This window comes from Schistocerca serialis, chromosome 11 (assembly GCF_023864345.2).
Source record: "Schistocerca serialis cubense isolate TAMUIC-IGC-003099 chromosome 11, iqSchSeri2.2, whole genome shotgun sequence".
Lineage (NCBI taxonomy): Eukaryota > Metazoa > Arthropoda > Insecta > Orthoptera > Acrididae > Schistocerca > Schistocerca serialis.
Genome location: NC_064648.1, coordinates 188,338,226 through 188,397,535, shown reverse-complemented (window position 1 = coordinate 188,397,535; position 59,310 = coordinate 188,338,226). Strand labels below are relative to the sequence as shown.

At 43.3% G+C, this 59,310-nt stretch overlaps 1 protein-coding gene across 1 annotated transcript; it reads right to left on the bottom strand.

Annotated features, from left to right (window-relative positions):
* Window positions 1-33,905: 33,905 nt before the first annotated feature.
* Window positions 33,906-59,021, bottom strand: LOC126427204 (poly [ADP-ribose] polymerase tankyrase-1-like). The gene is made up of 3 exons (XM_050089438.1): window positions 58,453-59,021; window positions 41,809-41,958; window positions 33,906-34,480 (listed from the first exon to the last, which is right to left on the bottom strand). Exons 1-3 carry the CDS (start codon window positions 58,989-58,991, stop codon window positions 33,994-33,996), a joined length of 1,176 nt encoding a protein of 391 aa, XP_049945395.1. The 5' UTR covers window positions 58,992-59,021; the 3' UTR covers window positions 33,906-33,993.
* Window positions 59,022-59,310: the final 289 nt, after the last annotated feature.

Sequence of the window (59,310 nt, the reverse complement as noted above, 5' to 3'; positions counted from 1 at the left end):
AGTTTTACAGGGTAAAAGGTGTAGAGAAAGACAGAGATTGGAGTACATCCAGCAAATAATTGAGGACAGAGGTTACAAGTTCTATTCTGAGATGGATAGGTTGACACAGCAGAGGAATTCGCGGTGGGCCGCATCAAATCAGTCATACGACTGACCAATCAAAAAAAAAAAAAATCAGTTGTTGTTGGCTTTTTAATTTTTGGCTACCAGCATGGGCCGATGTCATTGGTATTTTTCAAGTTATATGATGTCACGAACAATTTCTCGAGTTCTATACAAGGAACATGTCCGGTGCTACCCCTTTTGCTGTCTTCTACACTCTCCTGCTGGTTATCGGGAGCCCCTCTTATCTGAACTAGATACTATGGAAACCAGCCTGAACGCAGGGTTTGAGCTGCTGATAACCCGCTAACTACAGATGCATTGCGGGATCGCGGCGTCGAAGGCGAAGCCAAGAGACACGCCGCTTCCTGTTCATCGCGGTTAACAGCTTTTGTGATATATCTGTGGCAAAAATTAGCTGTGACAATGCTAAGACATCGGACTCTTATTGAGGAGGACGAAAGCTCAGATCCCAGTTAGGCCGTCCAAATTATGTTTTCCTTATTTTCCTCTTTATCGGATACGGTAGACACCATCTCACAGGCTGAGAGGAAGCCTGCCCCTCTCATCGAAATATAAGACAAAAAATTCTCAGTAATGTCAGGATATATTCAACACTGCCTGTTCTGTTCCCAATTTTAAGCTTGTGCTATGAGGTTGGTAACATCAATGTCGACGGAACATTTGAATAAAAATCTTCCTTTCTTCTCGGTTGTTACTTTGACAGATGCTAAGTTTGTTTTGTTTGCAGCTGATACAAACAAAGTCAAGTATGGATTTAGAAGTGGCTGCTAATCAAATTTTCACTGAGATTAATAAATGACTTAAAGCCAACTCCGGTCTCGTAAACTGACATACCGCCAGGAGAGCGGTATGCTGATCACACTCCACTCCATATCTGCATTCAGTGATGCCTATTGGCTTAGTACGACATGGTGGCCAGTCGGTACCGTTTGGGCTTCATGGCATGTTCAGGTGGGGTTTGGTTTTTTAAAGCTAATTCACTGTCACTAAACTTTGAAAAGACTCACTGTATGTAGTTCAGAATCTGTATGTAATTTCCTCTCAGGATGTGTATAACATATGAAGACATGTAGATCGAAGAGGTTGACAGTGTTAAATTTCTGGGGCAACAACTAGATAATAAATTCAGTTGGGGAGAGCGTACTACAGAATTGCTGAAACTGTTAAACAACATGTTATTAGCAGTGAGAATGATGTCACATGTAAGAGATATAAACCGAAAAAAGACTTGCACACTTTGCTCACTTTCATTCTATTATGTCATCTGGGATCATATTGTGGGGTAACTCGTAAAATCGAAGAACAGTTTTTAGCGTGCGAAAGCGCGTAGTAAAACTCATTTGTGGTGTAAATTCAAGAATATCATGTACAAACCTGTTCAAGAAACTTTGTATTCTAACCACTGCTTCTCAATATCTTTATTTCTTAGTGAAATTTGTTGGAAGTAATATATTTCTATTTCCAACCAATAGCTCAATACACAGTATCAATACTAAGAATATGAATAATATACATGAAGACCAAAAATCACTTGCCTTGGTCCAAAAAGGGGTCCAATATTCAGGAACACACATTTTCAATAGATAAAAGATTAAGAAGTTGGTTTCAGACAAAGCACGGTTCAAACAGAGGTGGATAGACTTTCTGGTAGGCAGCTAATTCCGCTCTATAGATGACTATCTTGATAGAGACTGCTAAACAAGCTTAAGTAAACATGTCTGTTACATTTTAGTTTTGACAGCACTTGGTCACAACAGTCAAGGTTAGGTATTTTGCGTATGATAATTGTGTTAAAAGTGTGTAACTATGTTTCATTCTGACAGTGTACAAATTCTGTAAATATTAGCAGTTCCAGTTCACAGTAATGCATACACCTATTTTGACATTGTCCTGAGAAATGATCAGGCTAGAGAGTACTATATTCAAATGTCATATGCTTTTCATGTTATTCTTTCTGGTTTGTCCCACGCCCACGAGAATTATCTTATTTTTGGGTACATCGAATCAAAACTTAATCTAATCTAAACTAATCATGCCTGTCATAGTTCAGTTACATCAGCTTTTTTCCCAATATGAAATATTAATTCAAAACGTAAGATAGGATAATGACATAGGAAAGTTCTCTGGGCGTCAAGTAGGAATAAAATCGTTTTATTAATCATTTTGTGATAATTTGTTTCACATTCTCATGAACTAAGAGCTGAGAGAAACTGCTGGATGATGGATTGAAACTGGCGCATTCGCAGAACAGTGACCCAGCAGCTGCTGCGCCCAAGCAGAACGTGGCAAATGTGTCTGTACTCTGGCCGTCGTTCTTTTGTGCTATTTCTGGTCTGACCGGATTATCATTGCGCCAGGCTTTTACCATGCACCTGATCTACACTCATTTTCAGGAAAAGCAGAACACCTTGAACGTCTCGAGGTAGGACGTTCATATTCACAGGGCATGAACATTAGTATGTTCCGCAGAAACGATTAGCAGTTCAGTCACCTCGGTTCAGCATGTGTCCTGTTACCTAACAGGTACAGGGTCCGCCATGGGACCTGATAACTTGTTCCGTGTATGATGGCAACGACGCGTACAAGGCGCGAATGGCGTCCTATTGTATAGCCATCCATGCTGCATTCACCTGCTTCCAAAATTCCATCTGTGGTGATCGGCACTGTGTCACAGCACTTGCACGCATCGTTCCACTGTATTCTACTCACTTTCGATTGGCGACAAGTCTGGTGATCTGGAGGACCAGGGCAAGAGGCCGACATTCTGTGACACCGAGGAGGGACGTGTTCGTGCAGCAACACGTGGTCGTGCATTGTCTTGCTGAAAACTGGCGTCTGAGGTACTGTGCAGAAAGGTTATGGCTATGGGCCACAGGATGGCATGTGGTTTAATAGCTGCGTTAGAAAAGCGCGACGTAAACAAAGAGCACTACACCTCAGATTCAAGAGAAGTAAAAACATAGCTGTCAAAAGCTGAAAGAAGCGAAAAAGAGCGTAAGGAGAGCAATGGGAGAAGCGTTCAATGATTTTGAAAGTAAGACGTTGTCAACCGACCTGAGTAAAGACCCTAAGAGATTTTGGTCGAATATGAAGTCAGTAAGTGAGTCGAAATCATCTATTCATTCTGTCAGCGACCACAGAGGCACCAACAGAGAGAAGGCCGAGATACTGATTTCAGTCTTCCGAAGTTGTTTCACCGCAGAAGATCGCAACACTGTCCCTTCTTTCAATCGTCGTACGAACGTGGCAATGGCAGATGCTAAGCGTTCGCGGAGCTGAAAAGCAACTACAATAGCTCAGTAGCGGAAAGGCTTCAGGACCAGATGAGATACTGTAAGATTCTATCAAGATTATTCGAAAGAACTTGTTCCCCTTCTAGCAGTAACTTATCGTACGTCACTTGAGCAGGAAGAGGTACCTAACAACTGGAAAAAAGCGCAGGTCTTTTCCGTTTTTAAGAAAGGTCGTAAGACAGATCTATACAATTACATACCTATATCGTTGACGTCAATTTGTTGTAGAATTAGAGAACATGTTTTGTGCTCAAGAATTATGACATTCTTGGAAAATGAACATCTCCTCTATAAATATCAACATGGATTCCGCAAACAGAGATCCTGCGAGACACAGCTGGCTCTGTTCCTCCCTGAGGTCCACAGCGCAGTGGACGACGGAGCTCGGGTTGATGCCGTGTTCCTTGGTTTCAATAAGGCATCTGACATCGTCCTGCATTGCCGTTTAATGAAAAAAAAGTACGGAGGAAATTTGCGATTGGTTTCAAGACTTTCTTGCAGATAGAACTCAACACATCGCTCTGATCGGAACTAAACCGACAGATGTAAAGGTAATACCCGGAGTACCACAGGGAAGTGTGATGTGACGGCTGCTGTTTACAATATGTGTTGTTGTTGTGGTCTTCAGTCCTGAGACTGGTTTGATGCAGCTCTCCATGCTACTTTATCCTGTGCAAGCTTTTTCATCTCCCAGTACCTACTGAAACCTACATCCTTCTGAAACTGCTTAGTGTATTCATCTCTTGGTCTCCCTCTACGATTTTTACCCTCCACGCTGCCCTCCAATACTAAACTGGTGATCCCTTGATGCCTCAGAACATGTCCTACCAACCGATCCCTTCTTCTGGTCAAGTTGTGCCACAAACTTCTCTTCTCCCCAATCCTATTCAATACTTCCTCATTAGTTATGTGATCTACCCATCTAATCTTCAGCATTCTTCTGTAGCACTACATTTCGAAAGCTTCTATTCTCTTCTTGTCCAAACTATTTATCGTCCATGTTTCACTTCCATACATGGCTACAATCCATACGAATACTTTCAGAAATGACTTCCTGACACTTAAATCAATACTGGATGTTAACAAATTTCCCTTCTTCAGAAACGCTTTCCTTGCCATTTCCAGTCTACATTTTATATCCTCTCTACTTCGACCATCATCAGTTATTTTGCTCCCCAAATAGCAAAACTCCTTTACTACTTTAAGTGCCTCATTTCCTAATCTAATTCCCTCAGCATCACCCGACTTAATTAGACCACATTCCATTATCCTTGTTTTGCTTTTGTTGATGTTCATCTTATATCCTCCTTTCAAGACACTGTCCATTCCATTCAAATGCTCTTCCAAGTCCTTTGCTGTCTCTGACAGAATTACAATGTCATCGGCGAACCGCAAAGTTTTTATTTCTTCTCCATGAATTTTAATACCTACTCCGAATTTTTCTTTTGTTTCCTTTACTGCTTGCTCCCTCGACTCTTATAACTGCCATCTGGTTTCTGTACAAATTGTAAATAGCCTTTCGCTCCCTGTATTTTACCCCTGCCACCTTTAGAATTTGAAAGAGAGTATTCCAGTCAACATTGTCAAAAGCTTTCTCTAAGTCTACAAATGCTAGAAACGTAGGTTTGCCTTTCCTTAATCTTTCTTCTAAGATAAGTCGTAAGGTCAGTATTGCCTCACGTGTTCCAGTGTTTCTACGGAATCCAAACTGATCTTCCCCGAGGTTGGCTTCTACTAGTTTTTCCATTCGTCTGTAAAGAATTCGTGTTAGTATTTTGCAGCTGTGACTTATTAAGCTGATAGTTCGGTAATTTTCACGTCTGTCAACACCTGCTTTCTTTGGGATTGGAATTATTATATTCTTCTTGAAGTCTGAGGGTATTTCGCCTGTTTCATACATTTTGCTCACCAGATGGTAGAGTTTTGTCAGGACTGGCTCTCCCACGGCCGTCAGTAGTTCCAATGGAATATTGTCTACTCCGGGGGCCTTGTTTCGACTCAGGTCTTTCAGTGCTCTGTCAAACTCTTCACGCAGTATCATATCTCCCATTTCATCTTCATCTACATCCTCTTCCATTTCCATAATATTGTCCTCAAGTACATCGCCCTTGTATAGACCCTCTATATACTCCTTCCACCTTTCTGCTTTCCCTTCTTTGCTTAGAACTGGGTTTCCATCTGAGCTCTTGATATTCATACAAGTTGTTCTCTTATCTCCAAAGGTCTCTTTAATTTTCCTGTAGGCGGTGTCTATCTTACCCCTAGTGAGATAGGCCTCTACATCCTTACATTTGTCCTCTAGCCATCCCTGCTTAGCCATTTTGCACTTCCTGTCGATCTCATTTTTGAGACGTTTGTATTCCTTGTTGCCTGTTTCACTTACTGCATTTTTATATTTTCTCCTTTCATCAATTAAATTCAATATTTCTTCTGTTACCCAAGGATTTCTAGTAGCCCTCGTCTTTTTACCTACTTGATCCTCTGCTGCCTTCACTACTTCATCCCTCAAAGCTACCCATTCTTCTTCTACTGTATTTATTTCCCCCATTCCTGCCAATTGCTCCCTTATGCTCTCCCTGAATCTCTGTACAACCTCTGGGTCTTTTAGTTTATCCTGGTCCCATCTCCTTAAATTCCCACCTTTTTGCAGTTTCTTCAGTTTTAATCTACAGGTCATAACCAATAGATTGTGGTCAGAGTCCACATCTGCCCCTGGAAATGTCTTACAATTTAAAACCTGGTTCCTAAATCTCTGTCTTACCATTATATAATCTATCTGATACCTTTTAGTATCTCCAGGGTTCTTCCATGTATACAGCCTTCTTTCATGATTCTTAAACCAAGTGTTAGTTATGATTATGTTGTGCTCTGTGCAAAATTCTACCAGGCGGCTTCCTCTTTCATTTCTGTCCCCCAATCCATATTCACCTACTATGTTTCTTTCTCTCCCTTTTCCTACACTCGAATTCCAGTCACCCATGACTATTAAATTTTCGTCTCCCTTCACAATCTGAATAATTTCTTTTATTTCATCATACATTTCCAATTGCTTCGTCATCTGCAGAGCTAGTTGGCATATAAACATTTACTACTGTAGTAGCTGTGGGCTTCGTATCTATCTTGGCCACAATAATGCGTTCACTATGCTGTTTGTAGTAGCTTACCCGCATTCCTATTTTCCTATTCATTATTAAACCTACTCCTGCAGTACCCCTATTTGATTTTGTGTTTATAACCCTGTAGTCACCTGACCAGAAGTCTTGTTCCTCCTGCCACCGAACTTCACTAATTCCCATTATATCTAACTTCAACCTATCCATTTCCCTTTTTAAATTTTCTAATATATTCTAATAATTTTGTACAATATATATATATATATATATATATATATATATATATATATATATATATATATATATAATGAGCTAGTAGAAAGCGTCGGATGCTCTTAAGGGCTATTCGCAGATGATGCAGTTGTTTAAACGAAAAGAACCAACGCCAGAAGAGAGTAACAATTTGCAGAACGACATACACAGAATTGATGAGTGGTGCAGACTCTGGCATTTGACCCTGAACGTAAATAAATGTAACATATTGCGCATACATAGGAAAAGAAATCCACTACTGTACAGCTACACTATTGATGACAAGCAGCTGGAGACACCGTCTGCCGTAAAATATCTATGCGTAACTATCTAGAGCGACCTTGAGTGAAATGAGCATATAAAAGAGATATTGGGAAAAGCAGATACCAAACTCAGATTCATCCGAATATTCTTAAGGAAATGTAACTCATCCACGAAAGACGTGGCTTATAAGGCGCTTGTTCGCTCGATTCTTGAGAATTGTTCACCTATCTGGGACCCCTGTCAGCTAAGACTGACAGAGGAGATAGAGAAAATTCAACGAAGAGTGGCGCGTTTCGTCACGGAATCGTTTAGCCGGCAGGCGTTACAAGAGAGACATCGTGCATCACGGAGAGAGTTACTATTGAAATTTCGGGACAGCACTTTTCAAGGGGAGTGGGACAACATATTACTTCCCCCCACATACATCTCGCGTATTGACCACGAGGAGAAAATTGGAGAAATTAGAGCCAATACAGAGACTTACCGACAAACATTCTTCCCACGCACTATTCGCGAGTGGAACAGGGTTTCAGTTCCAGGGATCTGATAGTGATATCGGAAGGTACCCTCCACCACACACGATGGCATGGATTGCGGAGTATGATGTAGATGTAGATACGTAGGTCATACCGATCACAGTGTGCTGGACACGCACCAACTGTGATTCGTTCAAAAATGGCTCTGAGCACTATGGAACTCAACTGCTGAGGTCATTAGTCCCCTAGAACTTAGAACTAGTTAAACCTAACTAACCTAAGGACATCACAAACATCCACGCCCGAGGCAGGATTCGAACCTGCGACCGTAGCGGTCTTGCGGTTCCAGACTGCAGCACCTTTAACCGCATGGCCACTGTGATTCGTGATTGTACCAACAGCACCCCACACCAACGGCCTCCAGTTGTCGTTTTATGTCTTACGCGAATGCAGTCACTGAGATGTCACTCCCTCTGTCTGTACAGTATAAAAATGCGGCATCATTTTCAAACAAGACAGGCCCTGGATTCGTCCGACAAAAGTGCCTCATGCCATTTCTGTCCACAGTGACATCGTTCTATATGTAAGGTGGTCATGTCATTTTGATTTTTGTACGTTACCGCTGTGCATGTCAGGGAGAGAGCAAGTTATGTTACCGTTAAACAATCTTTGGTCTTTTCCTGGTACAGTCTTTGCCTCTGCCCAGTCAGACACATTCTTAGTTGAAATGTGGTAGGTGATGAATGTATTCAGTTGTGCTGTGTTGACTTGTTATTGTATCTGTTAGATGAAGAAAGATTTGTTGTAAGGCACAGCAAGGATGAATATGATCTATATATTGGAAGGCGAAAAGAATATGAATTTTGAAGAAAGTTATTATTTTTGAAGGCAAGAAGTTTGAAGTAAGACTGAAGCACTGCGCAGCTAGCTTGTGGGAATAATTATTGTCAACCTTGTTCAGAGCTGAGAGAAAGTCCGCCCCACTTCCCCACTTTGACTCGTGCATTAACATATGAAGTGATTAAGCTGTTTGGTTTTTTATAGCAATTCTGCGTTAACATTTTACCCTTTTCAATTCATTACTCACCTCGCTAAGCATAGTATTATTCAGACCAATGTAATGTGTGAAGATTACGTGAAATTTTACTCTGTAAGTGGAAATTTTGATAAGGGCCAGATAAATGTTTTACTTCTGTTGCGCATTTAATATAAAATTGGATTCAGATGAGTTACAGTTCAAATTATGTTCTGTTTAGTCAAAGGTTAGCATATGAGTATAAGTTGGGTAACAGTTTGTGGGGACATAGTTATCGTAATAGGTACACTTTTATAGAGTGGGAGGTAAAGTTGGGCTAGTTACTATCCGAAATCTGGATTTGCCTAATAAAATCTGAAAAAGGACGCCTGATTGCTACACCCTGTAATCTATAAGTCACATAACAGTCGCTGAGTGCACCTATTTTCCCAATGGAAGGTAACGTGCAGGAGGATATTAATTGGGAAAACAAGCGTTATAGGAACATTATGAATGAAACAGCGAGCGTGTTGAAAGAAAGCTTAACCGCGAAGACGAAAAGGACGAATTTGACCGTTTACGTTCATATTCAGGAAACTTCGGCGTTTATGTGATTTTCCACGAGAGCAGTACAACATATCCAGATACGACAATGAATCGCCTACGTGGTGGAATAGAGAACAATCTGGTGTGCACAAAAACGGTACTTTTTGACAATAAGTAAATCCAAAGTTTTCAGGAATTACAGCGACAAAATTCACCCCCAAGCTTGGATTTATCAGCTCCTATATTTTTTACCACCAAATGGGCCACTTGAGCAAAAATTGGAATTTCTCTGTGGTTATTTGGGAAATGAAGCTGCATCAAGAATGCACTCACTAGTGAGACACTAAAAAAGCGTAATTGATTTCTACCGAGCAGTTTTGTTAGACTACTGGTCGCAAGCCACGCAAGATCGGGTGAATGCACACATCAAAAAAAGGTTTGTATCACTTCGGTTCCGAGAGTTCCCGATCCTGTACGAAAAACTGCGATAGAGAGCAATATAAACATCATTTCCGCCATTTTTATTGCTCATGAAAAGCACACATTGCATATTGTACCACCACACAGCGAGTACTTCTGAGGTGGTGGTCAAGATTGCTGTACACAGCGGTACCTGTAATACCTAGAAGGACGTCCTCTCGCATTGATGCATGCCTGTATTCGTCGTCGTATACTATCTGCAAGTTCATCAGGAAACTTTTGGTCCAGATTGCCCCCACTCCTCAACGGCTATTCAGCGTAGATGCCTCAGAGTGGTTGATGGGTGACGTCGTTCATAAACAGCCCTTTTCAATCTGTCCCAGGAATGTTTGATAGGATTCGGGTCTGGAGAACTTGCTGGTCACTCTAGTCGAGCAATGTCGTTATCCTGAATGAAGTCATTCACAAGATGTGCACCATAAGGGCGCGAATTGTCGTCCATGGAGACGAATGCCTGGTCAATATGCTACCGATATGGTTACACTATTGGTCGGAGGATGGCCATCATATATCGGACAGCCGTTACGGCGCCTTCCACAACCACCAGTGACGTACGTCGGCCCAACATAACGCCACCCCAAAAAAACAGGGAACGTTCACCTTGCTGCACTAGCTGGACAGTGTGTCTAAGGCGTTCAGCCTGACCGGGCGATGGCATGATTGAAGGCATATGCGACATTCACGAATGAAGAGAACGTGATGCCAATTCTGAGCGGTCCATTCGGTATATTGTTGGGTCCATCTGTAATGCGCTGCATGGTGTCGTGGTTCAAAGATAGACCTCGCCACGGACGTCAGGAGTGAAGGCGCGCATCACGCAGCCTATTGCGCACAGTTTGAGTCGTAACACGACGTCCTGTGGCTGCACGAAAATCATTACGCAATATGGTGACGTTGCTGACAGGGTTCCTCCGAGCCATAATCCGTAGGTAGTGGTCATCCACTGTAGTAATAGCTCTTGAGCGATCCGACGGAGGCATGTCATCGACAGTTCCTGTGTCTCTGTATAACCTACATGTCCGAACAGCTTCGCTTTGGTTCAGTCCGAGACGTCTCGACACTTCCCTTGTTGAGAGCGCTTCCTAGCACAAACAATGCGGATGCGATAGAATAGTGGTATTGACCGTCTAGGCACTGTTGAACTACAGAAAACACGAGCTGTGTACCTCCTTCCTGGTGGAATGACTGGAACTGATCGGCTGTCAGACCCCCTCCATCTAATAGGCACTGCTCACACATGGTTGTTTCTATCTTTGGGCGGGTTTAGTACAGTCAAAGGGTCTATGTCTGTGATACAATATCCACAGTCAACGTCTATGTTCTGTTCTGGGAATCAGGGTGATACAAAACTTTTCTTGAGGTGTGTGTAACATTAAGATGTTAGGGAGCTTTGAACACTCTGACTTCTGTATTCCAGTAAAATATTTGGAAGACATGAACCGCAGAAATCAGTACTTATAAAACTCATACAGCCCGTCAGAAGTAATTCACATTTTTAAAGTAAGTAACCTACACATTTGAGACATTTAATTTTGTCCTTTACATGTAATGACGATTTAGAAGCATTGCAAACGTTACTGCAGGAACTGGGATTGGAGAGTGACAACGGTTTAATGAAAATACACAGTAATAATCACAACAGAGAGTATGACAGGTAAGACGCGTTTGTGCCACGTCAAAACAAAATCTATGGGAACATAATTAAAAATACTTTTTTTGACTGTATGAAATAGTATTAAAAAAGACAGAGTGAAATTTCGCGTGCTCTTAGCACATAATATTGATCTGAACAATAGTATGCATAACAAAGTGAATATATGAAAAGGGTACAGTATTAGTAGAGATTTTCTATAAAATCAAATCAGTTTATATGTTAACTCATGACTCAGAGAAGTGCGGTGGTGTTTCTCTCAGCTCTGAGGAAGATAACTAGCTGACAAGAATTATCTGGACAAACTAGATGCGCAGTGCTGCAGTCTTAGCTCAAACTTCTTCTCTTAAAAAATAATAACATTATTCAAAATTCATATTCTTTTCGCCTTCCAGTATATATGTCATATTCATCCTTGCTGTCCTTTACAACAAATCTTTCTTCACCTAACTGGTAAAATTAGAAGTCAACAACGCACTACCGAGTACGTCCATCTCCTTCCACCCTTCAACTGAAAATATATCAGACTGCTCTGAGGCAAAGACAGTACCAGTACAAGATCAAAGACTCGTTAACAGTAACATAACTGGCTCTCTTCCTGACATCCACAGCGATAACACACAAAAATCAAAGTGACACTATTATCTTACACGAACAGAATTACCGCCACCATGTTTCTGCACATTCGTCAATGGTAGGCGAAGAAATTGACGACGCGCACGTAACCCGTGCCGTAATAAACGGCGATGGACTGTCACCCCTGATACTGTATGATGTGTCACCCAGTTCTGTCCTGCAACACCGTTAGGATGTCTGCCTCGATGTTGTAACCTGTATGTGTCCTAAGACCCGAAGATGGCGGCTTTAGTTTCACCGAAACCGGTAATCGTGGAACAAACAAGAAGAATTCCTGCTATCGTGGCTACCAGTTTGTTGTGTTACAGCCGTTAGGATCAGGTGTCGGTCTTCTCGGGGCTGGTCTGGGTGGTGCGGCCTGACCCACTCGTCGTGTTTCACGGCCCTCCGTGGAGCATTCCGCACACACCCGCTCCACTGCTGAAACACTTCGTGCCACACGAGCACCAATTTCCCGTGTGGGTGCATCACGTTTTCTCATGCGCTCTTTCAAACTGACTGATGTGACGGTGCGGCTGGCGCACACGTCTGCGAGGCCTGCTGCACGTCTGCCCGAGTCACACCGAGCCACTGCCTCCGGTTCAGAGCGACAACCAGAGCCGCAGGCGTATTGTACCGGCAAGTGGTGTTGCGCTGTGATTTCTTTGTCGACCTGGAACCCGCGGGCCGACACGGTTCAAATGCTAATCATTTCTGCAGAACATAGTAATTAACATGTCATGTGAATATGAGCGTCCTAGCTGTAGTCGTTCATCTGTTCTGTTTTTTTTCTTTCTTTTTCTTCTGAACGTCATTGTATTAAATGAGAGTTGGGCGTTTATTCCTAAAGGGCACTCTGCTCGTAATTTTTATTAAGTATCTGCAGACGTAAGTTTCCCGTACCACTTGATTCTGTGAGAAAAAGTGTTACCTTAATTCAACGATGAATACAGAAAAAACCTCAAGGAGGGGGCGCTAAAGTTATCTTGAGCTACCTTTACTTTTACTGTAATAAAAAATAAGCAAGTCCCGTGCAAAGTCTAAGAAACTTTTACTTAAACTGATTATACACATATACAATGCCATCTTATGACGTAAAAAGGTTACAGTTGTGGTTGTCTTCCTTAAATGATGAATTCTATGTGCCTATCCTTACTGGCAAATTGGTTAATCACGTCGTCAACAGGACAATCACTGTGAGGGTGGATGTTCAAGAGAGCTGAGCCGTCAAGTCGATCCTCCTCCATCGTCGCCCTCTGCCGTCTCTCTGTATGCCACAGTGTTGAAAAACTTCTTTCTACTGTAGCAACAGATGCAGGTAGACAAGTAAATATTTTGTACAGCGTGTGCAAAGTAGGGGAGTCAAATCTCGGACAGACACACAACGCTTACATAACAGAATCAGTATCATTTATGCTCGTTTGTTTGTATCTCTTTTTTAATCGATTAGCGTGCGGGCCTACTGGCGGGGGCGGCGCGGGTGGCGAGGTCAGTGAGGTACGGCGTTGTATACTCGCATTGTGTGCTGAAATATCTGAATAAAAAAAAAAAAAGAAAAGGAAACGAACATCGTTTTCTGATTTAAATAAATTGCAGGTTGTTATTGAAAGTGTGCGTTACACTGATTGTAACAGGAGAGACTTGAGATTGAACGACGATACGTCCGTGGCGTAAAGTGTAGTCTAGCCAAGTAACTTCCGCGGGCAAGGCCTTGCGTTACCGTTGAGGGATGTCCGATCATTTGGTTAAGCAATGTACCGTACCGAAGCGCTGTCATACGGACAGCTGTGGCCAGCGTAAATGGGAGCGTGCCGCCTTGGTCAGGACATTCCCTCCTGGATGCCATAGAGTACGTGCGGTGAAAGGCGGGCGGCTCCCATATGCTTGCGCTAGCCTAGGGCGTGAACCTATTTGCGCCTTGTTAGATTCTGGCAGTAATGTTTCATTGATTGATCATGATTGGTAAGAACGTTACAAAGGCTTAGCTAAGTTGCCGAAATTAAGCACTGTTAATCATGTGTGTTATTCCACTGGTGTGTAAACCCTTGAAGTGGTCGCAAGGCACGTTACAAGCTTGGCATTCAAAGGTTCTCTTGGCCACTTGTCTGTTTGGTGGTTAAAAATTTATCTGTGAGGTTTATTTTTGGTTGTGATTTCTTGAAATTAACTCAGTGTGTGATAGACTATGCGAACAAAAGTTTTTACTTCCAGTTTAGACCAGAGCTTAGTTTTCATTTCTGTGCTCATGGGTTGGGGGCTGGTTTGTGTAGAGTCGAGGCACAGCCGGCCAAGGTTAATGTTGACCATCTTACTCAAGAACAGGCTAGGTTATTATTAGAGGCGTTGGATGAATTTCCGGAGGTGTTGACCGACCGGCAAGGGGTCACTAATAAGATCGAATATCGTGTTCAGCTTACTGATCAGATTCCGGTGCGGCAAACTCCGTATCGTTTATCTCCGCCCAAAATGCAGGAACTCCGTAAAATCATTAACCAACTACCGGAGAATGGTGTCATTCGCCCTTCCATATCACCTTATGCAGCACCTGTATTTCTTGTGCCCAAGCCCCATGGGGAAGGGTTTAGACCCGTGGTTGACTAACGTGCTTTAAATCAGAAGGTTGTCCTGGAGTCTATTCCTCTCCCGGATTTGCACAGTTGTTTTTCTTTGTTCGCGGGAGCCAAAGTTTTCACTGTCCTGGACTTGCACCAAGCGTACTATCAGGTACCGTTGGCTGAGGAATCTAAACCGATAACGGAATTTAGTACCGATTACAACCTTTTAGAGTTTAATAGAGTGCCCTTCGGACCAGCAGCAGGTGCGGCAGTCTTATCACACCTGTTAGACTCGGTGTTAGGCGACTTTAAATTCAACTTTGTGTTCAATTATTTGGACGATGTGTCATACATAGCGCGAACTTCGATGAACATCTGGAACATCTAAGTCAGGTTTTTGGACAATTGAAAGAGCCAGGTCTAACCGTTAAACCGTCCACGGTAAGTCGCCCGGAACGGAATATCCTTTTTGGGACATTTTGTCGTGCAAGGGAGTAACTATTGATCATAGCAGGACGCATGCTATTCATGCCTTTCCGATTCCTAAAGATAAAAGGGCTGTCGCGCGTTTCGCCGGCATGGTGAATTGTTTTAGGAAGTTCGTACCGAATTTCGCTCAACTGGCCACGCCTATTAACCAGTTGCGCAGGAAAGGCGAAAGGTTTGTGTTGGGCGACTCATAACAGGCAGCCTTTGTCACCTTGAAAGCTGCAATAAGCACCGCTCCAGTGTTAGGGATCCCTGATTTCAATCGTACATTCCGTGTTCAAACCGACGCGTCGAACGTAGGGGTGGCGGCTGTTTTGCTGCGGGAGAGGGACGGGGAAAGTCGTCCTCTTGCTTACGCATCACGAGCTTTGTCACCAGCCAAGTACTCAGTGTACGAATTAGAGGCTTTGGCGGTCATATTCGCCTTGGAAAAATATAAATTCTACTTGGGACATCGTCAGTTTCGTTTAGAAACAGACAATCAGGCCCTGAGTTGGGTGCTTGCTCGGCCACGCAAGACAGGAAGAATAGCGCGTTGGGCCGTTAGAATCTCGGCGTCCAGTTCGGTGTTTGTCATATTAGAGGGGGACAGAATCAAGTGGCGGACGTTCTCAGTCGCATGTCTCAAGTCGAGGAAGCGGACGATCATTTCGAGCTAGCCACCTGTAATATGGCTGTGTTAACTGAAATTCCATCTCTGTTCACTAAACTTAAGGAGGAACAATGACAGGACCCCGAATTGCGAACTGTGGTATACAGACGTAGTGCCGGGGAAACTGTTCCGGGTTACTCCTTGCAACGGGGGTTTCTCTGCTTTCGCGCTAACCGCAATAAGGTTCCTAAATTATACGTACCCCGGAGTTTAGTGCCTGGAGTTTTCAAATATTTTCACCAGACCTTGTGCGGGGGACATTTTGTTGTTGTTGTGGTCTTCAGTCCTGAGACTGGTTTGATGCAGCTCTCCATTCTACTCTATCCTGTGCAAGCTCCTTCGTCTCCCGGTACCTACTGCAACCTACATCCTTCTGAATCTGCTTAGTGTATTCATCTCTTGGTCTCCCCCTACGTTTTTTACCCTCCACGCTGCCCTCCAATACTAAACTGGTGATCCCTTGATGCCTCAGAACATGTCCTACCAACCGATCCCTTCTTCTCGTCAAGCTGTGCCACAAACTTCTCTTCTCCCCAATCCTATTCAATACTTCCTCATTAGTTATGTGATCTACCCATCTAATCTTCAGCATTCTTCTGTTGCACCACATTTCGAAAGCTTCTATTCTCTTCTTGTCCAAACTATTTACCGTCCATGTTTCACTTCCATACATAAATGACTTCAAATGGTTCAAATGGCTCTGAGCACTATGGGACTCAACTGCTGTGGTCATTAGTCCCCTAGAACTTAGAACTAGTTAAACCTAACTAACCTAAGGACATCACAAACATCCATGCCCGAGGCAGGATTCGAACCTGCGACCGTAGCGGTCTTGCGGTTCCAGACTGCAGCGCCTTTAACCGCACGGCCACTTCGGCCGGTATAAATGACTTCCTGACACTTAAATCTATACTCGATGTTAACAAATTTCTCTTCTTCAGAAACGCTTTCCTTGCCGCTGCATTTTATATCGTCTCTACATCGACCATCATCAGTTATTTTGCCCCCCAAATAGCAAAACTCCTTTACTACTTTAAGTGTCTCATTTCCTAATCCAATACCCTCAACATCACCCGACTTAATTCGACTACATTCCATTATCCTTGTCTTGCTTTTGTTGATGTTCATCTTATATCCTCCCTTCAAGACACCATCCATTCCGTTCAACTGCTCTTCCAAGTCCTTTGCTGTCTCTGACAGAATTACAATGTCATCGGCGAACCTCAAAGTTTTTATTTCTTCTCCATGGATTTTAATACCTACTCCGAATTTTTCTTTTGTTTCCTTTACTGCTTGCTCTATACAAAGACTGAATAACATTGGGGAGAGGCTACAACCCTGTCTTACTCCCTTCCCAACCGCTGCTTCCCTTTCATGTCCCTCGACTCTTATAACTGCCATCTGTTTTCTGTACAAATTGTAAATAGCCTTTCGCTCCCTGTATTTTACCCCTGCCACCTTTAGAATTTGTAAGAGAGTATTCCAGTCAACATTGTCAAAAGCTTTCTCTAAGTCTACAAATGCTATAAATGTAGGTTTGCCTTTCCTTAATCTTTCTTCTAAGATAAGTCGTAAGGTCAGTATTGCCTCACGTGTTCCAGTATTTCTATGGAATCCAAACTGATCCACCCCGACATTTAGCTTTCCATAAAACCCTGCTCAAGGTGAGCGAAAGGTTAACTTGGAAGGGATTGGTCCGCGATGTAATAAGGCTTGTTAAAGGGTGTGAGGCTTGTAAGATGGCGAAGCCGGATACTGGGCCCAAGAAAGGGTTCTTGCAATCTACTCGAGAATCTCGACCCTTAGATAAAATCTATATTGACTATTTGGGTCCCTTACCGCGTACCCAGAGAGGCAATCGCTTCGTGTTCGCCATGGTAGACACCTTCACCAGGATTGTGTGGTTAATTGCTAGCAGCGGGACTACTGCTAGTGTTAGTATTCAACATCTCGAAAGGGTTTTCGCTAGCCTTGGCCCGCCAAAGTTGCTAGTGAGCGATAACGCCCCCGCTTTTGTTTCTAAAGAGTTTAAACAATTCTTTTTTGACCGGGGTATTTCTCATATTACCATTACACCTTATTATCCCCAACCGTCCTTCGCTGAAAGAGTCCATAGGAATTTAACGTCCGCGCTCATTGCGTACCATTCTGGGTCACAACAACGGTGGGATTTCTCTCTCCACTGGTTATCTTTTGCTTTTAATACCGCTCACCACGAAGCGCACAAATTTTCTCCTGCTAAATTAATGTTTGCCTTCCCGTTGAATTCTCCCTTGTCCAACTTGTGTTCGCTTAATGATCTGCTACCAGAGCAGGTCAACCCGGAGGAAATTAAAGTCAACTGGGAGGCAGCACGCAGAAACATCTGGCTGGTACATCGCCGGGAGCAGCTGCGTTACAGTAAGGGTAGGCAACCCGCGCAAGTCCAGATGGGGCAGGATGTGTACCTTAAGAATTTTTGGGGTCAGAGTCAGGCCAGTCAAGGTGTCACTGGGAAGTTGCTGCCTAGCTTTGTGGGTCAATATAAGGTTATTAAGATACTCTCACTGGTGAACCTTCTACTGCAGGACCTTAAAACAAAAAGAAGGGTGAAGGCAGGGGTCAGCTCAAATTGAGTACGATTGATCGCCGTTCAGAATGTCAGGGGGCAAACGCAGGTTTTCCAGCCCCATTTCCGCCTTTAAGGGGGGGGGGGGGAGATTGAACCGTATCATCTTCATCTTTGCCTAGGTTTGGTGTGTCGTCTTCCGGAGCCTCGGCTTTGCTCTGCCGCGATTGGTCCGTTTGCTTTTAAATTACGGAGGGCGCTGCGTGCGAGGACAGACCTGGTGACGACGAGAGTATCGAGTGCTGCTGCCGGAGTGAGACGGGGAGTTTTGTTTCCGGTTGTGTGCCAGCGCAATGTTGCGGGAAAGGTGGTACAACTTCCTGCGAACGCACGTGACTGCTGCGAGTGTGTGTACGCGGGACGGCGGCAGTCGTTCTGGACGGGCTGTGTGATAAGGAAGCTGGGCGTGGCAACTGTTGACGCGGCGGTCCACGTTGCTATGGTGGAACTGGGGCGATTGACATAACTCCAGTTGGTGCTGGTTGCAACCTGTCGCCGAATGCTTGTCTGCCTTCCGGACTAACGGTGAGAATTTCTCGACTTGAGGCGTCTCACTCAATTTCTGCCCGTGTCGTCGGGTGTGTTTTGCTCTAAGGGCGTGTGCCATGGTGTTTCGCAATTTTAGTAGGCTCAGGCGTGTCCGGAATCCCGATTCAGTGATCTGCTGTTACATTGTCAAGTGCAACTATCACTAGAAAAGAGTGTTAACTCTCTGTGCCTTAATAACTGAACCTAAAATATTATCTGTGGTTGAAATTTTATTTTGACCCAAGTGCAATAACGATCTTGTATTTTACAATTTGTTGGGTGGTATTATTATTTAGGTCTGGCTGTCACATTTACTAAGATGAAGATTTACGAAGGCCAGTGGGCGTCATCAACAGTTCCTGCCTACATAGGAGTTATATTTTGAACCATGAATTTCAATGTTTAGTAATTTTTATTTTATGTGTTATAGAGAGTTGCTGTGATGCCCTATGTGAACGATTCGCCACGTAGGTGAAGTTTCTAGTTATTCTGCTGGTCTGCGCCATATTGCTAAAGCAGGCAGTCCTAGCACAGCTGGCCGGCTGGAGTGGCTGAGCGGTTCTAGGCGCTTCAGTCTGGAACCGCGCGACCGCTACGGCCGCAGGTTCGAATCCTGCCTCGGGCATGGATGTGTGTGACGTCCTTACGTTAGTTAGGTTAAAGTAGTTCTAAGTTCTAGGGGACTCATGACCTCAGATGTTAAGTCCCATAGTGCTCAGAGCCATTTGAATCATTTGAACCTAGCACAGCTTCAACCATCCTCAAATATTTATTACTACTGATATTCAGGCCCTTCAGGCCGAGTGGCGACGTCACTACCCTTTTTTTGGTTATTAATTTTATCTTGTTAGCTTGCTTCATTAAAAAAAACACCTTTGGGATATGAATTTGTCATTTTGTCTTTACTGCTCCTTTGGACGAAGTAAATTAACTGTTGGTTTTGCATTCATGTAGCATTATCAAAACAGCATTTGTGGTTATATTTGATTGGCCTTTCTGGCCTAATGATTAAAGTCATTCCTTTGAGTAACTTATTGTATTGGTGAATAATTAATCAATATATATATATATATATATATATATATATATATATATATATATATATATATATATATATATGTATCTGTACCAGTGCACAAGTGTTTTTCAATGTTTAATAAAATTATATACATTACTAGCCATTAAAATTGCTACACCAAGAAGAAATGCAGATGATAAACGGGTATTCATTGGATAAATATATTATACCATAACTGACATGTGATTACATTTTCACGCAATTTGGGTGCATAGATCCTGAGAAACCAGTAACTATAACAACTACCTCTGGCCGTAATAACGGCCTTGATATGCCTGGGCATTGAGTCAAACGGAACTTGGATGGCGCGTACAGGTACAGCTGCCCATGCAGCTTCAACACGATACCACAGTTCATCAAGAGTAGTGACTGGCGTATTGTGACGAGCCAGTTGCTCGGCCACCATTGACCACATGTTTTCAATTGGTGAGAGATCTGGAGAATGTGCTGGCCACGGCAGCAGTCGAACATTTTCTGTATCCAGAAAGGCCCGTACAAGACCTGCAACAAGCGGTCGTGCATTATCCTGCTGAAATGTAGGGTTTCACAGGGATCAAATGAGGGGTAGAGGTACGGGTCGTAACACACCTGAAATGTAACGCCCACTGTTCAAAGTGCCGTCAATGGGAAGAAGAGGTGACCGAGACGTGTAACCAATGCCACGCCATACCATCACGCCGGGTGATACACCAGTATGGCGATGACGAATACACGCTTCCAATGTGCATTCACCGCGATGTCCCCAAACACGGATGCGACCATCATGATGCTCTAAACAGTACCTGGATTCATCCGAAAAAAATGACGTTTTGCCATTCGTGCATCCAGGTTCGTCGTTGAGTACACCATCGCAGGCGCTCCTGTCTGTGATGCAGCGTCAAGGGTAACCACAGCCTTGGTCTCCGAACTGATAGTCCATGCTTCTGCAAACGTCGTCGAACTGTTCGTGCAGATGGTTGTTGTCTTGTAAACGTCCCCATCTATTGACTCAGGGTTCGAGACGTGGCTGCACGATCCGTTGCAGCCATGTGCATAAGATCCCTGTCACCTTGACTGCTAGTGATACGAGGCCGTTGGGATCCAACACGGTGTTCCGTATTACCCTCCTGAACCCACCGATTCCATATTCTGCTAACAGTCATTGGATCTCGACGAACGCGAGCAGCAATGTCGGGATACGATAAACCGCAATCGCGATAGGCTACAATCCCACCTTTACCAAAGTCGGAAACGGTACGCATTTATCCTCCTTAGACGAGACATCACAACATGGTTTCACTAGGCAACGCCAGTCAATTGCTGTCTATGTATGAGAAATCGGCTGGAAACTTTCCTGATGTCAGCACGTTGTAGGTGTCGCCACCGGCGCCAACCTTGTGTGAATGCTCTGAAAAGCTAATCATTTGCATTTGACAGCATCTTCTTCCTGTCGGTTAAATTTGGCGTCTGTAGCACGTCATCTTCGTGGTGTAGCAATTTTAATGGCCAGTAGTGTAGAAGTTGCTGACAGCAGTGCTGTATTCTGTCTGTTTACATATCTCTGTGTTTCAATAGGTATGGCTATACCAGTTGCTTTTTTCGCTTCAGTGTATATGTGGTGTCCGTCCTTTCAGACATGTCCTAAAGAACGGGCACCATATGTGTATTTAATAAGTGCTTTTGTCAAACTGACATACATATTTCAAATGACGACGTGATACTAGCAAATTCAGTAAGATGAGTTGTGGTCACTAGCAGGTTTGAAGTGACTGATGAGGCTGCTTCTATTACATGCGTTTGTGCTTTGCTTGCGGACTCTGTAGTTTTCGTCAAAGCCTGGGCAGATTTTCCTGTCTTGAGCTTCCATGCGATCAGCGCCTGCCTTTCCATATCTACATCTGCCCTCCGTAAGTTGCTTACGGTGTGTGGCGGAGGGTATTTCTGCTACCACTGTGATTTCCTCCTCCCCCCCCCCCCCCCTCGCTTGTTCCATTCTCGAACGGTGTGGACCGAACGGCTTTCTATAAACATTCGCATTGGCCCTGCTTTCTCTGATTTTCTGGTTGTGCTGGTTTCACGAGTCACATGTGAGAGGAAGTGATGCGTTTCCCGTCTCTTCTTTGATCGCACGCTCTCGTTTCAGCAGAAGACCTCTCCATGGTACAAAGCATCTGTCTTGTAACGACTGCCACTGCTGTCTGCTGAAAATCTCTGTAAGATTCCTGCGTCGAGTGGACGATCCCGTGGCGAAACGCGCGACTCGTCATCGAATGTTCTCCGTCTCTGCCACTCATTCATTCATATGACTCTCGTACGCTCGGGTCGGTGCTCTGCTGTCGGGCATAGGCTGCACAGCGCATCCGTATAGCCGGGGATTGCGCTCTATGCGTTTGAGTGAGCCAACACCAACATTAGTTAGTTGCCCATAAGTTTTCTTCGAGATTTCCGCTGCCAGCTGCTTATCCAACGACCATTTTCCAATTCTTGATTAAAAATCATTTATCTATACAATTTACTATTAAAGGACAGATAAAAAGTACCACACAGGAAATTCGGGCTTTTACTTTAGTAGTGGAAAGTAATTAGAGCTAAACAGCAGATTTTCAGTGGACTTGCAGACCTTGAAAAAGCGTCTGAAATCGTATAGTCGACACGTAAGGAAATATAGGTAGAGGGTGACACTTACTGGACTACATGAAACAAAATCGTCAGAACTTCTGAACGGTTTGCTTTAAGACGTTGGCCTCCGGGCAAGATGGGAATTAATATGCGCATGCCGATTTGGTTTAGCAACGAAGCCCAATTCATTTGCTTGGGTTCGTCAATAAGAAAAACTGACGCATTTGGGGGGCTGAGAATCCACATTGCCTGACACATGGTTTATGTGAGTCGAGATAACTAGGGGTTCTTCTGTAGTGTCTTCCGACACACACACACAGTGGGACATGGGTTCTGTTGAGCTGTCGCTCTCTGTTATTTTATAGTGTACGAGGTCTGTTAAAAAATTTCCTGAGCATTCGTAATTTCGGACCAATGGTGTGTTGGAACGAATTGGGTTGGTATCCCTGAAAACGCCTGTGTTTAACGTGTAACTGTCCGCCCCCATTAGCTGAGTGTTCAGCGCCACAGAATGTCAGTCCTAAGGGACCGGGTTACATTCTTGGCTGGGTCGGATATTTTCTCCGCTCAGGGAGTGGGTGTTGTGTTGTCCTAATCATCATCATTTCATCCCCAGCGACGCGCAAGTCGCCGAAATGGCGTCAAATCGAAAGACTAGCACCCGGCGAACGGTCTGCCCAAGGGGAGGCCCTAGTCACTCTACATTTACATTTTAACTTGTAACTACCGGAAGTTCCGTTAGTTATGGTTCAATGCTGTAGTGAGTAGAAAGTTGTGCGAATTTCGTGATGGCAAAGTTAGAGGAGCACGGCGTCTGCATTAAATTTTACGTGAAAGTCAAGGAAACCTTTACAGAGGCCCACCAAGTGATGCGGGAGGCCTACGCTGATGAGTAGTTAAGCCGTACTCGGCGTTACGAATGTTCCACATGGTTTAAAACCTGCCGGACAGAAGTTGAAGATGACCCTCGTTCAGGAAGCCCTTCGACGTCTACCGAAGACGCTGCCAGGAACGTGAACGAAATTGTCCTGTCAATAGAAGACTGATTGTCCGAGAGATTGCAGTAGAATGTAGCATTTCAGTTGGATCATGTCACGAAATCCTGACACAGCATCTTGGAATGCTCTTAGTTGCTGCCATGTTCGTCCCACAGCTCATGAGTCAAAACAAGAAAGATCTTTACCTTGTAGCCTCTGAAGACTTTTTCGATTTCACAAATGAGAACGAGATGTTCTTTAAGAGAATCATAATTGTGATGTGACGTGGCTCTATTGTTATGATGTTGATACCAAGGGATAATGTGGAAGGAAACATCAGAACCCTAGGAATCGGAGGATGGTGAAGGAAAGTAAATGGGAGGAAATTGTTGAGAAGGCTATGACCCATGCAGCGTTGTAAAGGCACAAAACTAATTAAAATGGTTTTGCAGCCTCATCAAATGTATATCTCACTTTTGTGTAGATAAGAGTTGAAGTAATGAGAACTGGTCTGATTTTTCAACAAACTCTGTTAATAAGTTGTGTTGGTAGGTAAGTAATTATTGATTCTTCTCTCAGAAATATAACTCGTATGCATACAGGGTGTTTGGAAATATCCGTTACAAATCTAGGACTTACAGAGGTGAGTTCATAATATCTTGAATAGGAAACCACATCTGGAAACATACTGTTTCCGTTCTATTACAGTTTCAATTCAGATATTGAACTCATACACTTATACTTGATGAATTGAATGTATAGTTATCAGGTAACAATTCGAAATGAAACATAACGAAACATGGATTTATCACTTAGGCACATTTATATGTATTAGCACTTTAGCGTCATGGCCTGTGTGTTTGTACAAAGAGCTTATGTGGCTCACCATGTACTTTTATACAAGACAGATGAGAAAACAGCATATTTACTAGACATTTTTGCAACACAGTATGTTTACATTCGTATCAAGTTTTCACCCAACACAAGAACATTTGCAGTATCCCACAGCATACTACAGTATGTAATGTATTGGTAAAGTATGTTATTTTCATCTGGAGTGCGCAGAGAGCGCCAATGGCCTTGCCGCAGTGGTTACACAGTTTCCCGTCAGATCACCGCAATGCCTGACAGCTGGGCCTGCCACAGCCTGAAATTCGTTTCGATTGAAGTTCGCTGACAGTGCTGCCAACAGCCAAGTACACGACATTACCAATATTACTGTTGCTGTTGTTGAGGAGACTGAGGAAATAGGCCTTGTATTCAAGTGGCCAGTTTGAGCGTATTGTCTCTGAGAGAATCAGTTTGTTGTGCAGAACAGACCATTGTGTAACATGCACGCTACCTACTGCAGACTAAGGAAACGACTTGGAACAGTGTATCAGGACAGCAGGAAAGATGAACAGCTGTTCTTGTTCCAGACACATAAGAAAATTCTGAGTGATGTTACATTAGTTGCTGACATTTTAACATATCCCCTACAGTACATGGTAGTAGCAGCTTCGTGTTCCTAACTATCTGCACTGCAATTTCTAAGTGTCAGCACGCGATATATAAGTGTCTGTTTTCATTGAAGAACCGCAGACTTTAGTAACGGGCAGCTTTGAGAAGTATTATCGAAAAAAACCCTGGGAGATTCATACCATGATCCAACATGTTCAAATTTGTTTTAAAATCAACGCCTTCTGACTGTTTGCCACTTTACCATAGAGAAAGCTAAAAAGGCGGTTATGGATTATCTCCAAGCTAATGGCAACAATACCAACCACATAACTGTTAAACTATGACACATGGCTCATGGTTTCTTTCTTTTTCGTGTGCGGTAAGATTTACAAAGAAGGTTTGAGAAACCTCCACGTGTGTGATACCACTGTTAGAGATATTTACAAACTTTTTTTTTAATAATTTGTTTCTTATTTGTCTACACTATTGCCTCAATAGTTTACAAGCGGATGAAGTTAAAATACAGCGACAAAGAGCATCAGCAGACGAGAGATCGGCGGAGCAGCGAGTCCCAGCAGCGGTTTTATAAATGTGTGCCTATTGTTCAGTAAGAATCTGGTGACAGTAGTTGTTACTGTATTTATAGGATAGACACAGCAATTTTTCAAGGTGTTTACTTAAATTATCTAGCAAACATAGGCTGTACATGTATAATCACCTTACACCAGTCTGCCATTTACTGTGCATTGCTCTGTTGGGTTCCTCAACACATCTACAACAATACTCACACTGTACAAACCCTACAGGTAGGTGGCAGTGGACCATTACAACTGTACCATATGGTACTCTTAGCTTCTGTTTTCTTTCCATTCCCATGTGGAACACAGAAAGAATGGTAAATTTAAATACTACAGTGAAATACTGTTTGTGATGTCCTTTTCGTAAGCTTTTAAAATCTCCTGTTAGTTCTATTCTCTACAAGTCCAACATACTATATCAACGTTCAAGAATGGATACAAAGGGGTTTTGTTGGCTGTTTTCTTGTAGACTAACTGCATTTTCCCAATATCCTGCGAAAGAATCGTAGTCTATTATCTACTTTACCTATGACTGTGCTTTTGTGGTCGTATGGCCATATCCCTACAAACAGTTATCCTTAGGTATCTGTATGGGTTGACTGATTCTAGATTTTATTCACTGATATTCAAATCATAGAACACAACATTTTCGAATTTTGTACAATGCACAGTTTTATATTTCTGATCAATTAAAGCAAGCTGCCACTTTTTGTACCGCTATTAAACGTTATCAAGTTGTTACGATTTGTGCACTTCCTCCACCTAACTGCCTTTATCCATGGTCTTAAGGGTATCTTGCGAGGAAACCGTGAGCTGGAATTTTTATGACCAGTATCTTCAAAGTCGATGCAAATTGACATGGATTAGGTTAATTTTTTGTACATACTTATCAATGAATACTGCAGATAAACATCTCCAAAACATGTTTGCAATGAAATCTCCTTATTCACTGTTGAACGTGGAATGGTTGACTGATTATTGTGGAAGGTATAATTTACACAACATTTACATAGAGTAGTATGAGACATTCATAGACTGCAGCTGATTTTGCTTGGAGCCGTATTGGATACCTTAACTTTTACAAAAACTGAGAAGAAATATTTTGCTTTAGCATCCTGCAACAGTCAGAGCCACTCTATAATTGCGATCAATAAACGTATCGACCTTTCATTTGATTACTGAAACACTTACTTAATTTCAATTATGTACTTGATTTATAGGCCAAAGTAGAGAATTTTATTGCAAGTACTCTAACTGCAACCGTAATTGCACCCTTGTGGCTGATGCGTGTGTCCAGCATTGTGAACTATGTGTTGGTGTTTTGTGCTCATAGTTGACAGTCTGCCTTCTGTCTGAAGTGCAACTTCAGTTCTTTTGACGGTTGTACTTTGGTGGCACAAAATAGGCAGGACAATATTAAGATTATACTAATTTTATTTTTCGCATGCGCCGTCTTTCATTCACGGCTGTATTAGTGCATCTCGTCACCCCTTCACCTTTCTTTACTCTAAACGAAATTTATCTGTTGTTCATATTTCATTGAATATAACTTGCTTTCGGATACTCAATCTCAAAGAGTATTGTATTACATTGTCATTATATCAAAGATTGTTAGCTGTTAACTGACAGTCCCGGGCAGTCCTCTGTTTGAGAACTGACTCTGCTGACTGTAATCTTCTACTGTCTGTTTTGGCGAAAGCGAAAGATCTCTCTAGCTTTGTAGCCATTTTTTTTAAATAGCCTGAGTGGTTTCAGGTTTTACCCCTTGAGAGTGGAGTGGCATTTGCACACCGTCTGACATGTTAAATTTTCTGACACAATCGCCTACACAAATTCCTCATTCACATGTACATTTCCTGCAAGCAGTAGTTGGGCAGACTGATGCCTGAGGCAATGGAGATGCTATCGGCAGGGGCGGCTGTCTGGCCAGGGCTGCTGTGCAGCTGGTAGCAGGGCGGCCCCTGCAGACGCGTTGTAGACGTGATGCCTGACAGAGGAAAATGCACTGAGGACGGCCAAATGGAATATGTGGAAAAAGAGAATAATTTCTCTGGCTTCCTGTAATGTGATATCAATGTTACATGATACCTGGTAATACATCTCCTAAGTGGAGTATTACATCTGTGAGTTTTATTTCTGATTATATGTCGTTCTACAATTCTTTTTAATTTAAGATAACCTATTGCGCTTTTCAAATGATCAGCACATAACTGATTATTGCTGCAGTTGCCACACTGTAATTATGCAGATTAATCACTGAACCATCTGTTTTCACATACATGAGTAAATTTGTTCTGATGTAAAGTCAAACCCCATCACGCCAGTCAGGAACGGTAGAGCAAGAGGGCTGTGGAGAAGATGTCAGCCAATAGCACGCCTCTCGAGGACGACAACGCGGCAGCAGCGGCCTCTAGGCGAAGAGAACGTAAGCGCCGCGCCCATCTGGTCGCTGTCACTTCTACAGCAGCATCGAGATTAAGAACATCAAGACCAGCGACTTAGGAATTGTATATACTGAAGAGATTTCTTATTTGCATGTCGCCCTTTCCTTGCCACACTTCTGTGTTTTTGTCAAAGTTAGGTATTGTCATTGATTCATTTAGTAATAAGTCTCTTTAATACTATTTGCTTCAATTGCTGTCTAGAAACCCCCGAAGCAGGTTTCCTAGGCACCCCATTTGCGACATCGAGGGAGGATACAACATGAGCGATGAGTATTAAGAGGAACCCAGTGCATGACGGCCACTGATTCTCTTTCGTGTTTTGCTGCCGCTTTAAATCTACATTGGCTTTTCTTTGCAGAGGCGTGTTTACATGCTTCCATAGTGTATCTTATAGTGTTTCTGCTAATCAGTGTTGTCAGGAGGGCGTTGCGGAAATTTTCTTTGCTTTTGTACTTACTTTTTTGCTTGCTTTGTCTGTTTATTGCATTTCTCTCTTCCAAAATGAACAACCCACCTCTCCCAGCCCCTGCTCCAGGGCCACAGCGGCAAGTTATAGATGCAACGCAGCTGACACAGATCACAAATGTTTCAGCTGCAGACTCAGCAAATCGCAACTCTACAGTACAGCAGCTGCTCACCGCTCAAGTCACTAATGCAGCCCAAAATACGCGCCCTCTAGCTTCGAGTGCCGTACTGCCTTTTCGCCAGTTCAATTAATAACAAGAGGAAGGGCTCGAATGGTTGCAACAGTTTGAAGCCCACATACCTGGTCACGAATACCAGGTACTGTGAAACTCCATTATTTCTTATCAGCAGTAGGAAGTGCTGTGTTTCGCCTCACTCAGAGATTATTCCCCACCACAGCTCTGAGAGAACTTTCTTGAGATCAAGTTGTAGATTCGATAATTAACTATTATGACTAACAAGTCACTATTGTAGAAGCTAGGTATCACTTCTTTCACTGCAAGAAACGGTCAGAACAAACTTATCATGAGTGGTTAACAGATTTGCAGGGTATGATGAAGAAATTCAAATTAAAATGTGCTTCTGGTGCTTTATATTTAGATGTTATGTTGCGTGATGTGATCATTTACAATGTAACTGATGTCACACTTAGAGAACAAATTTTGAAACTGGCCGATCCACCATTTCAGCAAGTAGTGCAAATACTAGATCAGTGCAGTTCAGGTGCCATGTCGGCTGATAAATCTGAGCGGCCACCGGTTTGTCAGGCTGAGTGTCTTGCTCAGGAGCGGCCCATCAGGCGGCGGCTGCCAGCGCACGCCACGCCTCGTAAACAGTTCTCTACTCAGTGTAAGCAGCTCTCTATAAGGTAATGAGAGTTGAGTCATGCCCTTGGTGCTTTTCACAGCACAAACGCCAAGATTGCCACTCTAGACGAGTACAGTGGTATGCCTGGAGAAAGAAAGGTCACAAACTGTCAGTATGTTTGCAACGGAACAACCATGAGATTTCTGTTCACTCACAAAATTCTAGTCATAAGACCCATGTAATCAATGCAGTGTACTCAAAGCCTGCTGCAGGTATTAGCATAACTAGCAACCACAAACGTTTTGTTAATTTGCATATTAGTGAAAAACGTGTGAAATTTCAGTTGGACATGGGTGCCTCTGTAACGTACTTGAATCGTAACACATGTGAACTTTTTGGCTCCCCATGCCTGTCTAAAACTAGCACGCACCTGATGGCCTATAATGGACAAGACGTTCATGTTCTCGGAAAATGTACTTTGCCTGCAATGTATCACTCACATACACGAACTGTAGCGTTCACTGTGCTACAATCATGCGATTGTGAGAACATACACTACGTGATCGACAGTATCCGAAAACGTGGATGAAAATGACTTACAAAATCCTGACGCCCACCATCGATAATGCTGGAATACAGTATGGTGTTGGCCCACCCTTAGCCTTGATGACAGCTTCCACTCTCGCAGGCATACGTTCGATCAGATGATGGAAGGTTCCTTGGGGAATGGCAGCCCATACTTCACGGAGTGTTACACTGAGGTGAGGTATTGATGTCGATCAGTGAGACCTGGCACGAAGTCGGCGTTCCAAAACATGTTAAAGGTGTTCTGTAGGATTCAGGTCAGGACTCTCTGCATTACAGGGACGTTACTGTCGTGTAACCACTCCGCCAGAGGCCGTGCTTTATGAAGAGGTGCTCGATCATGTTGAAGGATGCAATCGCCATCCCTGAATTGCTCTTCATCAGTGGGAAGCAAGAAGGTGCTTAAAATATCAATGTAGGCCTGTGCTGTGATAGTGCCACGCAAAACAGTAAGGAGGGCAAGCCCCTCCAAGAAAAACACGACCAAACCATTACACCACCGCCTCAGAATTTTACTGTTGGCACCACACATGCTTACACATGACGCTCACTGGGCATTCGCCCAATACACACCCTGCCATCGAATCACCACGATGTGTACTATGATTTGTCACTCCACACAATATTTTCCTAAGAGGACAACACCTGAATTGTGCTACTTGATGTTGTCGAGTTCATTGGCACAGCTAAAGGAAACTTGCTATTAGCGTATACCACAACTAACCAACGAGTGTTTCAGAAAGACCCCACAAAGTCTATGTTTTGCCTCGAATGCTTGCCTGCTGTCTTAGGGTTGGACAACGCCCCTGATTTCATGTCAAATGAATTTAGAACATTCTGTGTACGCAATGGCATAGAGCAACTAACTAGTGCACTGTTCCATCCACAGTCAAACTGGAAGGTGGGACGTTTTGTCAGAACTTTCAACCAGCAGATGGCTGAACATCGCAAGGCACACACTAGGCATCGAGCAATGCAACTGTTTCTCGTCTCCTATCGTTCACGTCCACGAGATGGAACATCGCTGGCGGACACTGCTCCACCCTCCTCAACATCCGGCGCCCAAGTAAGGACGCAGAGGATGGGTGCGAGGTGAGATCGTTCGTCGACTTGGCGCTTGCATGTATCTGATTTCAGGCTGAGATGGATTGCAGGGCCGACATCACAATCAAATTAAAAAAAAAGTGTGTGAAATTTTATGGGACTTAACTGCTCAGGTCATCAGTCCCTAAGCTTACACACTACTTAACCTAAATTATCCTAAGGACAAACACACACACCCATGCCTGCGGGAGGACTCGAACCTCCACCGCGACCAGCTGCACAGCAATCAAATTCGCCACTGTTAGTGCACAGTGACTCTTCTGTGCCTCTTCCCCAAGATTCTTGTATCCCGAGGACAGTGCAGCCACAGCAGCCATCAGTGGGTGTCATCACATCTTGGGACGCAGTGATGGAGACGGTGCCTTCACCTCCTCTAGTCCTACCGATGGCGCTGGAACCACCCACGCCGCAGCATCTGACGCCTTCTACATCTGGTTATAGGCTTCCAGAGGTGGATGCATATCCTTCTGGTCGTTTTCTGGGGGACGTCTCCGCCAGAGTGAAGGCCGGATGGTGGGGTACCACTGGAAGCCTGACATCCCCTGCAGCCACAGCTTCAAGTCCATCGCAGCGACCACGACCCTGCCTCCCCTCCCCTCCAGACGGCAGTCCATCGATTTGGGAGGGGAGGAAAGTTCCGGCAGAAAGCCAAGCGCCGGCACGCCAGTCGGGAACGTTAGAGCAGAGAGGGCTGTGAAGAGGACGTCAGCCAATAGCACGCTGACCGACTGACAGCAGCGGCCTCTCGCCGAAGAGAACACAAGCGCCGCTGCTGACTGGTAGCGGCCACTTCTATAGCAGCATCGAGATTGGGTACATTAAGACCACCGATTTAGGAATTGTATATGCTGACGAGATTGTTATTTGAATGTCACCCTTTGCTTGCGACACTTCTGTGTTGTTGTCAGACTTAGGTACTGTCATTTACTCATTCTGTAATAAAAGTCTTTTATACGTTTTGCTTGAGTTGTTGTTTACCAGTCCGAGAAGCAGATTTCCTAGACACACCATATTCGACAAATAGGCAGGATACAACAAAATTCAGCGTGTAATCGAAACTAATGTGCTGTAAGTACTGGTGATAATACCACTTTGAAACTACACACCAAAGATGTGGGATCGTCAGCACATTAGATACAGAAGTAAATTCGGTCGAAGATCTTAAATGAACACGTGTTTTAAGTACAGAAGTTTTGTGTCAGGAATGTGGAGTTTTATACAAGTTCCAATAGCATCAAACATTTACCGAACAAGTATTTATTAATAAATATTGTGAGAAAACTGGTGTTTATTAGTAATCGAGAATTATTCAATTTCTTTTGAATTTTCAGCAAAAGGAGATTCCCTCTGATATGGCGCCTGCCGCTATCCTGTGATGTTTACAGCACACGCTATAATCGATTATAGTTCACTGTTCTGGTGCGAGTGGCACTGCAGTGGTGATTTGCTGTTACATCACTGGCGTGTAATTGCAGTGGCCGGCGGAAAGTGACAGGGTAGTCGGTTTCCGGGTACTGCACGGAACGTGAAGTTCGCTATGCCTGACCTGCTGGTGACTAGCGCTAAGGTTGTTGTGCTTCGCAATATGAGCAAGGTGGTCTGGGGCGGAGGCGACTCGCCGCTGTTCCGGCCATGCGGTGGTGATTAATCTGAGTTGGTGTACTTATTCAGCCTACCTGTCTGATGTGGAGGTCGGGTGGGGTCCTGTGATACTCTGGTCCAGAGACAACTAGCTGCTGAATTTTGGAGTCGTCTGCTAGGTTGGAATGTGAGCTCGGTTACTTAGTCAAATTTTCCGCTGGAAGCTCCAGAACCGGTTTCTGAACTTCATTCTGATGTGGGACGGCGTTGCTGGAAGTTTGTGCTGTGTGTGTGTGTGTGTGTGTGTGTGTGGCACGTAACGATATTTGTTGTTACTAATTTGTTTGCTCAACTGGAGTATGTTTTGGTTATCCCGCTGAGTGGGTCGTTGCCCACCCAGTCTGCTCAGCGTTACCTTTGGTGGTATCTGTTTGTTCCTTTTTTGAAGTAATTCACGTAGGTGGTTCCTGTTACCCACCCGGAGTTGTGTTCATGTATATTTGGCATTTGATGTTTTAGGTAAAGTCTGCCTAAGAAAGGCGTTTTTGGAAAGTATATGCATACTGATTTACTGGTGCTTGGTATATGTGGTCTTCTGCGACCTGAACAACATGATCTCGTCAATTTGGTTTGTGTAACAGAATTTAGTGGTATGTTTTGTATTTTTTTTCTCGCTGTGTTATTATTAACTCGGTGGAATAGTCGTGTTTGGTATCGTTAAGGCACTTCTAAGACTGTGGTTTTACTGTTCATGTGTGCTAGGCTTTTATTGTTTTGTTTTAAGAAGCGAGAATTGCTTATTAATATTTGTATGTGTTGGCTTCCGGCACTTGTTAAGAGCGCCCCAGTTAACGGCGCCGTGGTTATCATGTGCTGTCGGGATGTTATATTGTTATTTGATTTTTTAAATTTTATCTTGTGTTGATGTTATCTGTCGTGTGTTACAGAACATAACCAAGGTGCATAAGTAGTGGGCAGTTGTGGGAGGCATGTCGGGGAGCTCTCAGTGGTTTATTTTGGGGACTGTTTCTAGTGGGAAGGCTCTGAAGTGTTGAGAGCTCGCTCGTTTGTGATTCCATTGGGGGTTGGCCTTGCCCTTTGGTTATATCAAATTATTATTTTGTTGTTATATTTATTGGTTGTGTGTTGCGCTTCTTCGATTTTATAGTGCCATTATCTTTCTCAAGGTTTTTTTTATATAAATGATTTTAAATTGTAATGCCAAGTTAACATATTAGTGGATTTTGTCTCTTGGGTAAACTCCAAAGGCACTATTGTAAAAGGTTGTTTGATTTTATGGTGGCAAGACGCCGTTATTGTTTTTAAAGCTGTTTGTTTTAACTATTTGTTAAGCTCTGTAAGTTACATGAATATGTTGTTACTTAAAAGAGTTTAGTATTGGCAATTTAATAAATTGTGTACAAAGTCTGCTGTTTGGATATTATTGGGCGGAAATCCGTGGATAGTTGTCCTATAAGAACACACATTCCACCCTCCTTCTACCTACAGTTCTCACTCTAGTTGTAACAGTAATGGATCCGTTGTATGTACTACGTAAATATGGGTGCAAAGCAAGACTGCAGGATTAACTTTTCTGAATTGTTTATTTTAAAAGTAGCAGAGGTTACACAGAAAGCTTTATTTATTTTACTCCGTAGTCGTCTGCATTACACTCAGCTTGATCTTAGGATGTCTATGAGCGACTGGTGGTTGTTCCGCTCGGCTAGGTCCAGCGGCGTGTCCCCACCATAATTCCTGTCTTCCCTGTCGGCCCCTGCCTCTAACAGTGCAGCCGCCGCCTCTGTGCGGCCACGCCGTGCTGCATCGTGCAGTGGCGTGCTTCCACTTTGATCCCTGGCGTTGTGGTCGGCAGAGGAAGCTGCCAGCAGCCGCACCACAGCTGCATGGCCTTTCCATGCAGCCAGATGGAGAGGCGTGTTCTGCCAGCGGTCCCTGGCGTTAACGCCTGCTCCTACCTCCAACAGATGGGCCGCCACCTCCCCATGCCCCATGGCTGATGCCCAGTGCAGTGCTGTCCGCTTGTTCTCGTCCTTCGCCTCCACGTCCGCCCCCACTGCCATCAACGTTCGCACTTTGCTCACTGACCCCTCCTTAGCTGCCGCAATCAGCATCTCGCCCTTCATGTCTCCAGATACATTTCTGCAACAAAAGGACAATACTAACAAATTTCTTCAAAGACACACGTCTGAGGACGAAACACTATCGCAGAAGCAGAACTGTGATGAGTTCCAAGAACTCATCTCCCCAAGAAGGTTACCACAATACACTGGTGTCCAAAATTAAAGCAACAAACTGCGATTTCCCTGTCCTGTGTCTAATTCACGATGTGATCATGCATACTGTCTACAGATGTCAGCACCATCGTGTTCTACACGGAAGACAGCATTCCAGTCAACAGACAACCAAACTCACAATGAAGTCAGTGCACCTATAAAATGGGGTAGTGTTTTCCGGGTAGTCCCACATCCACAATCTCTGTAGGCACAGTCACAGACGGTGGAGTATGGTACAGAGAAGACGCATGCCAGGGTCTCTGCAGTGGAGGGCGATAGGAAGAATGGAAGCAGCACAATCACAAAGTGGCCTGGTGGCTCAATGTTGATCTTACTGTTGTTTCTCAGATGTGGGGACAGTTTGTAGAGACAGAAACTTTATCTCACAGACGAGGGCAGGATCCAACACGTGTGATACGAGAAAGGGGGGACCGCTATTTGGCTAAAAGGGCATCACGGTACTGCCTTACAACTACATGGCAACTGGCATCATACCTCGCAGCATGCACTGGATGTGTTGTATCAAGGCAAACGTTATACAGAAGGCCTCAGCAGAGTAGCCTATATAGTCAGAGACCTGTTGTATATGAACCCCTGACACATCTCCACAGAAAGTAATATGTAAAGTCATCAACATGCCAACTGGATGGCCGAATCATGGGTCAATGTTATTTTCACAGGTGAATCCCAGTATTGACTGGAGAGTGATTATCGACAGATTTGCATATGGAGGGAACGTGGAACAGGATTTTGGAGCCCAAACATTGAGGAACAAGCCTGTTATCCAGAAGGATCTTTAATGGCGTGGGCAGCGATTACGTTGACAACTTGAACACCTCTTCATGACACTGTATGGGTGAATTGGCAAGGGTTAACTCCTGTCAGGTATCGTAACATCTGGGGAACTGATATGCCATTGTTGCGAGGTGCTGTGGCCTCATAGGGATATGCCTCATACAGATCGGGTGATTGACGTTTTCTTGGAAATAGAAGATATTGCACACATGGGAGATCCGAATTTGAATCCCATTGAGCATGTTGCGGATACACTAGGGAGACGGGTTGCATCACATAAGCATCCACAAACAATTCCATAAATCTTTTGAGTTGCTCTGCAGGAAGAATGATGTTATTGCTTCCACATGAGAGTGATGACTTCATTCGCAGCTTGCCCTGCTGTTGTCAGGGTTGTATCAGCCACCGGCGGTCACAAACTATGCTGAGCACATTAAACCAGTAGTCGAATTGAGTGTGCAGTTCTGTTAAGTTGAAAAAAAAAACGAAGAACATTTTTGTCTACCATAGTGGTCTGTGCTAATAGACAAGCAACACTGCGTGAAATAAATGCAGAAATCGATGTAGAATGTACGACTAACGTATCTGTGAGGACAGTGCGGCTAAATTTGGGATTAATGGGCTGTGGTAACAGATGTCCAATGCTGGTACCTTTACTAACAGTATGGTATCACCTGCAGCTCCTTTCCTGGTCTCGTAACCAAAATGGTAGGATCCGAGACGGCTGGAAAAGCTTGGTCTGGTCAGATAAGTCTCGAATTCCGTTGGTGAAAACTGATGGTGGTGTTCGAGTGTGACGTAGACCCCACAAAGCTGTGGACCCTACTTGACAACAAGGCAGTGTGGTGTTGGCTCCATAACGGTGTGCGCTGTGTTTATGTGGAATGGACTGAGTCCTCTGGTCCAACTGAACCAATCGTTGACTGGAAATGGTTATGTTTGGCTACTGCGAGACCATTTTCAGCCATTTTTTACTCCATTTTTTCAAACAACTATATAATGAGCCACAACTGTCCGCAACTGATTTGAGGAACATTGTGGACAACTGTTGTAAATGATTTGGCGATCTGTATCGCGCAACATGAATCCCATAGAAGATTTATGGGACATAATCGACAGATCAGTTCCTGTACAAAATCCTCCACCAGCAACACATTCACTGTAGTGGGTGGCTCCAGGGACAGCACAGGAAAATATTTTTACAAGGGACTTCAACAACTTCTTGGGTCCCCGCCACGTCCAGTTGTACTACCCTGGCCACAAGAAGGCCTGACACGATATTAGGAGGTATCCCACGTCTCTTGCCACATCAGTGAATGTAGCTGTATAGCTGTCTTTCTCTGAACATTTCTATATTTTCTTCTTTCGTCGATCAGTTGCAGTATTTCTTCTGTTACTAAAGGTTTCTTCGAAGTTAGCTTCCCTTTATCTGTGTTGTCTGTCCACCGTCGGTGATTTTACATTCTAGAGATGTACACTCGTCTTCAACTGAACAGCCTACTGTGTTGTTCCTTACCGCCATATCCACATCATTGGTAAGCTTCAAATACATCTCATCATTTCTCAGTACTGCATAATGATACATCCTTCTACACTGATTCTTCTGGACAATTCTCTTGAACTTCACTCTACTCTTCATAATTATTAGATCTGTATTTACATCTGAGTACACCTTACAGTCCAATATCTGATTTCGAAATCTCTGACCATGATGTAATCCAGCAGGACTCTTTCAGTGTCTCTGGGTCTCTTCCAAGTATATTTTTTCGTCACACGATTCCTGAACAGAGTATTCGTAAATACCATCTCACATTGGTTGCACAACTCAATTAGACTTTCATCTCTGTCATCCCAATGCCAATCCCATATAGCTGATGACCCTTTCTGCTTCTCCTTCCCATGCAACCGCATTTTAATTTCATACTTTCTTTTCTCCTTTTTACTTGTGTCATTGGCATGTGTACCTGAACTGTCGCTGTCTGCATTCGTTTGATGTCGAATCTGGTGAGAGAAACTCTGTCGTTGAGAAGTTCACAGTAGTCCGCTCTCTCCCCTATTTTCCTATTCATAACGAACCCTGCTCCCAACATACCATTTCCTGCTGCTGATGATATACCTCAATGTGTCTTAAGATAAATGCTTAGCCTTTTCCTAGTTCACATCAGTGACCCCCAATGTATCTAGACTGGGCTTTTGCACTTCCGTTTTTAGACTCTAGCTTTCCAATTACAATCAAACTTCTGAATTCAAAGCTCCAAGTCATAGAATCTTATCCCACAATAACTTATTCCGTCTCTATTTCATAGTCACTTCCCCCTTGGCAGTCAATTTGCAGAGATCCAAAAGGGTAACTTGTCTGGAATCTTTTCACACTGCAGATGGCATCATAACCGTTTTCCTGTTACTGTTATATTTCCTGTGGATGCAAGTTACGTGGTTTTAATTTATTAGATTCCATTGCCTTCTGCATCCTCATGGCATTGATCACTTTTGATTCTCCAGCTTTCTAGGGGCAGTTTACTACCTGAAGGGCAATAAAGTTCCTTGAAGCTCTATCCTTTCCTCCTCCCTCTTAGACCCTTCTATTATTGGTTGTCAGGAAGCTGATAACCTCGGCGATGAGCACCTGTAGCCCCAAACACACACACACACACACACACACACACACACACACACACACACACACACACACACACACACACACATTCTTTGGCCTTTGTCAGAAAGATGGCGACTTCTTATACTGGATGACTTCTGCTGCCACTGCTCTTAATTTTTTTCAGAGGTTAAGCAGCGTCTGTGTTCGAATGTTTTCATTAGTAATCAATGGCGCACTCCTAAACCATTGGTATATAACAGAAACACTGTCGCAGCATTTATTTGACTATGTTGTAAAAATGTGAAGTAAGTTGTTGAAGAGCTTTTTGAGATTCTTGGTGACAATGTTAAAAAACGTCTTTTCCCTTTGCAGTGGTATATACATTGACGGAAACATATTGCAGCACGAAGAAGTAGTGTGACAGAAACGAAAGTTGGTACATGTGTTTCTACATCTGAATGATGATGACTCTGTGGCAGTCGTGTCGCTTAAGAGTGGCGCTAGTAGTACCATTATGAGGAAGCAAATCAAGCTTGTTGTAATTACACGCTGTAACGAGCGTGAGCGTTAGTTACCTTTGAGATTAGATGCAGGAAGCTGATGTTAGTCAAAATTTCCTTCGACACGACAAAGACGCCGTTATGAACATCTCACAGAGATTAAACGAAATCTGTAATAGGGGCTATGAGAAGCTGGATGTTCCAACCGTGATGCATAAATATTTGACAGGCATGTAGCCACTATGCAGGCCTGCTGGCTGCGGTGATTCCAAGAATATTCCGTCGCAAGAAGACTGGGTTCCAGACAGCCACGTGACACTACTGAGATGGAAGACCATCGTGTTCACCGTATGGCTCTGGCGCACTGTAATACATCTCCAGCAGCAGTTTGAGCAGCAGTTGGCACCAAGTAACATAATGAAGTATTACAAATCGGTTACTTCACGGACAGCTCCGAGCCAGATTCTCTGTAGCGTGTGTTCCACTGATCCCACATCACACCGTTTGGCACTTCAGTGGTGGCAAACTGAAGGGAATGGTCGAACTCTGTTGTATTTTCTGATGAAAGCTGGTTCAGCCTCGCTGCCGGTAATGACCATGTTTTGATTTAGAAGGAGGCCAGTTGGGGGCCTACAACCAACCTGTCTGTGTGTTAACACATTGGACCTAAACCTGCAGTCATGGTCTGGGGTGCGATTTTATATGACAGCAGGAACACTCTCGTTGTTATCCCACACACCTTGAGTGTAAATATCTGTTTCAATCTGCTGATTCGACCCATTCTGGTGCCATTAATGAACAGCATTCCTGGGGGAGTTTTCCAACAGGATAACGCTAGCTCACTTACCGCTGTTGTAGCCCAACATGCTCTATAGAGTGTTGACATGTCTCTTGGCATGCTCAATCATCAGGTCCGTTCCCAGGCGAGCAGATATGGGACATCATCATACAGTAACTCCAGCATCATTCACAAACAGCATTACGGTCCCTGTACTGATCAACCAAGTGCATCTGACATCGAACTCCATTCCACAAACTCTCGTCCGATACTTGTGCAACACAATTCATGCATGTCTGCATGTTTTAATTCGACCTTCTCACAGTGTATGACCATTTCACGTTTCCAGTGGCTCATCTCACACCTACATTGACCTGCGATCTTGCAATGATAATCAGTTAAATATGTTACCCTGGCAAATGTATCCTTGAAGTTTCACTACTCTGTATTGACAAGTTTTTGGTTTTGTGATTCTTTTCTATCAGTGTATTTATGATTGTAAACTATTTTTGTTTAAAGTAGTTGTCGCTTTTAGTCTTCGAAAGACTGTATTTTTTTATGTAGGACCTTTTATTAGTCACCACAACTGTCTGATGCCCAAGAAAAAAGGAAGCCTTCACTGTACATTGTTATTCACATCAGTACCATGTTACGCTCGATCTGTTCCCCAGCCTGGTTTTCTTAACTCTCTGTCAACAAACTTTTCACTCCATTATCAAGTATTTTGTTAATATGTTTCATTTCCTGCTCTTTATGTTTTATTTCCGCATGCTGTTGTTTCCCTCTCGATTTTTAGCCAGCTTTCTCAACTTTTTATGTCAGTCTTTTTATGCTGAAACATTCTTCCCTTCCATGTCTTGTTTCTAAGTCAACCACAATAATTTATTTTCTACTTTGTTGTCTGCTGCTTTTCTACTGAGATTGTACTAATTTCGTGTCCAGTATGTGCAACGTAATTTAAAGACTATCCCTGAAATTGCATTCAGCGTTATTAATTATGCTGCATAATGAGTTTCTGGATTATCCACAAAGTATTCTTCCCTGTGCTCTCTATCTTTAGTCTTTCCTGCTACTCTTCCTTATCGTCGGTTGTCTTCTTATGTTGAATGGCTGATGCTATTTGTGTACGAGAAATTAGGTAAATACCCGTCAGGCTATCTTATTTACATAATTTCACCATACCTTCTCTGTATCGTTCAACATTATCAGACCCATGGATGAACTTTTGTTGACTGCTTGTGCTGCGAAAGGCGTTCAGATTGGGATAAGTATTCTTATAAGTATTTGCTCAATTTGGCACAGACATTAAATCTAATGACATTGTACATCTGTGGCTGACCATAAAAGGTAATTAAAGTCCGAAATCCTTGAATAACTGGGAGAGAAATGTTTTCTTAAGTCACCTGAAACATTACTTATCCCATTTTCAACGTTAAAATACTGGGTAACCTTCCTTATTTCCCCTTGAATAGGCACAGACTCCTCTATTGTCCAATAACTTGTTGGATTCTACTCTGATTAATTGTAAAAGCATGTTGAATATTCTGAATTGCCACTTTTGGGCCTGTAGAATTCAGCTAGCCACTGAAATGCATTTTGCAACAATATCAGTTCACTATCAGACTATCATTGTTTCACGAAGCGACAGTCAAATATCTGTGACTACCACTACAGATCAATAATTTCAAAGAAGAAAAGTGACGTGATGACGAATTTACGCTGAAGCTGGTCTGCACTGAATAAAAAGAAAACTTTTGCAATGTCAGCTGTAAAACTCCCTGAGCCACAAAGGGTTTTACAGCTGGCGAGATATGGCTGCTGTGTCCATCTCCACTCAACGATCCCCACGCATTGCAATTGACCTGATTTTTATTGATCCAACATGCCTGCGTTAATCAGCGACAGTTTAGTAGAGGCTGATGTTGTCACGAATGATTTCCAAAAACTGCCGCTAGAGGTTCTCACGTACATCTTTCGTAGTAGGGTAAGACATGGATCTCAACTGATTCTCCTCCCCCAGTGGAGAGGTTCCCACAGACCCTTGAGAGAATATCTCATTATAGTGTTGGGAGAGTAATCGCGGAAATGCAAGTGACGGTGGGAGTTTCAGAGATTCCTGGTTATTTGGTGAGGCAGCCCAATACTGAATAATACTGAACGTGGTTGCAAGTCAGAAGAAACAAACAAGATCCAGTCTCTGCAGAATTAATTCATAATATAGCAAATCATCGCCGAAAACACAAATTGCCTCTAACTCACCAACACAGTCGCTATCTTTGGGGAAGTATCTTACACAAGTAACTGCATTAAGTGGCTCAGTTGTATTAGGAACTGAAAATACGTCACGATGCAGACCTGTAGATCCTTGCCTCGTCAAACAGCATAATTTATAAAAAAAATAACTTAATACCAGAACTATAACATCTGCTTCGTCAAAACATAAAATAGCAACATTCGACTTCTTCACTTTAACACTGGGCTAACTGCCCAACGCGTAACGCTGTTATTGTGACAGAACTCACCGCAGGTGATAGACGGCAGCGTCGTCAGGCTGTGGAGTGGCCTGGGGAGTGGTGGGGGGCACAGCTGTGGCTGGGCTCCGGCCGTCGTCGCTGTGGCCACTGTGTGGCTGCGAGGGGGGGCCGGTCCTGCTCTCTCCAGCGCCTGGCGTGCTGCGCAGAAGGAACACTGCTTCGAGAAGGGTTTTCACATCGAAGCCAGTGGTCAGATTACCACAGACAGTACTGCTGAGGTACTGTCCCCACACAGATAATGGAACACACACTACCAAAGACAGTAGTGGGACAACTAAGGCGTTCAGCTAACCACTTCACACATTGCATCTCCTAATTTTCTCATACTTGTAGGCTAGCATACTACACAGTATTTGGTGCAAAATAAAGCACAAATGAAAGGCTCATACTAAGCTCAACAAATATGCTTATGACAACTATTAGTCAACATAGTTTCAATACATAACAATATAAATCACAAAGAAATTTGAATGACAGTATCCCTCCAATGCACTTAATGTAGTGCTGTCGTTATGGGATGGTGTTCCTAGCTCGTGTGTTATGGGGGGTAGGAAGTCAAGCCGGCCGACTTGGAACAGGAGAGACACCAGAGGACATTTTAGTTTCCACAGTCTATACTTTTACAAATAAAATCATAAAACTTCGTCAGAATGTCCAGGAAGGATTCAGTATTCACACTCATAGCAGTGGAACTGCGAAAACACAAAGAAAAAATTTTTTTTACATGTGAAATTTCATAATTTTTCCTCTTCCTATCGGCTGCAGCTGTCGCTATAGGTACACCTTTCTTCATAAGTAAGAGAGATCTTTCGATGAATCTTGCACGGCATACAAACCATGCTTACAGGTACATGAAACTCTAGAATTTATTTAATTTATGAAAAATGAATGTGCTGTAGCATTTTTAACTTCATCTTTAGAGAAAACTCAAGTTTTATAGTTATATTACCTCAATTTTTAGCACAGTTTTTAATCGACTTGCAAAATTATAGAGATTTACATTAAGGAGTTCGTGTTTAATGAGCATACCAAGTCTGAAAGTAATAGGATACTTATTATGAATGTTACATGCACCTAAGTTAAGAAATGTCTGTTTTGCGGAAAATGGCCATTAAAGTTTCTGCTTGTGTGTATCATTCCTTTAGAACTGTCCAGCACCATAAGCAAGTTCTTTTCCATTTTCTTAGTCGGTTTTCATTCTTTTCACATTCCTGATTTTATCACCTCCAAAAATAATTTATCTCCTTTCACTACACACTCTCTATCGCATACAAAGCTTTGATGCAGTTCACTCCGGTCTTTATTCCCATTTTCTCTAAAACATATTTCTTGCTTTGCACACAATCATTAAAACATGAAACCGCGTCATAAACACAAATAGCAACTGCATTTTGTCCAACAAAAATGGTTTTAGGCAATATTTCCCATACACATTGGTTAAAACTTTCATTTGGTTTTTGGGTACCACCATGAACACATTTCTTCAATAAGTTTTCATTTGCAAGGTCCCTGATATAGGTTTGGTGGCTTCCATTAAAGTCCTGAGCCATTGGTGTCACATTTGTTGCAGCACCCTTTGCTCTGTATTTGTTGCCCTGGTGACTTTGTGTAGGATTGAAGCTGTGCAAAGGGGTTTGGCTTGTAATCACTAAAATGTATATTTTTTATACATCGTACTATTCAGGAAGGTATGCGGTACAAAATACGCATATCTTTGAAAAATCAATTTTCTAAAATTTTTGACATTCGCCCCTTAGCAGTCACGAATCCGACTGTTGGGGGAAGAATCTGGAGAGACGTGTGCTAAAAATCTTTTTCGGTTGTTTCGTCCCTGTTGTGTGTAAGAATGATACGAAAATAAACCTAGAACACGAAGAAATGGGATACAAATTACAAAGGGGAAATTATACCAGTGATATGATGTTGTGCAGTGTTGTTAGTTCGAGGGATGTTGGTTCCTAAGATTATCGGTGCATTCATATCGCAAATTAATTTGTACTTCTACTTGTACTCTAAACATCACCACACACTTATTTTTTCTCCAAAATGTAAGTAATATGTACAGATTGAGTTATCCCACCATCTTTTACACATTACAAACATAGAAATTCTTCTACAGAATAGGAGTTGTCAAGGAGAGACTTTTTCAGTTTATTTTCACATTTCACCTTGCCATCTGTTAGACGTTTTATATCACTGGGTAAGCTGCCAAAAATTTTTTTGCAGCTTTGTACACCTCCTTCTGTGCTAAAGACAACCTTAATGTTGATTAATAAATGTCATTTTTCTGCTAGTATTGTAATTATGTACCTCATCGTAGCTTTTGAACTGTAGTGGATTATTTACAAAAAAATTCATAAGGGAGTAAATATACTGTGAAGCAATGGTCAGAATACCCTACTCCTCAAACAGATGTCTACAAGGTGATCACGGGTAAGCACCACATATTGTTCTCGCAGCACGTTTATGGGCAGTGACGACCTTCTTTCTTAATGATGAGTAACCTCAGATCATTATTCGATATGACATTACTGAATGTAAATAAGCCAAATATGTAAACTTACTGATTTCTATCTCTTCAAAATTTGCTATGACTAAGTTAAAACGGGGCTAAACTAAATTGTCTTAGGAGTTCCGAAATTTGTGTTTTTTCCAATTTAAATTCTCATCAATATGGGCACCACAGAATTTTTAATTTCCCACTATATGAATTATTTCATCACAACATGTTACACTTATCACTGGTGCAGTACCCCTGGAGGTATAGAACTGAATAATATGTGGCTTTGTGAAATTCAGGGTGGGACCATTCGCAGAAAACCAGTCAATGATACTTTTGAGAACTTTGTTCACCGTTTTCCCGATTTCTGCACGTATACTGGGAGTGATTACCATACTGGTGTTACCTGAAAAAAGAAGTAGTTCTGCTTGTTGTACATTAGACTGTAGATCATTTATATATGTGAGTAACGCTAGTGGACGTAAGATTGAACCTAGGGGAAACCCATACGTGATTTCTCCCCTGCCAGAATTATGTCCCTGGATTCTGTTTGTTGAATTACTAATAAGTACAAATTTTTGCATTCTTTTGGTCAGATATGACATGATCCATTGGTTGGCTATACCATCAATCCCAAAAAACTTCAATTTATCAAGGAGTATACTATGATTTGCACAATCAAATGCTTTGGATAGGTCACAGAAAATACCTACCAGTACTATTTTGTTATGTAATGCTTGTAATATCTGGTGTGTGAACATGTAAACAGCATTCTCAGTAAAGCAACCGTTCTTAAACCCAAATTTTGATTTTCTGAGGACATTATTGTTGCCAAGATGTAATACTCTTTTAGAATACATCTCATTCTCAAACATTTTGGAAAATGATATCAGCAGTGATATAGGTCGGTAGTTACTGATGTCTCTCTTATCTGTGAAATAAAAAGTGTCGACATTCCAATTCGAAACTGAACGCTATTCATTCTGTGAATCCCAAGAAGAGCGAAGACACAGATTGAAACAAGTGTGCTGTTACGAGTCACTGTTCCATAATTAATAATTCGCTGCCTGACAGATAAATTGAAGCATACAGGGAACACAGTCAGAGGTCGCTGTGGCTTTTCCGTGACGCGCCGGGAATTCTGCATCAAGAGGATCGAAGATAACAAGAAGAATTCGCTTCAGCAGAGGAGGTTCGATCCGAACCAGTTTTGTCATACAAATATTCATGCACAATAGCGGTAACAAGAAAAGGATGTATGTAAATTTACGAATGCTGAATGCTGAATACATGTATTGAATATTGAAGGTCTGTTTCTATTAGAGCCAGTTAAAGTTCACACAGGATATGTGTACCTTCCATTTTTTTCAATCATTCTTTCAAAATTTACTTTTTAATTATTTAAACAGCAAATATTTATTCAGATTTCCAATATATATCACATTTCTAGTCCCCCCGCCACTATTCAATGGCAACCGTGACACTACGGCGCCGAGAGGAATGTGAACAGACCTTTCAATTCTTGAAGAAAAAAATTTTTTTAGGTAAATGATCCATTTCAGCTGAAAAAACAAAATTCATGACAAATACAAAAAATGCACCAAAATACATAGAAACACAAATAGGTAAAATAGAGCGAGTAAATAAATTTAAATACCTTGGAGAAACTATACAACAGATTGGACTAGAATAATCTGGAATAGATGTAAGAATTAACAAAATGGAAAGAGCATATGGTTTGACCAAAAATATTTACAACAAGAAATGTATATCTAGAAAAATAAAACTAAAACACTACACCACAGTGGTACAACCAGAATGTTTATATGGATCTGAATGCCTAACGATGAACTACAAGATGGACAAACTAGAGGTACTGGAAAGAAGGATTATTAGAAAAATAATGGGTACAATGAAAACCGCAGATGGTTGGAAAATAAGAAGTAATGAGGAGATCTACAAAAATATAGAGAAAATATCTGCAGTAATGGCCAAACGAAGATTAACCTTTTTTGGACATCTCCACCGAAAGAATGGAAATAGACCAACAAAACAAATACTGCTATATTTCTGGAAGAAGAAATCGACAATAGCATGGATTACAGAAGTAAGAAAAAATCTTGAAAGAAACAACATAAAAGAATCAGAAATAGCAGAAAGAAACCATTTTAAAAACAAAATACTAAATGTGGAAGGCTTTCAAAGGAGAAGAAATAAAAAATCGTGAACAGCATGGACAGAAGAAAAGAAGAGACTTCATGGGGATGAAATGAGGGAATCCTGGAAAAATAGGATACAACAACAATGGAAGAAGAGGAACTGAAGTTGTTTACGTGATCCTAGTAAGTCAATACGATTGTAAAAAAACAAAAAAAATCGATTTTATCGTTACAAAGAACTAATGAGGCCTTTGTTGGATTTTTACACGTCCGTGAGGTTGAAACCATTAACAACTTGAAGGAGCAAATTAAAATGAAATTCTCCCTACGAACGAGATGTGCTGGGAATGCGAATTTCAGCGGTTAAAGTAGGAAGTTGCTACGCTGTATGCTTATATGGCCCCACTTGGCGCCGTCTCTCTCGCAGTAGATCCTTGTTCCTTCCAATTAATATCCTTTACGGAAAGTGGATTTCTGTAGAAAAGACGAAGATATGTGTAAAGTCAACATTTAATTGAAGGATACGATTCAAACAAAATTTCATGTTTAAAATTATTTTCCTTTCATAATTTTAATAAAAACTGTTCAGAATGGAGTCAAAGGAAATGGCCATTGTTGAAAATTCATTACAAAATGCAATATGCCAAGATGGCGGAAATTCGAGCTTGTCAACATTTGAAGGTCACGCACCAACTCGTGAACTGGCCAATGACTACCAAAACGACGAGGTTGGCGTCCCATTATTAAAAAATTGTGATACTGGTAATATAACTAGTCATGATGCCGCTCTTATGACGCTCTATGAGCCAATTTCTGAGGTCTCACCGGGAAACGTTTTCTAAAGTAGAGAATCTGACGTGCGCAATAGCGAAAATTTCTTTGATTATCTGCTCACGACGTCGCGGACGCAAGCACAGGAAACAGTTCACAAAAGCAATGCAAATACCAGTGAAACACACACTCTGACACAGCTAATGCAGCTAATAACACAACAGTTTGCACAGCAAAACCAGGCGTTTAACGATTCCAAGAATAGTATTAGTCAACAGTTGAGAGAGGTGGGCAAAAATGTACGCACTGAATTATCTGACGAATTATCCGGTAAGTTCACAGAGCACGGTAAACAACTAAAACAAGAAATAATTACCGACATGTCCCGCAATATAAATATGTTAACGGAAAAGGTAAGATCCGCAAATTGTAATCGGGAACAACTTGCAGGTGAGTTGCAAAACCTCAGTAAAGCATTTAGTCAAGTTCAGGACACGCAATCCCATGTGGATGCGTCGGTAAAAAATGTGACGAACGAAGTCAACGAGCTGCAAGACGTATGCAAAAACCTAACTACAGAAATACAAAACTTGAGTCTAAGAGTAGATCATTTTAGAGTCAGAATTTGCTAAAAACAGAGAGGTATGCTATGTGTAGATGTAAAGGAAGTAACTGAAAAAGCTGAAGCCGGGATGCTGGAGAAGGGCAGCACCCTTGCTGGAAAGGTAGTGTCAGAATGCAAAATCTATGTAGGTACTGTAAAATTTGTACATTTGTGGTAAGATCTTATGGGACCCAACTGCTTAGGTCATCGCTCCGTAAGCTTATACACTTAACTAACTTACTTACGCTACGGACAGCACACTCACCGATGCCCGAGGGAAGATTCGAACCACTGACGGGGGGAGCCGCGCGGACCGTGACAAGACGCTTTAGACCGCACGGCTACCCCGCGTGGCCCTTATGTAAATCCTGCAGGGCTCTTTAGAGCTCTAAAAGAGACGTAAAGCCAACTTCTTGCTAAAACAGACTAGGGTTATAGGAAGCAGAGGAAAGGTTGCGAGGCAGTGTTGCTAAAACTACGGACATTCCAAATCAGCATATGACAGAAAACAAAGCTATGCTCTTAGATGCCTTCACTGGTTACCAACAATTCAGGAATAGCCCTTAGAAGGGAAATAGCGAAGGTTGCACAATGCAACTTGCAACTTGCCGGCAGTTGCACCTGTCGAGCAGGCGCAGTTGCCATGGATACGCCACAAGCGACCATAAACACGACTGTCACTGACAGCGCGGCCTGTTTGTCAACATTACTTGCAGATGAATGATTACTTACGCATCGACATTCCCAATATTTGCTTATGAATGGAAAGGAACACACCCTGTGGTCTTTATCAGAGCATTTCGAAATGTTTTACCTCGTACCTGGACCGAAGCCCAGAAAATTAGATTTCTTCATGGATACACACAGGGTGACGTTCTACTGTGAGCTACGGACGCATCGGAACGTTGCCAATATTATGAACGGAATGAGACGGCATTTCTGAGTAAGTATTGGTCTGAGGCCGTACAAGAGAGGCTCAGACGTGAAGTATTCAACCCAGCTCCGTTCAATAGCAAGTATGGAAGCTTACGAGGATATTTTGAAAAATATTTGAATAAAACTAGGTCTGGACGAACCAGCTAAATTTTCAAAAAATTTTAAAGAGCCGTCTTCCTGCCCACGTTAGGGAAAAACTCATTAACATCCCGTAAATCGACACCGAATACTTTCTATCTCTACTGGACTCAATAGATTTGATAAACGAAGAGATACCAGTACAACCTAAGCCTGTTAATAACCCGATAGCGTCACAGAGATTTACGGATAATGGTAACGATAATCACAACGGCAATGGAGAAAGTCGTAAATGTAAAGGCGCATATAAGAGAAATGGGCAAAACTTTAGCAAAAACAACTACAACAAGCGCGTAGCGTAAGGCCAGCCTGTACAGTATGTACAGACACAAGCAACCGGCAACAGTCAGCCGATCGTTGGCAAACGCAAAACAATATCAGACAACCAAATAACCCACAGACAGCGGAATGCCGCCAGAAATGTAACGCAAATATGCTGAATAACGCTCAGAGGCAAAGAGAATTTCAGTCGAAAGCCTCACAGGATACTAAGCGGTGTAATCAAACACCAACACTCCACACAGTGGAAGCTACACCTAACTCAGAGGCCGATGCCATCGCGACGCCAGAAAACTTGAACCGGTCACGGTAGGCCCCCGTTCCGTGACCTTGGAGGGGAGTGGGGCACATGTTTGATCGACACTTGCTTCATAAGGTTACTTTGAATAAAGAGGTTTAGGGTAGCATGTACAGCTCAAAGAACAAATCGTGCTTGCCCTAGCTGTCAGCGGCACATGTCACTGTGTCTGTCTCTGATCTGAGCAGCCCATCATTGTGTCCGTCACTAGAACGGAACCTGCTGCGGCCACAGCTAATGTTCATCTTTCTTCAACCACTTGATAGGCTAACGTAAATAACAGCTTGCTGTACACATGCAATTTAATACAAATGACGACTGCAAATAAGACCAAAATAATTCACAAAGCTATGAACGTCTTGGCTATTGCAGGATTTTTGGAGGCTAACTTACGTGCTGACATACTCAGTTTAGTACGGTGATTTGATGAAACTCTTACGAGAATTTTACGAAAGCAACGTGAGCCATCAGAAAATGCTATTGCTAATTTCAGTGTCTGTGTTTAAGAGCCTACTATGCAATGTCCTTCAGACATGCATGCATGTCTGAAAAAACAGATGCTGCTGTGATCTACAGCTGTGTAAAGTACAGGAAACTTATTCACAATGGCGAATACGTCACTCCAACTGCACAGTTTACTGTTGACGTATGAAACTTGATACCAGACCTGGACTGGAATCAGAATTTCCCACTGTACATGAGTGGTCGCCGTAACCACTTTGTCTATGCGAGCGTGCTTCAGTGACCGACCCAAAACTCGACACATCACCGTGAGTTTCCATGTCTTGCTGTAGAACAGTCATTGTAACACTCACACAGGAAGAAACACACTTATTGTTGTTGCGCCCTTTGCCTGGGCATGTAAATACTACTCACAGTGCCTGTGTTTAAAAACCTTCTATAGCATGTTCTTCAGACAAGGATTAATGTCTGAAGCAACAGACGAAATGTGTTCAAGTTGAGAATACGATCACATTCCAGCTCTGTAATTTATTGGTGACGTATGAATATTTGTGCCAGACTGGGATCCCAACATGGATATCCCACTTCATGCGAGCAGTCGCCTTAACGACCTCTGCTATTCGAGCATACTTCCAGGTTCCGGGTTCGAGTCTCAGTCTGGAAGAAGTTTCACTATGACGCAAATATACAGGATGAATCGCCTAAAACTTCGACTGAAAAGAATGGCGGATATTGGAAGTGCTATTCATGTGCTGCTCTCATACAGTGGACTGGAACTGCGGGGCTCGTATTGTTAGCCATACAAAAGATTGTATTAGAAACTAGGATGTGTATTGTTAGTGAAAAATTACACTTTTCGAAATACACTCCTGGAAATGGAAAAAAGAACACATTGACACCGGTGTGTCAGACCCACCATACTTGCTCCGGACACTGCGAGAGGGCTGTACAAGCAATGATCACACGCACGGCACAGCGGACACACCAGGAACCGCGGTGTTGGCCGTCGAATGGCGCTAGCTGCGCAGCATTTGTGCACCGCCGCCGTCAGTGTCAGCCAGTTTGCCGTGGCATACGGAGCTCCATCGCGGTCTTTAACACTGGTAGCATGCCGCGAAAGCGTGGACGTGAACCGTATGTGCAGTTGACGGACTTTGAGCGAGGGCGTATAGTGGGCATGCGGGAGGCCGGGTGGACGTACCGCCGAATTGCTCAACACGTGGGGCGTGAGGTCTCCACAGTACATCGATGTTGTCGCCAGTGGTCGGCGGAAGGTGCACGTGCCCGTCGACCTGGGACTGGACCGCAGCGACGCACGGATGCACGCCAAGACCGTAGGATCCTACGCAGTGCCGTAGGGGACCGCACCGCCACTTCCCAGCAAATTAGGGACACTGTTGCTCCTGGGGTATCGGCGAGGACCATTCGCAACCGTCTCCATGAAGCTGGGCTACGGTCCCGCACACCGTTAGGCCGTCTTCCGCTCACGCCCCAACATCGTGCAGCCCGCCTCCAGTGGTGTCGCGACAGGCGTGAATGGAGGGACGAATGGAGACGTGTCGTCTTCAGCGATGAGAGTCGCTTCTGCCTTGGTGCCAATGATGGTCGTATGCGTGTTTGGCGCCGTGCAGGTGAGCGCCACAATCAGGACTGCATACGACCGAGGCACACAGGGCCAACACCCGGCATCATGGTGTGGGGAGCGATCTCCTACACTGGCCGTACACCACTGGTGATCGTCGAGGGGACACTGAATAGTGCACGGTACATCCAAACCGTCATCGAACCCATCGTTCTACCATTCCTAGACCAGCAAGGGAACTTGCTGTTGCAACAGGACAATGCACGTCCGCATGTATCCCGTGCCACCCAACGTGCTCTAGAAGGTGTAAGTCAACTACCCTGGCCAGCAAGATCTCCGGATCTGTCCCCCATTGAGCATGTTTGGGACTGGATGAAGCGTCGTCTCACGCGGTCTGCACGTCCAGCACGAACGCTGGTCCAACTGAGGCGCCAGGTGGAAATGGCATGGCAAGCCGTTCCACAGGACTACATCCAGCATCTCTACGATCGTCTCCATGGGAGAATAGCAGCCTGCATTGCTGCGAAAGGTGGATATACACTGTACTAGTGCCGACATTGTGCATGCTCTGTTGCCTGTGTCTCTGTGCCTGTGGTTCTGTCAGTGTGATCATGTGATGTATCTGACCCCAGGAATGTGTCAATAAAGTTTCCCCTTCCTGGGACAATGAATTCAATTTCCAGGAGTGTAGATCAACGCCTATTGACATTAACAAATTAGAAGTAGAACAAATCAGATGTCACTGGTGTTTGTTGAGGATTATGGTGCGAGTCGTTTTCGAGATACAATATTCCGAAAAGTTTCGACACTGACATTTATTTGTGATATTCAACCTGCTTCGTTGCTAGGTACAATGTTGTTAAGTTTGCTTACTGAGTGCTTGTGTGTACCTTGAGTGCATTTCGACTTGCTGTTCAGGTAGTGTCTGAGAATCCAAGCAGTAGGTCGTGAGTGAATAACGGGATTTACCAATGCAGATAATGCCGGCATCTGTATGACGTATGGAGAGTGTAGGAAGAATGCATTTCTCTCTCGTTCAGTGTATGTGGAGAGATATCCCAATAAACATCAGCCACCTCAGCAATTAGGGCCAACGGCCTTGCCGCAGTGGTAAAACTGGTTCTGGTCAGATCACCGAAGATAAATGCTATCGGGCTGGGCTAGCACTTGGATGGGTGACCATGCAGTCTGCCTAAAGCTGTTGGCAAGCGGGGTGCACTCAACCCTTGTGAGGCAAACTGAGGAGCTACTTGATTGATAAGTAGCGACTCCGGTCTCGGAAACTGACATACGGCCGGGGAGAGTGGTATGCTGACCACATACCTCTCCATATCCGCATTCAGTAACGCCTGTGGGATGAGGATGACACGGCGGCCGGTCGGTACCGTTGGGCTTTCGTGGCCTGTTCGAAAGGAATTTAATTTGCATCTTAGCAATTATTTATCAACCTCCAAGTTCATTAACTGAAAGAGGTAATGTAACACATAGACAACGTAACAGAAAGAAAAAAGTGACGACAGAAGAGGGGCAATTTCATGTGCTTCCTGATGTTCCAGATTAGCTGCCGTGTAATCGCATGAGGACGTGGCATGGGTCAGGCAATTGTCGTATGTATTGTCCCTCGACATATGTTCCATTACCATCACATCTCTCTCTCCATCAAGAACTGCATGGAAATTATTATGACAAACGTGTTACCTTCTATACATGGGCCTTAAGACAGAATACTCCAGGTGTATCTTGTATCTTGTTCAGTGATGAAGCCACAGTTAATAAACATGGCCAAGTAAATCATCGACACATACCCTGTGGTCTGTTGACAATCGCTGTCGGCTTCGTCAGATGGAGCGTCAGCATCCATGGAACGTAAACATACAGTGGGATAGTGAACTGCCAGTTCACAGGTCCGTTTTTCATATACGCCAATCTGAATGCGAACAAGTATTACAGCTGCCATCATCCATGGATGCTCTGCTCTTCCTCTGCAGACTAGGAGGAACCTGTGGTACCAACATGATGGCTGTTCAACCAATAGCGCACGAAGTACTGCAGTATATCTTCACGAATTCTTTCCAAATTGCCGGATTGGATGCTGAGGACCTGTACCTTGGCTGTCCCACTCCCAAGATTTTACGCCTGTAGACATTTTTCTGTGTGGAAAGCAGAAAGTCTCTGTCTACGGGGACATACAGACTACAGTCGATGATATGCAGCGACGTATTACTGCAGCCTTCTTGGACATCTCCGCTGAAATGCTAGCATGTATGGAAAGGTCGTTGAAACCAGACCGGAACTGTGTTTTGCCGTTGCTGGTGCTGCTTTTGAACCCAACCTGTGATGGTCAATTGCCTCGTTGCTGACCAGAATCCACATAACTTTTGTATGCACTTCTGCTTTTCTTTATTGTGTGCTACCACAGACACTCTGATCTGTAGATTGAGAAGGAAGAATGAGTAAATGAAATTAAAAAGGAGATTTTATCCTACGTTCAGAGCCAAATAAGTCACTGGGAGAACTTGAAAGCAACACAGCATGCGGTGTAGATGACGTTCCGGCGGAAATCTTAAAGAGTTTAAAAGAAACAGGCAAAAATGAGTTGACCTCTCTCTGCAACTACATCTACGACAAATGTGAATGGGCAGAAGACTTTCTCGTAAGTATAATAGTCCCAATTCCAAAGACTAATTATCCTAAAAAGTGTAAAGACCATGGGACAATCAGCCTCATACCGAAGGTAGCAAAAGTAGTTCTTCGGATTCTAAATAGGAGGCTATATGGAACACTGCAAGAAACACTTGGTGAAGAACACTATGGTTTCGTAAGGGGAAAGGTGAACACGAGATGCCATTGGGGTTCTAAGAACCATCAGCAAAAGATACATAGAAAAGAGCATAGAAGTGTATGCTGTCTTCATAAACCTTGAAAAGACATTTGATAGAGAGCAGTTCGATAAGCTGTTAGGTCTTTAGAAAAAGAAAGGAGTAAAGTGGAATGTGAGAAGACTGATGGCAAATCTGTACCTGGATAAGAAAGCTCGGGTACGAATAGATAATGAGATGTCTGGAGACAACAGGATTGGGAGAGTTGTTAGACAGGGCTGTTGTCTCTTGCCGATCTTATTTAACATCTGTCAGAAGGAAGTACTGGAAAGCCGACAAGAGGCGTCAGGATAGGTCGACAAAATATTGAATGTATAAGATTTGCAGATGACATGGCGATCCTCACAAAAAATCAAGAGAAGCTGACTCAAGTGCTAAATGACCTGAATGAAGTCAATGTAGTATATGGTATGACAATTAATAAAAAGAAAACCAAAAGCATTGCCATAAGCCTAAAGAAAAGAAAAGTAAAAATTAATTTGGAGTCAGAAATCATAGAACAGGTAAGAGCATTCAAGTATTTGAGAAATTGGATTAAAGAAGATACGGACTGACAACAAGATATCAAAGTGAGAATGACTCGGGCGGAACAGGCATTTCAAAAGCAGAGAAGACTCTTAACTAGTTGTTTAAACAGGGAATTAAGGAAGCGACTGGTTAAGTGCTTAATATGGAGCATGGCCTTATATGGAGCAGAAACGTGGGCTTTGATAAAGCAGAATGAGAAGAGAATTAAAGCTTGTGAAATGTGGATATGGCGTGGAACGAAGATCAGCTGGACTGATAAAGTTAGGAATTACTCAGATATACTGAGGAGAGTTGGAGAAGAACGGAGGATGCTTCTAGCGATGTAGGACAGGAAACTAAACTGGATAGGCCACAATCTAAGAAGAGATTGCCTTCTAGTAGAGACAACTGAACGTTTCCTTCTGGGAAAGACAAGGAAGGGCAGAAGAAGGTTTCAGATGCCGAATGATGTCTGCGGGCCACAAGGTGGGTACCAAAGAATGAAGAGAAACGCAGCAGACAGAGAAGCATGGAGGGCTAGGCAGTTAAAACCCGCTGCAAGGCAGACAACCCAAAGATGATGATGATGATGATGATGATGACCACAGCTATAAGTTTTGGCGTGGGGACTTTTCAAAATACGATATGTCGTAATTGAGTCACATAGAATCCTACACCAAACAGCATCGACATTCTAATTTACCTTACTTTTTGTTGATTAGTATCACTGGCATTGTTCCTTTTAAGGAATTGAATGTTTTCACCAAGAAAACCCATTCTATGTATTATTACAATCTATTGATATATTTTGTTGATTAGTATCACTGGCATTGTTCCTTTTAAGGAATTGAATGTTTTCACCAAGAAAACCCATTCTATGTATTATTACAATCTATTGATAAGTGAATAACACGAGTCCCTCACTATTAATCAATTTTGTGAAACTGCACATCAATTGTGCTTTCTATTTTTACATCATTTGCAAGTTTCCAGTGATTCACCCTATATTGTATACTTGGCGTGTCATTGTATTAGCAGTTGCAAATGCATTTCTTGTATTTCATACAGCTGTCGGTCATAGCAGTGTGTGTTCCCACAGATATGGAGGATATTCTATAACAAATAAAGAGACTGGAAAATTTTTACATGTCTAGGAAAGACCATGACAATAATAAGTAAGTCTCTTTCTGAGTGAGAATCAAAGCATTTGTGCAAATGCAGGATGTGGACACATGGTGAAGTTAGGAGGTCTGGAAGCGTGCTTGGACAGCCGAAGTGGTTGAGGCAAGCTGTTCCATAAAGTGGCAAGCCTAAGCTCGAGCTCCACTGCAACACAAATTCTAATATGTCGTCAGAGAACTGTACAGCTGGAGTCTCATCCTACTTGCAGCTGTAAATACATTACTTACATGATGTGATCAAAAGTATCCAGACACCCTCCAAAACCATGAGTTTTTCATATCAGGTGCACTGTGCTGCCAAATACTCTATATAAGCGACCTCAGTAGTCATTAGACATCGTGAGATAGTAGAATGGGGTGCTATGCGGAACTCACGGACTTCGAATATGGTCATACGTCTGTACCAGAGATTTCCACACTCCTAAACATAACTAGGTCCACTATTTCCGATGCGATAGTGACGTGGAAACGTGAAGGGACATATAAAGCACAAAACGTTCAGGCCAACCTCGTCTCTTGACAGACAGAGACTGCCGACAGTTGAAGAGGATGGTAATGTGTAATAGGCAGACATCTATCCAGACCATCACACAGGAATTCCAAACTGCATCAGGATCCATTGCAAGTACTATGACAGTGAAATGAAATGAAATGAGCGTTTGGCGTCATTGGCCAGGAGGCCCCTCGCGGGGCAGGTCCGGCCGCCATATCGCAGGTCTTATTACATTCGGCGCCACATTGGGCGACCTGCACGCCGGATGGGGATGAAATGATGATGAACACAACACAACACCCAGTCCCTGAGCGAAGAAAATCTCCGACCCAGCCGGGAATCGAACCCGGGCCCAGAGGACGGCAATCCGTCACGCTGACCACTCAGCTACTGGGGCGGACAACTATGACAGTTATGTGGGAGGTTTGAAAACTTGTATTTCATGGTCGAGCAGCTACTCATAAGCCACACATCACGCTGGTTAATGCCGAACCACGCCTCGCTTAGTGTAAGGAGCATAAACGTTGGACTATTGAACGGTGGAAAAAACGTTGTGTGGTGTGACGAATCACGGCACACAATGTGGCTACCCGATGGCAGGGTATGGCTGTGGTGAATGCCCAGTGAACGTCATCTGCCAGTGTGTGTTGCGCCAACAGTAGAATTCGGAGGCGGTGGTGTTAAGGTGTCGTCGTGTTTTTCGTGGAGGGTTCTTGCACCCCTTGTTCTTTTGTGTGGCAATATCACACCACACTCCCATATTCATGTTTTAAGAACCTTTGCCACTGTTGAAGGGCAATTCAGGGATGGCGATTGTATCTTTCAACACGATCGAGCACCTGCTCACAATACACGAGCTGTGTCAGACTGGTTAGACGAGAATAACGTCTTTGTAATCGACTGGCTTGCACAGGGTCCTGACCTGAATGCTATAGAACACCTTTGGGATGTTTTGGAACGCCGTGAACTCCGTGAAAAATGGGCCCAAAGAAACCTTCCAGCAGCTGTTATGAAGGCTGAGGATGGGCCAACACCATATTGAATTCCTGCATTACCGATAGAGGGCGCCACGAACTTGTTTGCCATTTTCAGCCAGGTGTATAGATACTTTTCATCACATAGCGTATACAAGAAACTGGATATTGTAAGTAGGCTGTTTAGGTTTTTATATTGGTAACGCCACGTAGCGCTCTGTATGAAAATCACTGGCTGTGCTGTGTGCAGTCTGTGGCTAGTTTGCATTGTTGTCTGCCATTGTACTGTTGGGCAGTTGGCTGTTAACAGCGCGTAGCGTTGCGCAGTTGGAGGTGAGCTGCCAGCAGTGGTGGATGTGGGGAGAGAGATGGCGGAGTTTTGAAATTTGTAATACTGGATATCATGAACTGCTATATACATTATGACTTTTGAACACTAATGAGGTAAATACATTGTTTGTTCTCTATCTAAATCTTTCATTTGCTAACTATGCGTATCAGTAGTTAGTGCCTTCAGTAGTTTGAATCTTTTATTTAGCTGGCAGTAGTGGCGCTCGCTGTATTGCAGTAGTTCGAGTAACGAATATTTTTGTGAGGTAAGTGATTTGTGAAAGGTATAGGTTAATGTTAGTCAGGGCCATTCTTTTGTAGGGATTTTTGAAAGTCAGATTGCGTTGCGCTAAAAAAATATTGTGTGTCAGTTTAAGCACAGTCATGTATAATTTTTCTAAGGGGACGTTTCAATATCAATAGTAGTGTATTTTACGATGCAGGCACATCTAATTACACTTAGTCGTGGACATTTTAGGCTTATCAGTAGGCACACGTAGAGCTGTGTAACATAGATGAGCAGCTTGTCTCATGCTTACCTGGTGTCTGTCGGTGTCTCTGCAATCAGGTGAACCAACTCCATAAAAGTTTGTGGGTCGTTGACTACAGCCTCATCCCAGCCCTGCGTCGCCATCACACTGAGCAAGTGGGCCTTTATGAAGGCGACGGCAGCCTGCTTCAACATGTTAGCGGAGTGCCTAATCGCGAGAACACCTGTGGCTGATGCAGTCTCGACAGACAGCTGCGCGGCCACCTGTTGCTCGCACTGCACCTTCAGTACTGACAAGCCGTATTGGTCAGCGGCGACCAGCAGCTGCGGCGCCATGCTGGGCAGCTGTGGGGGCTGGAGGGTGTAGAGGTGTGCCAGCACCTGCCGCAGCACAGGGCCCTCTATGTCGGAGAGTGCGAGCTGGCTGCTGCTGGCCTCTAAGGTGAGACGACGGAGCATGCCCGCAAACACAGCGCTCCTGGCGGCCAAGATAGCCCTGTGAGCCACCAGCTGCGTATTGTCCCCGGCCAGCAGAGTCACCACAGCGCCGTCCCCGGCGTCCAGCAGGGCACCCAGATCCACGGCCATGGCCTCCTCAGCTTCATGAACTCGTCCCACTGTTAGGGCTTCTGGAACACGGTGTCACTGAGCAGTCCTTTGCCCTCATTCAGTACCCTCTATACTTGTATGAGCCACAATCAAATCTGTATAAACCTCCAGTTGGGATCTGTTTCCAATCACACGCCATTTGCAACAATATGATATACTTTCTGTGTCAGACTGATGCCACAAGCTAATAGATGCAAATCATTAAAAAAACTGTTTCAGTAGGTATGTAACAGAAAATGTTTATTTAAAAAATCATTACACCCACATTTATTAATGTAGAAATCTAAAATTTACCGTG

Excerpts from the sequence above, each read along its gene's own strand:
- LOC126427204 (XM_050089438.1), bottom strand. The coding sequence starts at position 58,991 with ATGGCCGTGGATCTGGGTGCCCTGCTGGACGCCGGGGACGGCGCTGTG. Across the intron at positions 41,959-58,452 it reads GAGACACCGACAGACACCAG|CACGCCAGGCGCTGGAGAGA; the intron begins GTAAGCATGAGA and ends CCTTCTGCGCAG. Across the intron at positions 34,481-41,808 it reads GCTGCCGTCTATCACCTGCG|AAATGTATCTGGAGACATGA; the intron begins GTGAGTTCTGTC and ends CTTTTGTTGCAG.